Source organism: Leptopilina heterotoma, unplaced genomic scaffold (assembly GCF_015476425.1).
Source record: "Leptopilina heterotoma isolate Lh14 unplaced genomic scaffold, ASM1547642v1 Lhet_168, whole genome shotgun sequence".
Lineage (NCBI taxonomy): Eukaryota > Metazoa > Arthropoda > Insecta > Hymenoptera > Figitidae > Leptopilina > Leptopilina heterotoma.
In genome coordinates this window covers 729,686-801,774 of record NW_025110884.1, presented here as the reverse complement: position 1 = coordinate 801,774, position 72,089 = coordinate 729,686, and the positions used below count along the sequence as shown (strand labels likewise).

Here is a 72,089-nt window from a genome sequence, read left to right as displayed (position 1 = left end):
CGCCATCTTGGATCCGCCATCTTGGATTTTTCGAAACCCAGTACAGATTCTTATTTACTAGATATAAAAAATTCCTAGAAATAAATTTTGATTAAATCACTTTTAATATTTGTTTCTTTTCAAATCTAAAGTACTTTTTCAATTTTTCAATTTTTTATTTATTGATTTATTTATATATTTATATAATTATTATTTCATTACATTATAATTTTCTTCTTCCAGACTCGAAGGACATTAAATGCAATCCGAAAATTTTGAGGTCAGTACAATAAATTATTTATACAATTTCATCTGTAAAATAAATATTTTATTTTCCAAATTTACATAAATGTTTCGTAAAATTAACAAAAAACAACTTTAAGAATAGTTTCTATTACAAAATATACATTATTGTATAATAGTAGAAATAAATGTTGAATAGTGCATTTAAAATTTTTATGATCACTACATAAATAATCTCATTGACAGTTTATAAATATTCTCATTGACGGTTTATAAATCTTTCATTTACTGCTTCAAAAAAAAATTCTAACTGACTTTTAATAAATATTCTCACTTTTGATAAATATTCTCATCGACTATTTGTAAATATTCTCATTGACTTGTTTTATAAATATTCACATTGGCAGTAAATAAATATTCTCATTGGCAGTAAATAAATAATAACATGACGAGAACATAAATATAAGTCATTATTATGAACAATAATTCAAACACTGACTATTATTTATGTATACTCTATCAATAAGAAAACGTAACGTTTTAAATATAAATTAAAATGCGCATATTTATTTGATAAATAAAAATTCGTTTTATTGAATATTGTAATAATATTTAATAGAAATAAATTTTATTTTATTAAATTTAATTATCTATATAGTGAAATTAAATTCCCGCGCATTGATAAATCAAAACGGGAAAGAAATCATTAAACCCCGTGTCTAATTGATAGTTATTACTCTTTTTTTTTAATACACAATCTGTCAATAGACGTTGTGCTTCGAAAAGTTGTGTGTGTCGAAATCCTATGGGGGGAAACATTGAAGGAAATTAAAAATTCCCGCTGGGTTCTGTGTTTTATGAGGCATAAAGCAGCGACGAATGTATCGGCCTCTAAATTTCCCCAGTGTATGTGAGCGCCAGAAATTCTCTTGCATATATTTTAAAAGCCTTTCCGCGACGCTAGCCGACGATATTCGAAAAACACATTAAATTTCAGAGACAGCTCTGCTCCTATGGATATATGCAAGCGTAAAAAAAAACAAAAAATTCTCCTCCGGACTTCGCTTTCGTTATGGGTACCCCATGAGGTCAAAAAGTGAACGGGTGGCCGTCCATCAAATTCATTGGTCGTTATTCACGTTCGATAAAACTTTAAAACAAGTGGTCGTCGAATTTTTCCACTCTCGGGTTATTCAAAAAAAAAAATTTGATTTCGAGAAAAGAACTATTCGAGAAAAAAAAAGAAACAACACTTTCTTTCATTCTTTCTTTCTTACTTTCTTACTGTCAGGCTTTGCACTCATCTACTGAAACCTACTGTTTACTATTTTTTTTACGTTGCGTTACTATTTGGATATTTTTTTAGATTTCAGACCCTAAAAGCTACTATTTCTGTTTATTTTTTGGAAAATTTTCACTACTTTAAATTCGCTAATACTAGAAATCAAAAAACTATTCTTTAAAATTATAATCTAATTCTTTAAAGTTTAAAACGATTCAATTATTTCCATAAATATTCGAAATTAAATTATTTTCAAAAAATATTCGAAATTCAATAATTATTTTCAATATCTGTAGTATTTCAATAAAATTTTGCAAAAGAATTCAATTATTTAAAAAAAAATTGCATATAATTCATCTAAAATTCAATTATTTTCGCATAAATAATACAATTTCCAAATGAATTCAATTATTTTTGAAAATGTTAATAAAATTCTTAACTTCAATTCAATTATTTTTATAACTAATAAAATTCATCGCAGGATTTCAATTATTATTTAATCCAATTTTACAGAAATTGCTCAAAAAATGTAATTATTCTTAAAAATTTAATTTCAATTCCACGAAAAAAATTACTTTCACTAATAATAACATTTTTCATGGAAATACAATTATTTAAAAACATGTTTGATGAAATTCTAAAGAAGGGTTTAATTATTTTCACAAATAAAATTTTATATAATAATTCAATTATTTAAAATAAAATTTTCATCATATTTATTATATTTCGAAAATATTAATTACCTATTTAAAACAATGTTTATGAAATTCTTATAAAGAATTAAATTATTTTCAATAATAACAAATTTTTTCCCCGAAATTCAATTCTTTTTGAATATTTTAATTAATTTTTTGGCAATAATTCAATTATTTTCATAAATAATAAAATTCTTTCTAAGACTTTAATTATTTACATATAAATAATTTTTCAAATGTATTCAATTGTGTAGATAAATAACAAAATTATTACCAAAAATTCAATTATTTTGAGGCATTTTAATAAAATTCTTTGTAAAATTCAATTATGTTCGTAAATAATAAAATTTTTCTTAAAAATTCAATTATTTTTGAAAATTTTAATAAAATTTTTCGCAATAATTCAATTTTTTTCAAAAATAATAAAATTCATCTCAGGATTTCAATTATTTTTAATACAATTTTACAGGAATTGCTCAAAAAATGTAATTATTCTTAAAAAATAAATTTCTATTCCTCAAAGAAATCCATTTTTAAAAAATATTTTTTTAAAATTCTTTGGAATAATTCCATTATTTACAAAAATATTAGAATTTTTCAAAGGAATTCAATTATTTTCGAATATTTTAATAAAATTGTTCGAAAGAAAGCAATTATTTTAAATACCAATTTAATTAAATTTTTTTGAAATAATTCAAGTATTCTTGTAGATTTTAATAAAATTCTTCCTAAAAATTAAATTATTTACATAAATAATTCTTCGAAAGAATTTAATTATGTCGATAAATAACAAAATTATTACCGAAAATTGAATTATTTTGACGCATTTTAATAAAATTCATTGCAAAATTCAATTATTTCCATAAATAATAAAATTATTCCCAAAAATTCAATTATTTTCAAACATTTTAATTAGATTGTTCGAAGGAAATCAATTATTTTAAATACAATATTAAATGAATTTTATTAAATAATTCAATTATTTTCATAAGTAACAAAATTATTCCCAAAAATTCAATTATTTTGTGGCATTTTAATAAAATTTTTTGCAAAATTCAATTATTTTCATAAATAACAAAATTATTTTCAAAAATTCAATTATTTTCATAAATATCAAAATTATTCCCAAAATTCCAATTATTTTAAGGCATTTTAATAAAATTTTTTGCAAAATTCAATTATTTTCATAAATATCAAAATTATTCCCAAAAATTCAATTATTTTGAGGCATTTTAATAAAATTCTTTGCAAAATTCAATTATTTTCATAAATATCAAAATTATTCCCAAAAATTCAATTATTTTGAGGCATTTTAATAAAATTCTTTGCAAAATTCAATTATTTTCATAAATATCAAAATTATTCCCAAAAATTCAATTATTTTGAGGCATTTTAATAAAATTCTTTGCAAAATTCAATTATTTTCATAAATATCAAAATTTCCAAAATTTCAATTATTTTAAGGCATTTTAATAAAATTCTTTGCAAAAATCAATTATTTTCATAAATATCAAAATTATTCCCAAAAAATCAATTATTTTGCAGGATTTTAATAAAATTCTTTGCAAAATTCAATTATTTTTATAACAAAAAAATTATTCCCAAAAATTCAATTATTTTGTGGCATTTTAATAAAATTCTTCACTAGAATTCAATTATTTTCATAAATAATTCTTCGAAAGAATTTAATTATGTCGATAAATAACAAAATTATTCCCAAAAATTCAATTATTTTCTTTCATGAATAATTTTAAAATTCGTTGCAGGAATTCAATTTATTAGCAGGATATGAAAGAAGTAAATATTTTTTTATATAAATTAGGAAAAAATTAGGGAAATAAAAAATATGGAAAGGAGTTTTTGTCAGTTTTGTAAAGTTTCTACAACGAATTTTTTTGGTCGTCAAGTTTAATTTTTCGATAGCTTCCTTTTTACTATTATTTTAGTTAGAATTATTATTTATTATTTTAGTTAAAAAAAAATAATTTTTGTACCAATTTTGCTTAATGTTTGCTAAAAAGCATTGCTAAAGTTACTACTGAAACATTGCTTAAAAATGGGAGGTAAAACTTTGCTAAAAATTGTAAAACTTTACTAAACTATTGCGGAAATATCTTGGAAAATATTGACAAAACTTTACTGAAATATTGCTGGAAATATTACCAAAACTACAGCTAAAATATTGCTGAAAATACAATTTTAAATCCTCGTCGATGAAATATTACTGAAACTTTGCTAAATTATCGCTCGAATAATATTGAAGGGAAAAAAAAGTGTCGACAAAAAAAAAAAAAAAAAAAAATGAGCGGTATATAAATTACAGTCGATGGAATTATAGTTTCTTTTCGGATTGGACAAAATAGTCGCTACTTGATAATAATAATAAAAAAAAAAAAACAAGTGGAGGGGATGAGAGTTGAGGTAATTTTGAATGGTAACCTAACGACTTGGAGCCGCGTCATGGGGTTTCTTCGCGTGTGAGTATACGAAACGAAATAATACGAAGTCACGCTGGGTCCACGTCGTGATATTCCAATGGCAACACCATATAGCGTAGATAATGTCCTCCCACACGACTGTCACTTCGTTATACAGTACCATGGTCCTTAACCTTCACTGAATTGCCCCGTCTTTCTCGTTTCGCATCCTTTTTAGATCGAAACTTTTTTTGAGTTTTTCTTCTTTTTCTTTATTTCGATATTGTCCAATGAATTTGAAAAAGAAAACAAAATCTACTCCATAAACTAGAGAAACTTTTTATTTTCCAAAAAAAAAAAATCTAAAGTCGAGAGACTTTAGACTTTTATTGCAGTTTTTTTTTTAAACAAAAAAGTTGTATTTTTTTAACTCTAGGAGTTACTAGGTTTTTAACTTTCTTAAAAAAAAGTGGGGTGTTTTTTTCGGGTAAGAGGAAAAAAATAATAAGTGTGATAAAATAGCTGAAAATGTGGGTAACGAGGAGGAAGTTGAGAGAAGCGACCCCCCACCTTGCGGATTTCTCAAATAGGTAATAAAATTGTTTAAAAGAATTTAATGTTCTATGAATAAATTTTAATATACTTTAATATGAATATTATTAATTATTTTTAGTAAAAATTATTTTTAAAAAACTCCATTATTTTCAAGAAAATTGAAATAAATTCTTCAAAACAATTCAATTATTTTAAAGAATTTTAATAGAAATCTTGACAAGAATTAAATTATTTTTAATACGATTTTAATGTTACATTTTCGTAGAAAGAATTCAATTATTGAAAAAAAATCTTGGTAAAATTCTTAAAATGAATTCAATTATTAAAAAAACTGTTGATAAAATTCTTAAAATGAATTCAATTATTTTCAAAAATTTTAATATAAATTTAATTATTTTCGACAATTTCGATGGAAATTGTTTTAAAAAATCATTATTTTCAAAATTTTTAACAAAATTCCTTAAAAAAATCCAATTATTTTCATAAATAAGAAAATTCCTTCAAAGGAATTAAATTATTTTCAAAACAATTTTAATAAAATTTCTGGAAAGAATACAATTTTTACTAAAACTATTATTTAAATTCAATTATTTTCAAGAGTTTTAATAAAAATTCAATTATTTTTAACAATTCTGATAAAATTCTTCGAAACAATTCAATTATTTTTATAAATTGTAAAATTCTTGGGAACAATTCAATTGTTTTTTTTTAAAATTCTTCTGAGAAATTCAATTATTTTCAATACAATTATTTTAGTAAATAGGTTCAATTATTTTTAAAAATTGTAATATAATTTTTCTAAACAATTCAATTGTTCTCTAAAGTTTTTAATAAAATAAAATAATTACATTTTTTTCTTTGTAAATTTCAATTAATTTCAAAATTTTTAATTAAACTTATTTTTAAAAATTACACTATTTTTACGAAATTTATTGAAATTATTTTTAAAAAATTTAATTATTTACTAAAACTCTAATAAAATTGTTTAAAATAAATTAATTTTCTATGAATAATTTTAATATAATTTAATATGAAAATTATTAATTGCAATTATTAATAAACACGATTATTTTAAAAACAAAAGAAAATCTTTATATAATTTAATTAGTTTGAGAATTTTTAGTAAAAATTATTTTAAAAAACTTAATTATTTTCAAGAAAAATGAAATAAATTTATTAAAACAATTCAATTATTTTAAAGAATTTTAATAGAAATCTTACCAAGAATTAAATTATGTATTTTCAATACGATTTTAATATTACATTTTCTCGAAAGAATTAATTTAAAAAAAAAATGTTGATATTATTCTTAAAATGAATGAATTTTTTCATAAATACTTTGCAAGAATTCAATAATTTTTAGAACATTAATTTTAAAATTGAAAACATTTTAAAAGGAAAATTATTTCAAAACTTGGGGAAAAATTACCAGGAAACAATGATTAATATTAATATAGATTTTTACTGTTTTTACTAATACATTTCCTACTTTTTTTGCTTTTTTAATTTTTAACTTGAGAACTTTTAAGGACTTCTTTTTCTCTTTTTTTTCAAGTCTTAAAGACTAGTTTCGTAATAGTCTATTTAAAAGGTCCCCTGTTTTTCAAGGGTTGGCAATAAAAATAAATATTTCCTCTCCTAAAGTGTGGATTTTTGTTCGAAATATTTCTTTATTATTAACGATATTTCAAGAGCATTCTCCTGTTAATTCTGCTTGATCATTTTCTTTTCTCTCCTTCACAAATGGAATCCTAGTGAATTTTTAATCTTCAGCAAGAAACACTCGGGACTTCTTTTTTTTTTCTCCTTTTTCGCTCCATCCCGGAGCGAAGTGACAAAAGCTGAACTGATTTACAAAAAAATACCCTTTTCTGCATCAAAATAATTTTTTTCTTTTCCCAAAAAAAAAGAAAAGAAAAAAACCTCAGGTGTAAAAAAAAATTGCCCACTCATTTCTTTGTTCACGTTTTCCGGTTGTATGCCAATGTTATGAATACCTAATTTTAATTTACTTGCAAGTAGCTTCGAATCGGAATTTAAAATCGAAAAAGAATTAATTAATTATTAACATTTCAAATTCAATGAACCAATGTTCATTGAATAATTTTAATAATTAATTAATTTTTTTTTCGATCGTCAGTTGGTGACGTTAAATGAGACACTTTGAGTGGAGCTCGTAAAAATTTTAATCTAAAGGATTAATCTCGAATAATTTAGAAACAGACTCCGAGTGCATCACCGATGATGACTTCAGAAACTGAGATTATGTCCTAATGTATAAGACTTTATATGTATATATATATAGAGAGAAAATTTGCATAAAACTGGTGGCAACTTGTAAAGTTTTTCGAGGGCTGAATTTCTGGTTTTGAACTGTCAAATAGAGAGAGAAAGAGAAAGAAATGATTTTTCGAGTCACTCTTGCTGCTGTTTCGTTATAGGAGACAGATTTACATATTAAGATCAGAAGAAGAGAGGGAGGGAGGGAGGAAAAAAAGTGGGGGGAGGTCCCACGCGGTGAAAGAGAGTAACGGGCGACAGAGTGGCGCGCGCGTGACGATGCACATATGTTGGGTATCCCCCATTGCTGGTCATTGTCCAGCGAGAGAGAAGGAGAGACACGCGAGAATCCTTGGCCATCGGGGACCTCACGCCGCGAACCAACCTTGTCAACCTGCCTTTTTTTCCAAAGTGCAAAACGTGACCACACTTCGTAACTACTGCCAAGAATCATTCTTAGGGTGGTGTAGTAGCATCGAGACATTGTCACGTCGTTATTTTCTCTTTCACAGCTACTGCCCCCTCACACTGTATAAACTTTCGTTTTGTTCAATTCTGAAAGGATTTTCGCCACGACAAATATATAGATGTACGTATATATATAAATAATATAAAGAACCAATAGATTTCTGAAACGACAACTTCTCATGATTTATCGACACCGCCACCACCCCTTGAGAATGCTGGAAATTTATCAGGATTTAAAAAAATACATTTCATTTGAATTAGGGAATGTATTTTTAAAGTTTTGTGACGTAAATTTTCCCTTTTCGATGAGGATAAAATAAATTTTGGAGAGTTTTTTTTTCTAGAAATGCTAGAGGAGATTAAGTGGGTGAAATATGACAAAAGTTGGTCCAAACTTTCAGGAGAAATATTGCATAATAATAATATGCAATGATAATAGAGCAATGATAAAAAATGCCTCACAAATGATTGTCGACTCATTTTCTGCAGGGATTCATGACTATTACATTTCTTTTCCTGACTTTTCCCTAATGTTCAATCCAAAATATTTATTTCTTTCTCATACTGATAATAATTGAATTCCATGAAAGAATTTTATTATTATTTATAAAAATAATTGAATTCCTTGGAAGATTTTTTTATTTATAAAAATTTTACAATTCATAAAAATAATTTTTTAAATTTTTTTCTAAAATTGTAATAAATCCTTCAAAAAATTCAATTATTTTTATAAATAGTAAAATTCTTCACAAGAATTCAATTAATTTCATAAATATAGTAAAATTCTTTGCAGGAATTCAATTATTTTCAAAACAATTTTAATTGAATTTCTCGGATGAATTCAAATATTTTTAAATATTTCCATAAATTTCAATTATTTCCTAGAATTTTAATAATATGAAATTATTTTTAATCAAATTTAAATAAAATAACATGAAAGAATTTAAATATTTTCAAAAATTTTCATAAAATGCAATTTCAACAAGAATTTAAAATTCTCTAAATATAATTCAATTATTCTCAAAATATTTTTTAAAAAATTCTATATAAAAATTAAATTACTTTCAATGCAATTTTTAGATATATTTGTCAAAAAAATTGAGAGAATTCAATTATTTTCAAATAATAATAAAATTCTTGTGATAAATTCAATTATTTTGAATATATATATACTTAATTTTAATAATATTCATTAAAGAAATTCAATTATTTTCGAAACAACTTTAATTGAATTTCTCGAAAAAATTTCATTATTTTCAAATATTTCTTTAAAATTCTTCATAACAAATTCTTCGAAATATTCTAATTCTTTTTATAAATAGTAAACTTATTCGCAATAATTCAATTATTTTTATAAATAGTAAAATCTTTTGCAGAAATTCAATTATTTTAAAAACAATTTTAATAGAATTCCTCCAAAGAATTTAAATTTTCAAATATTAACGTGAAAATTCATTTATTTTCTAAAATTTTAATAAATTCTTCGGAAAAATTAAATTATTTTTTATAATTAAAAAGATTTTTCGCAAAAACTCAATTATTTATAATAAAATTTTAATACAATTCTTCTTCATAAAATTCTATTGCTTTCAAAATTTACAATTAAAATTTTAAAAAATTCTTCAAAAGAATCTAATTAGGTTTTTTAACAATTTTAATAAAATTCTTTGCGTGAATTCAGTTATTCTCCCAAATAATAAAATTCTTTGAAGCAATTCTATTATCATGAAATTTTTCGATAAAATTCTTTGCAACAATTCGATGATTTTCAATACATTCATTTTAATATTGAAAATATTTGAAAAGAAAAATTATAAAAATGTTAAGAAACAAAAAAGCATAGAATTTTTTTCACTTCTGTTCATTAAAAGACTAAAATTTTGTTAAATATTATGTTTTGTCCAATTGAAATTATGCAGATTTTTGTTCTTTACGCTTCTAAAGAAAATTAGAAAATTGTTCAACAACTGTGATTAAGAAATAGAAAATTTATTTATTTTGCATTATTTTTGTTTATGAATCACAATTTTTTAAACAAAATTAATATTTTGTTTTAAAAAAAGAAGAAAAATATTTGCACAATTCCTATATTTTTAATCTTATTTTCGGAACAGGATTTTCCACAGGAATTAAGCCATTCAAAAATTTCAAATTCAAACCTTTTTTAAATTAAACAATTTATAAAAGTATTGTTATAAAACATGAAGAAATTGATTGCTCCGAGTCGAAGATTCGGAGTGATCGATTTCTTTATGTTTTCTAATAATTAAAGATGACCGAAAGATAAAATCATTATTTTACATTATAAGAATATTATTACTATAACTTTATCAAAATTATTTTCATCATTTTAATTCAATTATTATTATTTTCTAGAATTTTAAATTATTTTTTTATGAAAATAATTGAATTCTTTAAAAATTTTATTATTTTTTGAAAATAATTGAATTCCTGAGAAATTTTTATTATTTATGAAAATAATTAAATGTTTGCATACAATTTTATTAAAATTTTTTGAAAATAATTGAATTGTTTTTGTGAAATTTTATTAAAATAGTAGATATTATTGAAGAAAGGTATGAAGAAGTTAGCCGCGCGCTTTAGCGTGCGAATTGTTGCTGGTAGTCAATTAATCGGTTATTTGAATCAAATAAATTTTTATTTCAGTGCGGTAAATAAAAAAATTATGGGCAATGTATTTTTTTTTCGTTCCCATTTAAAAATTGCGTTTACTCGAAATTATTCAAGTTCGAAATCCACCTGCTATTAGTTTTATAACAGGTATCACGTGATATTTTTGGCAGTTAGAAACGCCTCTCTTGGAGATTTTGGTGCACACAGTAATCTTGACCATTATGATCCAACCACCCCTTGATGAACCTGATGTAACGGTTATCTTCGGGATCAACACGCCCACCCTGAAGATCAAGGATCAACGGGGTTGTGGGCGCAATAAATAAATCATACGTGCGCACAACACGTCTGGCTTTAAAAGTTTGTGGTACCCTTTTTAAAATAAGCATCAACCCTGATTTTTTTTTCCTAAAACCGCGACGTTGAATACTGAATCTCTGAAGCCCGGGCAAAATGATCTTTAAAGACCTAATATATACCATTAAATAAGAAGAAAGTTTTATATTTTTTATTTTGTAGTATTTCTTACTTATTAGTGATTTTTAATTAGAAAGAATATAAATTTCGTGAAATATTTATTTTAACATTATATTTTATATGAGGCTCCGGATCTTAAAAGGTTCAAAAGTTTTTTAAAATTCTCGTCAAAATTTCAATTATTCTTATAAATAATAAAATTTTTCTCTGAAATTCAATTATTTTCAAAAATTTTAATAAAATTCTTGGTAAAATTTCAATTATTTTCCAAAAATTCCTTCAATTTAATGATTTTCAATATTTAATACTCGATTTATTATTTTCATAAAATAATGAAAATTTCACAGAAATTCAATTATTTACAAATTTTTTTATAAATTTCTTTGCAATATAATTCAATTATTTTTTGTATTTAAATAATTGAATTCTAGTAGAATTTTTTAATAAAAATTGATTTAAAAATGAATTTCAGTTAAAAACAAATGAATTTGAAAATTCTCAATATATTATTCAAATTCATGAATTTATAGAAAAATTTTAGTTAACACAAAAAAAAATAAGAAAATAAAATTCGGTGCAATAATTCAATTATTTTCATAAACATTTTTTAATTCGTCCCAGAAAATCAAACTATTTTCAAAAATTTTTAAGAAATTTTGCAAAAGAATTTAATTATCTTGGTAAACAATGAAATTCTCGCCATAAAATGAATTATTTTAAGGAATATTAATAAAATTCTTTTTCAAAATTCAATTATTTTAAAAATAATTTTTAAATGAATTTCTCGAAAAAATTTTTAAATTCTTTAAAATTTCAATTAAAGAAAGAATTCAATTATTTTTATAAATAATAAAATTCGTTGCAAGAATTCAATTACTTTTAAATAAATATGTAAAAAAATGCGTTACAGAAATTAAATTATTTTCTAAATTTTTGAAAAATTCTCGTCAAGAATTAGGTTATTTTTATAAGTAGATAGCGAAATTCTTCTCAAGAAATCAATTATTTTCAAAAATTTCAATAAAATTATTGGCCAAATTTCAATTATTTAAATAAAGTTTAATAAAATTCTTCGCATAATTGCAAATATTTTCATAAAGTTTTATATAAATTCATCTCATGAATTCAATTATTTTAAAAAATTTTAATAAAATTCTTCAAAAGTTTTCAATTATTTTCAAAAAATGTGATAACATTCTTTAATTCAATCAATTTCTGTCAAATTTTAACTGAATTCCTTAAAAGAAATGAATTATTTTCAAAAGTTGTTAATAAAATTTTTCGTAAAAATTTAATTTTAAGAAACATTCAACAGTTCAATAAATTATTTATTTTTGTATTTAAATAATTGCATTCTTGTAGAATTTTCTATTAAAAATTAATTTAAATAATTGAATTCTTGTAGAATTTTCTAATAAATATTGATTTAAAAATGAATTTCAGTTAAAATTTTAGATAATAAAATTGAATATTAAAATCAATATCGCGTGAATTTTCTTTTCAGCTGGGTACAAACGTTTTTCTTTATCAACAGTATTGATAATTTTTCAACTTTTTAAATAATTTATTCATTACTTATTTTTAAATACATTTTTTTTTCATTTCGATATTTTTTATCCAAATGCTGTAAGTATAATAGAAAAATAAAAGAAAATATTCAGGAGTAATTTATTACTTTAATAATTTATTATTGAGGGGACGAAAGTCCGCAAAGTGGGGGGTCGCTTCTCGTACCTAATTCCTTGTTAGGTACTTCAGCAGATACTTTTATCAAATTCTAAACTTTCCGTTTAATAATAATATTCCTATAAGTTGTTAAATTTCAAAAAAGATTACAATTTTGAAATTTTTGAAAATCTTCAAAGTTTTGTAATGAAAATCAGAAAAAGTTGGGGTAAAAAATTAAATTTTTCTAGCAAACCTTTTAAAGTAAAAATGTAAAAAAAAATTCTTTTTTTTTCATTTAATTTCTCATCTGAATAGACTAGTTCTTTGTTTTATGAAAAGTTTCATTTACATATAGAAAGAAAGAGAGAAGGAAAGTTTTAAATTTCAGAAGAGGAGAAGGTGGAATTATTGATAAAAAAAACTGCTCTTTAATGAAGGCTCTATTCAAAATTTCTAAAAAGATTTTTTTCTTTTTCTGTCAAGAGAGACAGAGAGGGAGAGGGGGAAAGAGTTTGGACCCTCACGGAAATGAGCTTTCAAGATTAATCTTCTCTTAATCGAGCGTCTCTTGCATTCCCGTGGGTGTAACGATTTCTCACCCAGAGGATACAAAATCTTACAAGTATCCCATTCATAACTTGCTCGAGACTTGAAGGTACAAGCTCGTCATTATCCGCTGATGAAGAGGATCAAGGGAGTAGACTCGAAACAACGCTGCCTTTCTTTCCTTCCCCCCCTCAAAAAAAAACAATTCCGAATAAAACCTCGGATTAGAAAAATAAAAAAATAATTTTTCTCCGAATTTCAACAATTTTTAGATAAACTTTTTAGTTGATATTTACGAACTAAAAATTCCTCTGAAATTTCTCCGAATTTTGTACAATTTTTAGGTACAATTTTTAGTTAATATTTACGAACTTAAAATTTTATACCCAACCTTAGAAATTGTCCCCATAAAAAAATTAGGTACGCTTTTTATTTTGTTCCCCCAAGCTGAAAAAAGAACATTTTTACCTTTTAGTCATCGTGAACGAGTTCACTCTCTATGACAAAAATTCCTCACAATTTGTGATGGTTCTTGGTTCGTTAGGCGGTCAGTATTCATCAAGGGGGATTTAGACAAATTTAAAAGCGAATCTGAAGGAATTTACGTGGTTCTCAAATGAAAGCTTCTTAATTCAATGGGTTTCGGTTAATTGGAACTGAATCTGATCCAATCTAAATCTAATTTGGCGGACGGGAAACGTCAAAAAAAAAAAAAATTTTTTTTCATCTGATCCTTATTCTTTTGCACGAGAAGAACAAGTTCGTGGAACATCACGCAGTTTATAGACCTTCACAACAAGAGGCAACAAAAAAAAACCCCCACAATCGAATGATTTGGATATACTTTTATAATAGAATAGAGCAAGATTCGACTTCCCTATTAGTTTCCATTACCAATGTCTAATATTCTTAATAACCTGTTGAAGATCGAGAGAGGGAAAAAAACAAGATTTCATGACTCTGCAAAATTGGTTTCTTGTCCTACCGGAAAGGAATTAGATTAGAAAGGAATAAAAATTATATAAATGATTAGAGAAAAATATACAGGGTTGCCACAGAAACTTAACTTTGTTTTTCCCTAATTTTCAGACAGAATTTTGACTTTTTTCTTAACCCCAAAGAATATTTTTGATTCACTCTAAAAATTATTGAGTACTCAAAAAAATGTTCTATATTTAATTGATTTACGAATTTCTTTAATTGTAAAATTATTCGAAAACATCAATAACTTCATTTTTAAGTAAATATTAAATAATTATTATTTTTTAATAAATATTTTTTTAAAATATAAAATTAATTGAAAAATTAAAAATATAAACTATTTTTTTTATAAAAATTATTTTTCTATTAAAAATAATAATTATTAAGATTTTCAAAAATTTCAAACTCAAACTTTTTGAAATTCAACAACTTATAAGAATATCCTTATTAATAAAATCAGACTTTTGTCTGTACATTGCATAGAATTCAAAATTTCTATTATATTCCTTCTTTTTACACTCTAAGGAATGCGAAAATACTATTAAGAAAATTATGTGTGTATGTGTATATGTGTGTATGTGTGTATGTGTGTATGTGTGTATGTATGTCCGCAAATTTTCGACCGCGTATCACGGAAAAACGGTTCGATCGTTTGAAGTGAAACTTGGCAGTTTTTTAGGCATTAGCCTAACTTAAAATCCTAGAGATAGTAGATTAAAAAATATTAATATGGACGAAAGTTATGCCATTTTTTCAAAAATTCGAAAATTCGAAATTTTTAGTTTTTTCATATACTTTAGTGAATTGTACTTAAACTTGGTACAGGGTTAATTTTAGTGTTTCTTATGAAGATTTAATCGTCAGAATAATAAAATTTTGAATAACAAATAAAAAGTGTTAGATTTAAATATTGAAAAATTAAAAAGTTTAAAAATTGAAATTTTTTTGTAATTAATTTTTATACGGTTGTATTTCTTAGGTCAACAATAAAAATTTGTTGTTGAAATCATAAGTTTACTTTCTTAAAAGAATTCTATTAGGTCAGAATATTAACAATATCCATATAATTAATATGAGACTTTTGTCAGTATGTTGCACAGAATTCAAAATTGCTATTATATTTTATTAATTAATGATCAAAAAATGAAAAACTCAAATTTCATTCTGATGACTAAATTGTAATAAAAAATACTAAAATTAACCCTGTATAAAATTTAAGTAAAATTAATGACAATAATTATTTCAAAAGATATATTTTGAATTTTAAAAATTTTGAAAATATATAGCACTAGCTGTCATGTCGTACCCGTCTTCGACGGGTTTTAGTTTCTACCAATACATTTAACAATGTTTCTACCAATCTGGAAAATCAAAAATACCCGGGATAAATTAATTAATAATTAATAATTAATAATTAATAATTAATAATTAATAATTAATAATTAATAATTAATAATTAATAATTAGTTAATTAATAATAATTAATAATTAGTTAATAATTAATTAATTAATAATTAGTTACCATTAGCTATTTCGGTAGTATAATTATACTATTTGAATAGTCTCCACCCTTTAGCAAAAAATCAAAAATTATCAAAAATTCGAGAAACCGAATTTCTTAAAATTTAACATTTTTTTCTTCTCTTTTATATCATTAAGCTTCATTATTTTTGTACTCTTAAAAAATACTTTACTTATATTTAATAGTCTCCACCCTTTGGTAAAAAATCTAAAATTATGGAAAATTAGCAAAAATTCATAAAACCGAATTTATTAAAATTCAACATTTTTTCTTCTCTTTTATGGCTTTTGGCTTCATTATTTTTGGGCTCTTCAAAAATACTTTACCTAATTTGTTATCTCCACCCTTTGGTAAAAAATCTAAAATTATGGAAAAATAGCAAAAATGCAAAAAAATGAATTTCTTAAAATTAAACATTTTTCCTTCTTTTTATGGCATTTAGCTTTATTATTTTTGTGCTCTTAAAAAATACTTTACTTATTCAATAGTCTCCACCCTTCGGTAAAAAATCTAAAATTATGGAAAATTATCAAAAATTCAAAAAACCGAATTTCTTAAAATTCAACATTTTTCCTTCTTTTTTATGGCATTTAGCTAATTATTTTTGTTTAATGTAGCAAATTTTTTACTTTACATACTGATCTTTAAATAAAAAACTTTAATAACTTTTCCTGAAAAGCTTGCTTAAAGATTAAAAATCACTATTTTCTTAGAAAAAAGTTGATCTAAAAAAACGAAAAAAAATTTCAAAATACATCTTTTTTAAAAATTTTATCGTAGAAATGGGTTGTATTTATCTGAAAAAGTTAGCTAAGGATAGTTTTTTCATTCATTTTACAAAAGATAAAAAATTTGCATTTTTTTTTTTTGAATTTTTTGGAAAAATGTCATAACTTTTGTTCAAGTTAATATTTTTTAATCGGATAAGGCTATGATTGTAAGTTACTTTAATACCTAATAGACTGCCAAATTTCACTTTAATTGGTTGAACCGTTTTCAATTGATGCGCGAACAAAGTTTTGCATACAGACAGAGACAGACAGACAGAAATTTTTTTTACATTTTTAGAATTCTAATGTCTCAAAACGAAAAAATATATAAAAATTTTTAAGTTTGAAGCAATGTACAGATAGTAATCTGATTTTATTAATATAGATAATGTTCGTTCACATTAATAACTTTTAGTTTACTATAGCTACACTAAAAAAAGTTATATGATTCAAGTAATTATAATTATTTGAAAAATAATATCTTATTTAAAAAGTTTTTATTTCGATCTAATAAGAATTTATTTCGTTTAAATAATTTTATTTAGTTGAATCAAATAAATCTTAATTGGATTAATTAAATAAATACTTGACTCTAATAAATGAATTTATTTAACACAAATAATTTCTAAATTTTATATTTTTTCATGGATTGCTTCTAAACTTTCTATAGTTGAGTATTACATGTTATTTAGTCACATTTTAGCATAATTTTTCAAAAATACTTTCTTATAACGAAGATGTAAGTATAAAAATGTTTTGAATATCAAAAAATTGAAAAAATTATAATTGATACCAATTACTAAGAAGCTTAATTCAGTAGTATTTGTGGGCTCTCTGATTTAACTTTTAGAGATATCTTGATCAATGTAAAGACAAAAGTTAAACACGGTGTTTATTTTGGTTTAAAACAATTTCCGGCTTTGTCCAAATTTTTCCTGGTTTACTGGACGGGTTTTTTTTAATAATACATTTAACAGGGTGCTTACCAACCAGAAAAGACGTAAAATATCAGGGAATTTAATGTAACCGAGAAAAACTGGATCTACTTGCTATACAATTAGTTCGAATTAGACTGTACTATAACTCAAAAAACTGGAGGAAATTTTAGATTTATTTTATTACATTATATTGATTGAAGTACTACAAATTGAGAAATATTGTTTTCTGCATTTGAATTAGTTTAAAATAACTAATTTGATAATAAAAAGTCGGTCACTGTTTCAAATGGTATTATTTTCCTAATGAAATAGACAATAGTAACTAATTATTATTTTTTCCCTGTCAAATCAAATTCCCGGCTATTTTTCGGTTTTCTAGGTTGGTAGATACACTGTTAAGTGCATTATCAGAAACTACAACCCGTCGAAGACGGGTACGACAGCTAGTTTATTATAAAACATGAAGATATCGATCTCTCCGAGTCTTCAAAAAAAAATTAATTCTACAGAATTGTTAGTTAAAAGTTTGAAAAATTCAAGTTTTCAAAGATTTTAATTTTAAACCCTTTCAAAATTCAATTATTTCTAAAAATTCATGCTATAATGCTTTTAATATTCAATTATATCTAAAATTTTAATTGAAATTCATTGTTAAATCAATTTGTTTTAAAAAAAACCTATGAGAATTCAATTATTTAAATACAAAAATAAATAATTTATTAAATAATTGAATCTTTCTCAAAATTGAATTTTCATAAAGAATTTCATCAACAAATTTTTAAATAATTGAATTCTTTCGACCAATTTTCATAAGAATTATAAGAATAATTACATTTTTCAAGGAATTTATTTCAAATTGTATTAAAAAGAATTGAAGTCCTCTGAAGAATTTTATTATTTATGAAAGTATGATAAAATTGAATTTCTTTGAAGAATTTTATTATTTGTGAAAATAATTGAATTATTGCAAGGAATTTTTTAAAAAATTGCATTAAAAATAATTAAAATTATGAGATGAGTTCTATTAATTATGAAAATAATTGAATTTCTAAAAAGAATTTTATTATTTATGAAAATAATTGAATTCCTAAAAAGAATTTTATTATTTGTGAACATAAGTGAATCCCAAAAAATTGTATTATTTATAAAAATAATGTAATCATTAGGTAAAAATTGATAAAAAAAATTGTAAATAATTGAATTTCTATAAAATTTTTGTATACAATTTTTTTAAAATAATTAATTTCTTAATAACGAATTTAATTAAAATTTTACTGAAATTTATTAAAATAAAAGAATTTTATCATAATTTTTGAAAATAATTGAAAACTTTTGAAGAATTTTATTAAAATTTTTGAAAATAATTGAAAACTTTTGAAGAATTTTATTAAAATTTTTAAAAATAATTGAATTCACGAGAAGAATTTCGCTACTTATTTATAAAAATAACTTAATTCTTGACGAGAAAAGAATTTTCAAAAAAATTGAATTCTTGCGATAAATTTTAATATTTATCAAAATAATTGAATTTTGGAAAAGAATTTTATTAAAATTCCTTAAAATAATTGATTTTATAGAAAGAATTTTCATGTTTATCAAGATAATTGAAATTTTATTATTTTATTGAATAATTGAATCTTTCATAAAATTGAATTCTTTCGTCGAGTTTTAATGAATTTTTTAAGAATAATTGCATTTTTCGAGGAATTTATTTATAATTTTATTATTTGAAATGCTGCGTTGAAAATAATTGAATTCTAAATGAAATTTTATTCTTTATGAAAATAATTGAATGTTTTTGTAGAATTGTATAAAAAATATTTTTTCAATAATTAAATTTTGTGATAAATTTTATGCAAATAGTAATTACTAAAAATTACTGAATTGCTAAAAACTTTTGCAAAATTGAAATTTTGCAAAGAATTTTATTTTTCGATTTTTGAAAATAATTGAATTGCAGGTGAAAAATTTTTCTATTTCTAAAGATAATTGAATTCTTGACAAGATAATCATGAAAATTTTTGAAAATACTTGAATTTTCACGATGAATTTTATTACTTTTGAAAATAATTGAATTCCTGTGCTAAATATTGTTATTTATGAAAACAAATTGATTTTTGCAAAGAATTTTATTCAAAATTCCTTAAAATAATTGAATTAAATAATATTAAAAAAATCATTCTTGTAAAAAATGGAAAAAAAAAATTGAAGGTTTTCTATTAAAATTCGTGGTAAATTGATAGTTTATGAGTCAAACCAAAAAAAAAAATACCAAAATTCATAATTTTGTTATAAATTCTAGAAATTTAATTTTCTCCAGTACTTTTAATAAAAATCCCTGATTTTTCCCTGATTTCCCTGACCAATTCTACTTTTCCTGACTTTTCCCTGAACTTCCTGACCTGCGTGGCAAACCAGAATAATAGAAATAAAATTTGGATTAAAAAAGCGTATTACAAATTGAAAATTATTCTCCCTGTTAATTTTCAATGTGAGACAATTACTGCCTGCGTGCTCTAATTACTGTTCGTTTTGAAAAATTATAGAAATAATTAGTTCAAACTATCCTTCATTTAATTGTCCATAAAATTGTCTCTCATTCATACATTTATCCTAAAAAAAACTTACTAAAATTATAATATAATTAAATAATTACACAAATTACAAAAACTCTTAATAAAAAAAATTTCTTTCCAGCCACACTTGAAGGTCATCAATTATATTTGATTTCGTATGAAGCGCGATTAAAGCTCGATTACGCGAATTTCGTCTCGTTGTGTATATATAAAGACGCAAAAAAAAACACTACAAGAAATGAAAGGGACTATTCAGATGGAGCAATTGCGGGACAATTCTCCTGATAGTCTCTCACATTGTGGTCCAGTGGAACCACTTTGAGTTTGTGCCACCTGCGAGTGAGCAAAGCCGGTTATAAAAAGATCCACCGCGTTTAGGAAGAGAGCGGTATATATAGTTATATATATATAAACACACACATGGAATTGAGGAGGAGGAGAGGAGGGGGGGGGGGGTAAAATTTTGAACTGGAGGAGCAGTTCACAATGACCAGTGCCTTTTATTGCGAGATACGAGTTAGGACCACCGGCGCACCGTCTTTTCTGGACGAGTAAACGCGTTTCGAATTGAACGGGCCCAGCGACAGGATTTAATTCATTTCTAAATCCCATGATTCATGGGAAGGATTCTGATTCGAGTGAAAGAGGGAGAAAGAATGATCCTCACAATGTCCCTTTTTCTACCTCGGCGAGCATCTCTCTACAATTTCAGACTTTGTTTGCTAAACATGAATAATTATCATGAATTAATTTTATCAGGAACAATGTAAACTTGACGAGTCTTTGCCTTATATACACGCGTGACGTTTTAATATTAAATCATTCTGTCTCTATTTCATAACTTAATGAAATTCTCAAGTCCATTGTTATATTTTTGAATTAATCCGGAATAATTGTCTCGTTAAATTAAATTAAAATTAAATTTATACATTTTACCGTATACATGAAATTAATTCATATTAGAGGTTGACAAAAAAATTTAATTTTGACTTTTTCCTGATTTTCAGACAAAATTTTGATTTTTTCCCTGATTTAATTTATTTATTAATTTTAATAATTAATAATTAATTATATAATTTTAATAATTTTTTGATTTTGAATTTTTTTTAAATTTTTAAATCCATTTGTTTACAATTCAATTTTATGAAATTTGGATTATGCGGAAATTCTTCAATTAAATATATTTTAGAAAATAAAAACAACAAATAATTTCACAAAAATTCAATATTAAACTTTTTCAAAATAATTAATTCTACAGAATATTGTCAGTTAAAAGAATGAAAAATTCAAATTTTCAGAGATTTTAATTTGAAACCTTTTCAAAATTCAATTATTTCTAAGAATTAACGCTATAATGTTTTTTAATATTCAATTATTACTTAAAATTATAGCAGAAATTCATTTTTAAATCAATTCTTATTAGAAAAAACTACGAGAATTCAATTATTTCAATACAAAAATAACTAATTTATTGAATAATAATTTAATGTTTCTTAAAATTGAATTTTCACACAGAATTTTATCAACAAATTTTCAAAAAATTGAATTCTTTCGATGAATTTTAATAAAAATTTGAAAAATAATTACAATTTTTGGAAAATTTGAATAAAATTGTATTAAAAATAATTGAAGTTCTGTAAGGAATTTTTATTTCTGAAAATAATTGAATTTTTGGAACGTACTTTAAAAATTTTTTTTTTAATACTTCAACTTCTTTGGAAAATTTTATTATTTGTGAAAATAATTGATTTTTTGCAAATAATTTGATAAAAAATTGTATTGAAAGAAGTTCAAAATTATGTAATAAATTTTATTATTGATGAAAATAATTGAATTCTAAAAAAAAAATTTATTATTTATGAAAATAATTGAATTCCTAAAAAAAATTTATTATTTATCAAAATAATTAAATCTCTAAAAAAAATTTATTATTTACAAAAGTAATATAATCATTGAGAAGAAAATTATTTAAAAAATTGTAAATAATTAAATTCCTGTGAAAATATTATAATATAATATATTATAATATATTATTTTCATATATTATATGAAAATAATTAAATGTTTGCGTAGAATTTTAAAAAAATATTTTTCAAATATAATTGAAATCATTTAGAAAATTTTATTATAAAAGTAAATATTGGAAATCATTGAATTAAGGAAAATTTTTGAAAATAAATTAAAATTTTCCCATGATGAGTAGCTTAATTAAAATTTTTGATAATAATTGAATTTAGGAAAAAATTTTATTATTTATAAAGATAATTGAAATTTTGATGAGAATTTTATTATTTATAAAGATAATTGAAATTTTGATGAGAATTTTATTTAATTTGTATTAATAATTAAATTTCTTTAACGAATCTTATTATTTTTGCAAATAATTGAAATCTTGCACTGAATTTAAAAAAAATAGAATTGTATTCAAACAATTTTAATTGTATTAAAAATATCTGAAATCTTTCGATGAGATTTATTAGTTGTGAAAATAATTGAATGTTTTCAATGAATTTTATTGAAGTTTTTAAAAATAATTAAATTCCTGGTAGAATTTTATTATTTATAAAAATAATTTAATTCTTGCAATGAATTTTAACAAAATTTAAAAAAAAATTCAATTCCTGAATATAATTTTATTATTTGTGAAAATAATTGGGGCTTGAATTCTTGCAATTTTGTCAAGGAATTTAATTACACTTGAATTAAAAATATATGCGAGGCATTGTCCACAATATTTTAATTTAAAAATTAGATTTGGTTAGAATAATTTTTTTTTTATTCTGTATCGAAAAAAATACGTATTTTTTTATTTTGAAATTTGATGAAAATTACAGAAGTTATTAATTATTGAAGTTTATTGTTAGAAAATGTTAGAATGTTAAAAATGTTTAATGTTAGAAAATAATATCCTGCATGAAATTTGTTGGAAATTTCAACTTTTTAAAAATGCAATTATAAATAACAAATCTGCAAATTTTTAAATAAAAATATTGTGGAGAATGTCCCATATGAATTCTTATAAAATTTAATTAAATTTAATTAAAAAAATTTAATTAAAATCTTTTAAAATAATTGACTTGTTTCGGAGAAATTAATAAAAATTGATTTGAATAATTACATTTTTTCAAGAAAATTTCCAAAAACTGTATTCCAAATAATTTAATTTCTTGTAAAATGTTTATTATCTTTGAAAATTATTGAATTTTTGAGAAGAATTTTATTTAATCTGATATTTTTTAAATAATTGAATTCTTTTCTAAAAAATATTATCAAAATATAGTAGCTATTGAAAATTAATTGAATTTTTCAGCGAAAAATTTTCTTCAAATTTTTGAAAATTGAGTTGTTTTTTTCGAATTGTTTTAAAAAATATTACTAATGAGGGTAGAAATTATTAAATTAAACATATATATATATAAATTAAAATTTAAAGGAGAAAATAATTATATTTTAGTATGTAAATATTTAATTTCAAAGGAACACCGCGAAATTTCAAGAGAATGTAAATAAAGTAGCACACATGACATGAAAAATAAATTTGTCCTGATTATAAAAAATAAAAATGGACCCCTCCCTCCCTCGTTGCCAAAAATTGTCATGCTCGTCAAATATGTTGGAAAAAGATCGTAAATTATATCGGATTTCGTGCGTGACGGAGATTTATCGAAGCAACTCCAAATAAGGAGATTGCACCTTGCGGAGTTATGCGCTCGTCCTACAAAACGGGCAAATTTCGCGCCTCCTCGGACCGTTTAAGGCGACAGAGAGAAAGAAAAACAGAAAAAGAAAGAGACGGTTGAGAGAGAAAAACAGTTTTGAAGAGAGAAAGAGAAAATTTAAGGCGGGGGGAGGGGACGATTATACGCCGGTTAATTTCAATATCGAATGGAAACCAGCAAACTTTTAATGAATTTTCGAATGGCACGAGTGTGTACACAGTGTCTGTCATGACGTGCCCGATTATATCGGTACCACAAGCACTCAATTTTGTTCGATTCTCTTCGCGCCAGCGCATCCTTTGCGCGCCATCATGGTACATACAATCGTTCATTGTCATCTCTCTCTCTCTCTCACTCTCTCACTCTCTTCAGTGCGTCAAGGGAATTTCCCTAACAAAAGATATAATTTGCAAAATATTTCTGAACAAATAAAACTCCAAACACGAGGTGTTCAATTGGTACTTGATTGGTTTCACAATGGGAGGGAACTTTTTAATCTCGTGAAAAAAAAAAATAAATAAATAAATAAAAAAAAAAATTCGTCGGTGTGAAAGTATTATAAAAGACGGTTCTTCAATTACTCTCGCAAACAACTTTTTAACTGCGTCAATTATTTATTCGACGACATGCAGAGAAAATTGCTCTTTGACTATATGCATACAAACACTGTCAGACAAAATTGATTTTGATTGAGGATATTTTTAGCAAAAAGGAATTTTTTTAACGCTTTATTTATTTTATTTTCTGTAGTTTTTCTATTTTTTCTACTTTTTTAATGTTAGGTAATCAATTTCGCCAGTTTAAATCACAGATCAAATAAAAAATTGATCCAAATTTTTGGTATCAATTTTATACACTTTGGTATCAATTCGATAGTTTCAAGAAAACTGCGGGTTTATAGTCAACAGTGTTGGCAATTTTGAGTATTAATTAATTTTCGATATCAATTTAAAACATTCGAATTAACTACAAACACATAAATTAATTTTGAGCTAATTTCGTAATTTTTTTCAGCGTAGAAAAGTTTTTAGTGGACAGAGCGAAAAAAATGCAATTTTTTTTCTCCTGGAAAAAAGTAAGTTGAATGAGAATATAAATTGTATTTTCACTCTGTTGTCCTTTTTCGTCTAATTATCCACATTTATTTGTCATCTAACTTCTGTTTTGTACAGTCACTTAAATTCACTTGCTGTGTAATTTTGTGTGAATTACGACCGACATCGTTAAGAGGAACAACTGCAATTTCTTACTCCTGTGAAAAATTCGATATTCGTGTAATTAAAAGCAGTTGTCCTCCGTGCAAAGCCGTAATCCTCAAAAACACGAACTGAAAGTTAAATACATCAAAAACTTTCAGTTCCAACCGCTTTAAATAATAATTTAAAAAAAAACCTTTGTTCTTTTTTTCCTTTTGAAACCTCTTGTGAAAATCAAAAATTAAATTTATCGTATTTTTTTATCAACATTTAATTTATCATTATGAATAATAAAAAATTCTTCTCTAAACTTCAATTGTTTTTAAAAAAATTAATGAAATGCTTGGGAAAATTTCAATTACTTTCAAACATTGTCATCAATTCCATGGATTTTAATATCTACTATTTTAATAACATTTTCTAAAAAAATTCAATTATTTAAAAAACACTTTTATAAAATTCTACGCAAACATTTAATTATATTCATACATTACAAAAATTTCACAGGAATAAAATTATTTACAATTTTTTTTTATAAATTTCTTGGCAATGATTAAATTAATTTTATGAATAATAAATTTGTTTAGAAATTTAATTATTTTCATAAATAATATAACTCATCGCAGAATTTTAATTATTTTTAATACCATTTTTAATCAAATTTTCTACAAGAATTCAATTATTTTCACAAATAATAAAATTCTTTAAAGAAATTCAATTTAAAATAAAAATTAATAGAATTCTTCAAAGAAATTCAATTATTTACAAAATTTTAATAAAATTCATTTCGAGAATTTAATTATTTTTATAAATAAGTAAATTCGTTGCAAAAATTCAATTATTTTTATAAATTTATAAAACTCTTCTCAGGAATTCAATTATTTTTAAAAAAGTTAATAAAATTCACTGCAAAAAAATTATTTTCATAACTAATAAATCTCATAGCAGGATTTCAATTATTTTTAATACAATTTTTTTAGGTAATACAATTCAATTTTTTTTAAATTCTGTGCAAGAATTCAATTATTTGCACAAATAATAAAAATTCTTCAAAGAATTAATTGACAAAAATTTAATAAAATTCTCTGTCAAAATTTACATTATCTTTATAAATAATAAAATTCTTCTCTGGAATTTGATTAATTTCAAAAATTATAATAAAACTCATGGCAAAATTTTAATTTATTTTCAAAAAAATTTTTTGAATTTAATAATTTCGAATATTTACTATGTTAATAGGATTTTCCAAATAAATTCAATTATTTAAAAAAATGTTGTTAAAATTCTACTCAAATATTTAATTATTTTCATATATTATAAAAATTTCACAGGAATTCAATAATTATTTACAACTTTTTTTTTATATAAATTTCTTCGCAATGATTACATTAATTTTGTGAATATTAAATTTGTTTAGAGATTCAATTATTTTCATAAATAATATCGTAGAATTTCAAATATTTTTAATACAATTTTTAATAAAATTCTTTGCAAGAATTCAATTATTTTCAAAAACAATAAAATTCTTCAAAGAAATTCAATTATTTTCAAAAATAATAAAATTCTTCAAAGAAATTCAATTATTTAAAAAATTTTTATAAAATTCATTGCAAAAAATCAATTATTCAATTAAATTAAATTAAATCAATTAAAATCAATTAAAAAAAATTCAATTATTTTCAAAAATAATAAAATTCTTCACAAAAATTCAATTATTTAAAAAAATTTAGTAAAATTCCTTGCAAAAAATCAATTATTTTTATAAATAATAAAATCCTTCACAGGACTTCAATTATTTGTAATACAATTTGAAATAAATTCCTCGAAAAATGCAATTATTTTTAAAAATTTTATTAAAATCTTCGAAAATACTCAATTATTACTTATAAAATTTTTTCAAGTTTTGAATTGTTTAATTTAGTTTAATTTCAAAATTGTGAAAAAAATCGTTAAATTCTCGTAAATAACTAAATAATAACTAAATAATTAAATTTTTAATTAATTAATTAGTTAATTGTAAATTTTGACAAATTTTATTCATAAATTTTGTATTTTAAAGAATTTATTTTTTTTCACTTTTAAAAATTATTTTGAAACATAATTGTATTTTTGAAGAATTGTAAACAAAAATTTGCAAAATAATTGAATTTCAGAATAATTTATACAGAATTGAAGTCAGGATAAGAAAAAAACTGAATATTCTTTTTATGTAAATCAGAAAAAATTCAGGGAAATACAGAATCAATTTTTTGTGAATCGATTAAGATGAATGTTTTCAGAAGTCTAAATGTTACGAGCAAATAAATTTTTTCCTCACACTTGGAATCAAAAATGAAATATAGAAGTTTCCTGTATATAGTTTTGTTACATGTTTTTTCTTTGTGTTTTTTTTTAATGCGAATTCAGTGAATAAGCGTGAAATTCAAGTTCCAGAAACGAGAAGATTGGATTCTTTTAAAACCAAATGGAACCACTTTTTCGGTGAAAGTTTTGAGCGCAGAAAAATGGGCGAGTTGTTAAGATTTTTATAACCCTTAGCGGTGCGAGCTTCGGGCATTACGAAGGCGTACAAAACCATGAAGCACATTTAGCAATGTGCGGTAGGACCATTAGGAGGTTTGGTGAATTTTTGCGGCTAGAGAGAGGGACGCTTTAAAGTTATTGAAATTCGTGACGTTTAAGAAAAGAGAGAGAGAAAGAGGAAAGAGAGTGCGCTCGCTTGTGTTAATGGGCACAAAGCTTCACTGATTACAGAGCGGTGGAAAACGGATGCTTGCAGCGCAAGAGTTGCCTCAAGGGGTCCACCACTGGACCACCTAGCGGGTCCTTGCTTAATCCTTCCGCGTAAAATGAAAATATTGGCCATCTGGTCCTATCAATGGTTCCAGCTTCCTTTTCCTCTACTATTATTTCTTCTTCTTCTTCTTCTTCTTCTTCTTCTTCTTCTTCTTCTTCTTCTTCTTCTTCTTCTTCTTCTTCTTCTTCTTCTTCTTCTTCTTCTTCTTCTTCTTCTTCTTCTTCTTCTTCTTGGTCTTTTTGTCGTTTTTCTTCTTCTTCTCGTTTTTCCTCTTATGATTTTTCTTTTTTTTCGTTTTTCTTCTCTTTCTTCATTTTCTCGTATTTCTTCTTTTTGTTTTTTCTTGATTTTCCTCTTGGTGCTTCTGTTCTCTTTTTTATCTTCTTGTTCTTGTTTTTTTCTTGCTTTTCTTTTCCTCGTTTTTCCATTTCTTTATTTTCTTCTTCTCGTTTACCTCTTCTTGTTTTTTTCTTCCTCGTTTTTCCACTTCTTGTTTTTCTTGTTTTTGTTTTTTACACAATTTCTTGTTTTTTTTCTTCTCGTTTTTCAACTGATTGTTTTTTTTCTTTTCATGTATCTTTTTTTTGTTTTTCTTTTTCATTTTCCTATTCAAGATTTTGTTTTTGTTTTTCACAGTCATGTTCTTGTTCTTTTTGTTGTCCTTCTCCTTTTTTCGTCTTTCATCTTCTTTGTTTTTGTTTTCCTTCTCATTTTCTTCTTTTTGTATTTCTTTCCCTTTGTCTTGTTTTTCTTCTTACTTCTCTTTTTCTATTTTTTAGTTTTCTTTTTTTTCTCCTTTCTTATAAGAAGATGAAAATGTAAAAAAGAAGAAAAAAAGAAAACTATAGTTATCTTCTACCTTTTCTTCTTCTTTTTTTCTTTTTGCTTTTCCTCTTTTTGTTTTTCTTCCACTTTTTACTTATTTTTCTTCTTCTTGTTTTTCCTCTTTTTGTTTTTTTTCACCTTATTCATCTTCCCATGTTTCTTCCCTTTTTTCTTTTCGTTTTTCTTTACCTTTCTTTCTATTTTCTTCTTCTTTTTTTCTTTCCCTTTTTCTTATAAGCAGATAAAAAAGGAATAAAGAAGAAGAAAAGAAAACTATATAGTTTTCTTAATTTTTTCTTTTTGACTTTTCTCTTTTTTCTTCTTCTTTCTTTTTCCTTTTTCTCTTCTCGTTTTTCTTCTCCTTTCTTTCTATTTTCTTCTTCTTTTTTTCTTTTTCTTTCTCCTCTTCTTATAAAAAGATGAAAAAGAAAAAAAGAAGAAGAAACGGGAGAAGAAAACTATAGTTTTCTTCTCCCTTTTCTCCTTCTTTTTTCTTTTTGTTTTTCTTCTTTCTTTTTCCCTTCTCGTTTTTCATTAACTTTTTTTCTATTTTTTTCTCCATTTTCTTCTTCTGTTTTTCTTTCTCCTCTTCTTATAAAAAGATGAAAAAGAAAAAAAGAAGAGGAAAATAAAAGGGAGAAGAAAACTATAGTTTTCTTTTCTTCTTCTCTTTTTCTCTTCTCATATTTCATCACCTTTTTTCTATTTTCTTCTTCTTTTTTTCTTTTTCTTTCTTCTGTTCTTTTTCATCTTTCTCTTTTTGTTTTTCTTTCCCTTTTTTCTATTTCCTTCTTCTTTTTTCCTTTTTCTTCCAGTTTTGTCTGTTTTTTTGCTTTTTCTTCTTCTTTTCCCTCTTCTTTCATTTCTTCTCCTCGTTTTACTTATTCTTATTTTTCTTTTACCTTTTCTTCTTCTTTTTTCTTTTTCTTTCTCCTCTTCTTATAAAAAAATCAAAAAGAAAAAAAAGAAGAAAAGGGAGATGAAAACTAAAGGTTTTCTTCTCCCTTAACTTCTTCTTGTTTTTCTTTTTGTCTTTCTTCTTCCTTTTTCTCTTCTCGTTTTTCTTTACCTTTTTTTCTATTTTTTTCTATTTTCTTCTTCTTTTTTCCTTTTTCTTTCTCCTGTTCTATTTAATCTTTCTCTTTTTGTTTTTCTTTCCCTTTTTTCTATTTTCTTCTTCTTTTTTCCTTTTTCTTCCATTTTTGACTGTTTTTTGCTTTTTCTTTTTCTTCTTTTTTCCTTCTTTTTCAATATTCTTCTTCCCTTCTCCCTTTTTTCTTCTTTTTTTTCTCACCAAACCTCATTCTTCATATAATCGAATGTCATCTTTTTTTTCCTCCTCGCGTTTTTTTCGTCTTCCTTTTCTCTCAAAACCAAAAGTATATATTCTTTGTAATCGAAAGGTGTCACAGTCTATAGTTTACTCTTAATTTTGTTTGGCGACTCTCATTATTAACACGGAGAGCTCTCTCAAGTTTTACCAGGAATCATTGGACAAAAGTTGCGCAAAAGTAAATGCGCGCGCTGCAAAAGTATCGACAAAATCTCTGAGAAATTGTTATTAATACCCAGAAGTTTGTGGTTCGTTGATTCATTCATTGGTATTAGGACTCATTTGACTCATAGTGTTGCAGTCTTGTAAACGATTTGTGGTCATCATTTCTTCTTCTCTTCTTCTTCGTCTCTGCGCTGCTCTTTTTTTTTCTTTTTTTCGAAACCCTATCTTCCCTGAAGTAGATTACGAAAAGTGTTACTTCAAAATTGCAATAAACTTGTTTTTGTAAATTGCAAAGTTCTCTTAGGTTTCAGAAAAAGGAATGGAAAAAAAGAAACAGTTTCATTTCTGGAAACCACAATTTTTTGTTTCTATTTCCATTTGTCTCTTGGTTGACTTATTTTTTTTATTTAGTTACTAATTTATTTATTTATTTCTCTAGTCATTTACTTACTTATTTAATTACTTGCTTATTTATTTACTTCTTAATTTATTTACTTACTTTTTTATTTTCTTATTTTTTCTTTACAATATTTTACCTTTATACTGATTCGTTTCTTTATTGACTCATTTCTTTGTTTACTAATCACGTATTTATTTACTTCTTTATTTATTGTCTTATTTTTCGTTTACGATATTTTACCTTTACTTATTCGTTTCTTTATTTACTTATCACTTATTTGTTTACTTACTTATTTGTTTAAACTTACTTATTTATTTACTTGCTTATTTATTTACTTCTTTATTTATTTACTTATTACTTATTTATTTCTTTATTTTCTTATTTCTCTGTTTACTTACTTATTTATTTGTTTACTTATTTATTTACTTCTTTATATATTTATTTTCTGATTTATTTACTTCTTTAATTATTTACTTACCTCTGTCCCTATTTATTTACTTATTTATCATTTTTTATTTACATAGAAAATTTTACAAATTCATTTTTCATCTCCTATTTTTTTTTTGACAACTTTTTCAACTACAAACTTTTTGAAATTCTCATGTCATATTTTTAAGTATACTTTCTCAATGGAAAAAAGGGTATTATAATAAGCGTCTCTCCTTAGTGGGCGATTAGAAGGTACATCCTTTCATAAATGTAGTTAACTTCCGTAAAAGGAGTGTTGTAAAGATTTTTTCTTCTTTTTTCATTCAAGAATATAAAAAGAGGGGAAAAAAGAGTGCACAGGTGACAATGGCGCACGCCACGAATATTTTTGGCACGCCTATCTCGACGTATTCCGGATTCCAGGATCTTTGCACTCTAGAGAATTGCGAACAAATCCCGGGGGCCCCGATTCATTGAGGAAAGGATTTTAGTCAATTTCGAGGTCGCCATTGACCGACACTTTACCTCCTTGAATTGGCAGGAAGCCCGCACCGCTTAACTCCTCTCTGGTACTGCCTCAATAAGATTATCATCGTCTGTGACCAGACTACTACGACTCCCTCGTCACTACTTGATTCAATGAACTCGACAGAATATTATATTGTCAATGAGAGAGAAAGAGAGAAATCTCTGTTTCTCTCTCTCTCTCAGTCATTGACAGTCTCGAAAAGTTATTGTCGGATTATTCCAGTAGTCACCACCTGGCAGTTTCTCTTTTTTTTCCTAAACAAAAAAAATTTATTCCCTTTCCCTCTTATGTTGATGGAATTAAAAAGATTAGAATCTTATTAGTCTATAAGTCGAAATCAGCTTTTGCTTCACAAGTTTCAGTGGACACTCTTTTTTCTGCCCTCTCCCCACTCACCTGTTTCCCCCTCTTTTTCATGAGTGAAGGTTTACTCCTTTAAGGGCATGTGGAATCAGCCAACTTCAATTAATACATGTATTAATATTCCCACCGAATTTCTTCAAAAATATAAAATAAATCTTGACAAAATATAAGAAAAATAATATTTTATTTATTGAGACATGGATCTCCAGTTCAATTAATACAAAAATTTGCTTTTAATTATTATTTTTCATTTAATAAAAAGTTTGATATTTTTTGAGAAAAAAAGACAATCAAATACAAATTAATATTGAAAAAAATGAATAAATTTATATTTTTCTATGTTAATATTCATTTTTTTCAATGACAATTTGTATTCAATTGTCTTTTCTTCTCAAAAATTGTCAAAAAAATGAAAGTTTGAATAGAAAAATATAAATTTATTCATTTTTTTCAATATTAATTTGTATTTGATTGTCTTCTTTTCTCAAAAAATATCAAACTTTTTATGAAATGAAAAATAATATTTAAAAGCAAATTTTTGTATTAATTGGACTAGAGATCTATGCCTCAATAAATAAAATATTATTTTTCTTATATTTTGTCAAGATTTATTTTATATTTTTGAAGAAAACCGGTGGGAATATTAATACATGTATTAATTGAAGTTGGCTGATTCCACATGCCCGTAAGAACCAAATCTTTTTTGTTAAAAAATCGCACTTTTTTATTTTTGACCCTAGACATTCAATTATTTTCAAATTTTTTTTTTAATTTTTGGCATAAATGAAAAATAACAAATACTTTGAAGATCTTCAATTACTTTTGGAAATTTTAATAAAATTTTTCCCAAGAATTTAAATATTTTTGTTAAATAATAATAGAAATCTTGGCAGACATTCAATTATTTAGAAAAATTTTAATAATATTCTTTGCAAGTATTCAATTATTTTCATAAATATCAATATTTTTGGGGAAATTCAAATAATTAAAAAAATTTTGATAATACTATTTCGTAGGAATTCAATTATTATCAATATAGAATTAAAAAAAATTTCTCGACACGATTCAATTATTTTAAAAATTTTAATGCAATTCTTCGAAAGAAATCAATTATTCTTAAGAATTTTAATATAATTCTTTATAAGAATGACATAATTTTTTCAATAAAATTTTTATTGAATTCCATGAAAGAATTAAAAATTTTTGAAAATAATTGAAATTTTGCAATGAATTTTTATTAAAACTGAAAATAATTGAATTTTTATAAAGAAATTTATTTAAATTTTAAACTATTGAAAGTAATTAAAGTTTTATTAAAATTGCATTCAGAATAATTACATTTTTGCGCATAATTTTATTCTTTATGAAATAATAATTGAATCCCTGTGAAGAATTTTATTATAAATAATAAGTATATTTATAAATTATTTATAAAAATACAATTCTTTATAAGAATTGAATCATTTTCAATACAATTTTAATTGAATTCCATTAAAAAATTTAAATTTTTTCGGAAGTAATTGAAATTTTGCAATAAATTTTTGTTAAAAGTGATAATAATTGATTTTTTTGAAGGAATTTTATAAAAATGTTTTTAAATAATTAAATACTTTTGAAAAATTATATTATTTGTAAAAATAATTGAATTCTTGTGAAGAATTTTTTTATTACTTATAATTTTACATAATTTGTGATAATCAAGGAATTTAATTAAAATTATATTCAAAAAAATTGAATTTTTATATTTATTTATTTATTATATTCAAAGTATAATTGAAATCTTTAGAGAAGTTTTATTAAAATTGTATTCGGAATAATTACATTTTTGCGCATAATTTTATTCTTTATGAAAATAATTGAATCCCTGTGAAAAATTTAAATATTTATCAAAATAATGGAAATATTGCAAAGAAATTTGTAAAAAATTTGTAAATAATTAAATTCCTGTAAAATTTTAATTATTTATGAAAATAATTAAATGTTTTGCGTAGAATTTTATTAAAATAATTAAATTCTTTTGGAAAATTTGACTAAAATCGTAGGTATTAAAGATCATTAAATGTTGAAATTTTTTAAAAATAATTGAATTTTCACGAAGAATTTTATTTAAAATTTTTGAAAATAATTGAAATTTTCCTAAGAATTTGCGAAGGAATTTTTTTTAGAAAGTTTGCAAATAATTGAATTCCTTAGGAAAATTTTACTAGAATAGTAGATATTAAAAATGATTGAATTCAGGAAAATTTTTTGAAAAAAATTCAACTTTTACCAAGAATATTATTAAAATTTTTGAAAATAATTTAAATTTTACCAAGAATTTTGTTACAATTTTTTAAAATATTTTAAACTTTGCATTTTTTTTAAATTTTATGTTTTTTGTTTCGATTTTCGTAATTTCTTGGCCATTTTTTTCATCATATATCGAAAATTAAAAAATGCTAACCTTTTCTTTATAAAAAATAAAAAAAAAAACGTTCCTATGATAATGTTATTTTTCGATAAATATGAAGATTTTAGCAACAAAACAATTTTGGGGTTCTTTTCTACCCTAGTTAGACTTTTACATTAATGTAAAAGTAAAATTGAAGAAAAAAAAAAATTTGAAGACCAGAATTTTGGAATAGGAAATTTAGATAAAAACCATTGTTTAGAGAACAAAATTAGTAATTAAAGTAAAAAAAAAGTTAGTAAAAATAGAAGATAAAAATTATTTAATTATTTAATAAAAAGGTAAAAAAAAGTAAGAAACAATATTTGCAGCGTTAAAGTAAGTAAAAACTGTTTTGCAATTAGCTTATTTTCTCTCTCTCTCTCTCCTTTTTCAGAAAAAAAAAAATTAAGATCTATTTACAGGAGAAGACAAAACGCGTTAGACGTGAGATGCTAAGTATTTGAAACCAGATCTGGACGGGAGTAACGAAATTATCACGTAGGGGTTTCAATGTTTAGAGTGATTAGCGCTGGGTTCGTGTAATCATGACTGAGAAGAGCAACTGAATAATGTGCTTGAGTAATTTGCTCCAGCAAACGAATTAGTAGTGCGTGCACACTCTGATTTTCCTTTACTCCTTTATACACATATATATGCAAGTGCTAAGAGCTTCACAGATACTCTTTGATTATGTTACGACGCTTTACCACTAATGACGTTGCTTTAATAAATTTACAGGATTACAAGAACTGCTTTCTCTTCAAATATTTCCTTCTTTCTCCTTCTCTCTCTTCTACTTTTGCTCTCCTTCTCTATTTTCAAATAATATTCCAAAATAAACGTTAGAAAAAAAATTCTTCAACTTATTTTATACTTACAAATTCTCGAATTTAGTTTACTTCTAAATTTTTAAATTTGTATTAATTCTAAATTTTCGATTAATAATTATAATTTATTACTATACGAATTAATAATTCTTCTTAATAAATTACTTTCTTTAAAAAAGAAATCTTTTTTTCCCGGTAGAGAAATTACAAATAATAAATTAATAATTAATAGTCGCTGTTAAATCGAAACACAGATTTTAATTGGATCTCGATTTCGATATTGACAAGCAGCTCGAGTGTCTGAAGGGTGAATCACGAGGCCTCTCTTTTCTGCGATGATTATTTAACTTTAATTACTCTTGCCACTGCATCACTCTCTTGCAATATTCGAATTATCGATAATGTCATATCGAATGACAAAAGACAATAAAGGTAATTCTTTTTTTTTTAAATTCTCCTCGTAATAATTGAATTGAAATTTATCTCGATAATATTCTTTTTTTAAATAAAATAACTATTTTTTATTTAAAAACAATGCACAAGAAAAAACTAATAAAGTAACTATATTTTGTGATAAATTTTATAAAAATAGTAAATATTGAAAATCATTGATTTGCTAAAAACTTTTGAAAATAATTCAAATTTTGCAAAAAAAATTATTTTAATTGATGAAAATAATTGAATTTTTTGTGAAAAATTTTGCTATTTATAAAGAAAATTGAATTCTTTGACGAGATAATAGTTAAAATGTTTGAAAATAATTTAATTTCTGCAAAGTATTTTATTACTTTTTCAAAAGAATTGAATTCTTATGCTAAATTTTGATATTTATCAAAATAATTGAATTTTAGAAAAGAATTTTATTAAAATTCCTTAAAATAATTAATTTTATGGGAAGAATTTTGTTCTTTACCAAAAAATTGAATTATTTTGCAGAATTACTTGAAATTTTTTGAAAATAATTGATTTTCTACGATGAATTAAAAGTTATTTATGAAAATAATTGAATTATTGCAACGAATTTTATTATTTTATGTAATAATTGAATGTTTCTTAAAATCGAATTCTTTCGTCGAGTTTTAATAAATAAACTGAATTCTTGATGAGTTAAATTTCGTTAAATTTTTTGAAAATAATTGAATTTCTACGAATATTTGTATTACTTTTGAAAATAATTAAATTCCTGTGATGAAAATTTTTATTTATGGAAATCATTAAATTTTGCAAAGAATTTTATCGAAATTCCTAAAGATAATTCAATTTCAGTGAAGAATTTTGTTAGGATTTATGAAGAAATAAGAAAAATCTTTTCCCTCACTTCCCTGACCTGTGGAAATCCTGAAGAAAAGTAAAAAAAAGAAAAATTCATAAGGAATTTAGTAAAAAATTTATCTGCATGGAAAAGATTTATTTTCGTCAAAAAGTGTACATATTAAGGTTAATTTAATGGACGAGAGGAAAACTGATGAACTATCGTATAATGTGTATAATTACCTAAAATTGGCTGGTATCGATTATTAATAATAAATTCCATAATATCACAATAACATCATTTATTTTTCGTCCCGGTATTAGATTTTCCAAAGACGTAATGCGTACTCATCAGATTGTCTGACGTTAAAATTGTACGCTTTAAATTATTTCGTTTGTTGACTTTATTTATTAAGAGTTTTATTGATTTCATTTGATTATCAAGCTCGGATAATGGAAGTTGTCTTTTCTCACGATTATCATTATTATTATTATTATTATTTTTAACATCATCATCATTATTATTTCGTCTCGGTATTTTTTGCCACCAAAGTCCCTTTGGTCCATCGGATCTTATTGCCGGTGCCATTAATGAATATGTCCAATCGGAAATATTTCTTATCCGACGACTTCGATGCTTTGGAAAATCACTTTTAGTTTCAACTGTTGGTATTTCATTGCTGTATGATGAATCACTGGTATTTGATAAAATTGTACTTTGTTCCGTTGACAATGCTGGGGATATTAATTCAGTCGTATTATCATCACTTGATTTTGACGAATTGAGTTTATTTTCTATGATATGTTTGAAGAACGTATAAATTTCACCGACTGTAAATGAAGTGCCATTGCGAACAGTCATTTTATCGATTTTCATTTTTTTGATAAGTTCCTCGGTTGCATTCTGAGTTTCCAACATGGACAATTTCTCGTTCACGTAGTCGTTAATGAACTCGTAAAAGCCTTTGTACGTGCTCGACACTTTGTGCTTCTTCTTATCTTTCTTCTTACCCTTTTCAACTCGGGTTTGATTTCTCTTTCTCGATTCCTTTCTCGATTGCTTCTCATACCATCTTAGGGTCTTATTATAGAATTTCACGATTCTTTCAAACTCCCTCTTTAACTTGGTAAACTCCCGTTGATTTCTGACCTCGAAACTATCGCGACTTTTCCCTGTTGAATTTCTTCTTGGTTGTGATAAATCAACGTGGAAAAAATTTTTACTTATAACATTCAATAGATCGTGCATTGTTACATTTGTACGATTATCCGAATGTTTTGTATCGATTCGCTGTAATTTGCGATAAATTGCTTTTAAAAATTCTACCATTTTCTCATCTCTTGTACGTGAACGTCCACTGTTGTGATTTGTTCGATTTTTTATTGTTGTTGTGGTTGTTGTTGTTTGAAGTGTTGTGTTTGATGATTCAAGTTCTGTTGTGTTTCTCAAGGATGTTGTATTCTTTCTCATTTCAAGGTGGAGGAGTTTTTTGCCAACTTTTCTGAAGAAGTCGATAAATTTTCGATATGCTGTGACAACGGTTTGATTGCGTCCCTCGTCGTGCACTGATCTTCTTCGTCTGTTCCATCGAATTCGTGGATGTTGACCCAGAGAGCAAATGGGAAGTTCACGGGGACTCCAGTTGCCACTTATGCATGTCGCTCCCGGTGGACCTTCACTCAGGTAATAACCTTTGTCACAGTCGTACATTATTTGCTTGTTGTTGATCACCTTCTTCACGTAGGGTCTGCGAACAGATTTTTCAAGTTCCTTTTCTGATTTTTAATCCATTTGGTAATGAAAACGAAAAACAAAACACGAAAAAGGAAACAGAAGACAAAGAAGAAGAAAGAGAAAAAGAAGAAGTAACAAAAGATGACGATGATGATGATAAAGATTGTGACAAAGAAGTAACAAAGATCATAAAAAATAACAGAAATATCAAACAAAAAACTAAAACAAATCTTGATGCTACCTATTACCTATAATCATAGACTCCCATGTTGCCAACCAAAAGCACCTTTCCATTCTTGACGAATCCAGGGAATGGACAATAAACCTCGACGCAAAATGGAATATCTCCGATCCAATTTCCATAGCTGCACTCCACCGAATATGACATATTGAATGGACCACCTCCAACAAGTTCGAAACCATCTTTACACTTGAAAACCGCCTTCATTCCATGCTCAGTCTTTGGAGCAATGACCATGCCATTTTTTGGTGCTTTTGGCATTTGCTTGCATCGTGCTGGCGAGCATGATGGTACAATTGACCATGTACCATTATTGCACATAACCGGAGTGTTATTGGCGGCAAATTCGTAATCATCAATGCAGCCAACAATTAATTGTACACCATGGTCAACAACAGTTACAGTTTCATTATTAGTTATACCATCTTCAATGGTGCTTATTACTTGACCATTATCAATTTGTGGCACAACACACGGTGCCAAGCATTGTGGAAGTGGATTTCGCCATTTACCATCGGTCTGACAAACGGATGTTGTGTTGCCTTCGAATTTCATGTGGTCGTTGCAACGGAATATTATGCTCGCACCTAATCCAGTTCCTGGGGGCATTGACAAAAAAAAAGAAGTAGAAAATTGAGTACTTTTACAAGTATAAAGTGAAAAATTAGGATTTATCAAAACAGCAAAGTGGAAAATTAAGAACTGGTTAATACAACATATTCTACATACATGGTAGAAAATTAAGTATGGTTAAAACAACAAAGAAAATTGAGATTGGGCAAAACAACAAGGCAGAAAATTAAGAGTGGCTAACACAACAGAGTAGAAAATTAAGAAAGGCCAAAACAACAAAGAAAATTAAGAATAGTCACAACCGCAAGGTGCAAAATTAAGAGTGGTCAAAATAGCAGAGTAAAAATTAAGAATGGTCACAACAAGAAAGAAAATTAAGAATGGTGAAAACCACAAGGTACAGCATTAAGAGTGGTCGAGATAACAATAAAAAATTAAGAATGGTTAAAACAACAAAGAAAATTAAGAATGGTAAAAACGACAAGGTACAACATTAAGTGTGGTCAAAATAACAGAGTAAAAAATTAAGAATCGCCAAAACAACAAAGAAAATTAAGAATGATCACAACAACAAAGAAAATCAAGAATGGTGAAAACCACATAGTACAAAATTAAGTGTGGTCAAAATAACAGAGTAAACAATTAAGAATGGGTCAAAACAACAAAGAAAATTAAGAATGGTCACAACAACAAGAACAACATGGTAGGAAATTAAGAATTAAAGTGTCGGTTAATCCCTTTTGCAAGAAGAATGAATAAAAATCTCCAGATCAAAGATTATTCTAATAAAAGAGTGCGGATTGAAGTGTAATTTTTTTTTGTTTCGTGTTTTTTTTTTTTTTTTGAGAAAAGGAAAGACGTGGGTAATGTGAAAAACAATGGAAAGCTTGATGAATAAATTGGAAGCTATTCGTCTGCCTTGAAAATACCTGCTTCGATGTTGTCGATCCAACCGTTGTAAAGGATTCCTGGTGATCCGCAGTTGATCTCCTTGCACGTTGGCGTTTGTCCTGTCCATCTTCTGTCGGAGCCGCATCGCCTCGTCCCAACTCCAACTATGGTATAGCCATGCTTGCACTCATAAGACACTACGGAATTGTACCCGACGGATGTGAATACAGCATTTCCATAACGAGGATTCTCTGGCGGTGGACACTGTACCTGCGTTACCTGTATCACACATTGACAATCTTTTGTTTTTTTTTGTTCTTTGAATTCTTTTTATCCTTCTCTTTCTGTATTTATTTTATGGCGTAAATTTTCTGGTAAGGAAGAAAAAACTTGCAATTCATTTTTGCAATAGAAATTTGTAATAAAAAATAAATAAAATTGATTTGAAAATTAATTGGTTAATTAATTATGTAGGTAAATAAAAAAATTAATTTTGGGAGTACTAAAAAGAAAATCAGACAAAGGACAATAAAACTATTTTTAATGTTTATAATAACAACAAGTAAAAATACTGTTTGTAATTAATAATAACAGAAAGTAAAAATATTTTTTTAATAACAAAAAGAAAAAATAGTTTCATTATTCACGAATAAACAAATTTTTATTTATTTATTCTTTAACAATAAAAATAAATAATAAAAACTTTAACTCTATTTAGTATTGACTAGTATAGTGGAACAGCGTTAGTAAAAAATTAGTAGCAAAAAAAAATGATTGAAAAGGGAAAAATGGTACAGGAAAAAAATAGTAGAAAAAAGAAAAAAAATGTTTGGAAAAAGAGAAGAAAGGGAAAAATAATTTGTAAAATGTTCAACTGACCTGAACACATTGGGGCGATTCTTTAGGTGACCAACTACTGTCAGCTAAACAGATTTTCTCGGCACGGCCAACCAATTCGTAAGTGTCGGCACAGTGATAGGAAACGCGACAGTCGTAAGTGTAACATTCACCTGATAATTAAAAGCGAAATTGACACGTTTATCTACCAAATTTTCTAAAATATGAAATCATATTTATAATATATTTAGTATTATATTTAAATTATTATTAATTATTATAATTTATTATATTTAAATTATTATTAATTATTATAATTTATTATATTTAAATTATTATTAATTATAATAATTTATCATCATTCCAAATTATAATATTATCACACATAAAACGACACTAATCTATTTTCAATCAAAAATTTATAAACTACCTTCACTCTAAAAATAATTTTATAAAAAGAAATTGCTACAAAAGTTTTTATTCAATAAAGTCAGTAAAACTTTATTAGATAATAAAATTTCATTGAAAAATATTGATACATGAATTTAATATTAAGCAAAAAATAGAAGAAAATTATATTTCTCTCTCAATTTTTCTATGAAGAATTTTCAAATCATTTTTTAAAGTATATCGTGTAATAAAATATTGATAATAATAAATAATAACTTTAGTGTATTAATAACAATATTAATAATATTAACAATATTAGCAACGTTATTATAAGAAATTTAATAACAATAATAATACAGAACATTAAACAATAACAATAATATTAACAATAATAACAACATTAATAAAAGAAATATAATAACAATATTAATAAATTAAAAATAATTTGTTGTATTAATAATAATAGTAAAATCGATAAATAAATTTTTAATTAAATAATTTTGATTCAATAAATTACATTTACATTTACCAATAATTTTTTCTTTAATAGTATTAATATTGACATTAATAATAGTAGCAATATTGATATAAATATTAATAGTATGGATATTAATTAATATTAATGAATATCCAATAATGAATAATAAATGTTTACAGACTAATTAAAGGTTTAAAGATATTTAATTATAATAATTAATAATAGATTAATAATACTAATAATTTTTAATACAAATAATGACTAATATTAATAATACTAATAACAATTAATAATTAATATTATTGTTATTTCCTTTTTTTTGCTTTACGAGAGAAGTGGTTATTACTAATATTAATATTAATATTAATTAACATTATTAGTAGGAAATGTAAAAATATTATTTTATTTATATCATTAGTATTAATTTTGTTATCATTAATATTATTTATTTTTATAGTATTAGTATTAATTAAAATTAATTATCTCTAATAGTGGACAATAAAGATAAACGAATAATAAACAATTAAAAAAGATAACGAATAATAAAAAAAAAGTATTCATAAAAGAAACATAAATAGTTTCACAACTCTTTCCTGTTATAAATGAATCTTTTTTGAAAAGGAAGATGAAAATTTTTACCAGTATTTGTGAAAATTTAAAATTCCCCTCTGCTTTAATAAAGATTGTAATATAATTCACTTCGAGAAACTAATTGTAAATTCATTTTTCAATGAAATGAATTTTATGTCAGTAATATATGAGCTTATTAAAGCCAATAAATTCATAAAACTTGCAAACTAATATTCATGAAAGAAAACTTTTTATAAATGCATAAAATTTATAAGCCATAGGGATTTAAAGTTCATTGAAAGTTTTTTATGGTAATCGTCATTAGGCAAATCATTTCAATTTACATTGTGTATAAAGAGATAGAGAGAGAGAGAAAAAAAATTTACCGTTCTCTTATTTTATATTTAGATATGTATATAATATTGATACGTCTATTTCGATCAAAAAATTTTTTTCCTCGTTTTATTCTTTCTCTATTTTTTTATTCTCTCATTTATATACACACCGGGGACGAAAACTTTTGACTTTGAAATGGAAAATTTAAATTGATCCAATGATTGTATTGCGTCCTTCCATCGGACATTTAATTAAATTTTTAATTTTAGTTTTCTCTCATACTATTCTTTGTAATTTAATGTTTTTTTTTCAATTTGCACTAGAGATGAAGAAACGGAAATTTATTTTGAATATATTTTAACGAAATTCGGTGCGTTGAGTTCGTTATGGTTTTGTATTAAGTGAAAAAAAATTTTATTAGTGAATAGTAAATTTTTTTTACTGTTGTCAATTAATTTTATAAATAAATTCTATTTTCACTATTATTCTATTTTTATTATTATTATTAAATCGAATTTTTTTACTGTTGTCAATTAATTTTATAAATTTATTTTATTTTAACTCTTTTTCTATTTTTTATTTGAATAGAAATTTAAAATCTTCTATTGCAAGTTTATCGAATTTTCTAACTGTTTCTAACTCTATTTATAATTTTAATTCTAGTTCCAATACTTATTTTATATTTAGTTACAGTACTAATTATAATTTTAGTTCTTGTTAAAAAAAAGTCCCTCGTGTTTTATAGAAGAATTTTATGTTTTTTATGGAAATCAATCTAGTGTCGCAGTTATCGGTTATCTGCTTGTAAATATATCCACCGAAGAACTAAAATACACTTTATAAATAGAGGGTTTATAATAATGCAATTTTTTTAACGGAAATTTTAAATCTTCATTTTAAAGATGAGTTTATAAAAAGATTTTTCCGATTAGCAAAATCTACTTTGCAACAAGAAATTATTTTTTTAATAGATAAATATCAGAAATAGGAAATAAATAATATTGACACTTTTTATTTTAACTCAGGCGTTTTTAATTATAATGATTAACATAAAATTATAATAATTATATATTATATAAAATAATAATAAATTATATAAATTGTAATAATGAGTATAATGCTAATTCAATTATTTTCAATAAAATTTCACGAAAGAATTCAATAATTTTCTACAATTTTAATAAATCCTTAGAAACAATTTAATTATTTCCAATAAAATTTTACGAAAAAATTCAATTTTTTCCTAATTCGTTATAAAAATTTTTTCAAAACAATTCAATTATTTTCTCAAATTTTAAAAAATTCTTCGAAACAATTTAATTACTTCTATTAATAGTAAAATTGTTTGCAAAAATTCAATTATATTTATTACAATTTTAAGCAAATTTCATGAAAGGACTCAATTTTTTTTAATTTTTAATAATATTTTCCAAAAAAAAATTCAATTATTTTCTAAAATTTTAATAAAATGTTTCGAAAGCATCCAATTATTGTCTAAAATTTAAATAAATCTTTTAAAACAGTACAATTATTTTTATAACTAGCAAAGTTCATCTCAAGAATTGAATTATTTATAAAAACAGAAATAAAATTGTTTAAAAGAGTTTAATTTTCCATCAATTTTAATAAAATTTTAATAGTAAAATTATTAATTACAATTAATTACAATTATTAACAAAATCGATTATAATTAAAAAATTAAAGAAATTTTTTGAAAGAATTAAATTATTGTCAAAATCTTTAATAGTATCTATATTTTTTGGAAAAATTTAATCATTTTCTATATTTTAATAAAATTCCTTGAATGAATTACATTATTTTAAAAAAATTTTATAAATCCTTCGAAACAATTCAATTATTTTTAATAAAATTTCACGAAAGAATTCAATTATTTTCTAAAAATGTTAATAAATCCTTCGAAACTATTCAATTGCTTTAAATAAAATTTCACTATAAAGAATTCCATTTTTTTAATTCGTTATAAAAATTTTTTTAAAACAATTCAATTATTTTCTAAAAGTTTTAATAAATCCTTCGAAACAATTCAATTGCCTTAATTGAAATTTCACGAAAGAATTTAATTTTTTTTTAATTCGTTATAAAAAATTTTTCAAAACAATTCTTCAATGATTTTCTAAAATTTTAATAAATTCTTCGAAACAATTCAATTACTTTTATAAATAGTAAAATTGCAATAAAATTCAATAATTAAATTGTTCATAGTGAATAAAGTCTAATAATTACAAACTTTCAATGAATTTGACTATATACACTGTAAAAAAGGGAGTTAAATTTTAACTCCCCAGGGGAGTCTATAAAAGTCGCACCCATTGGGGAGTTAATGCCAGGGGAGTTAAATAAAGATAGTTAAAATTTCACACCCAAATGCTAACTCCCCAAGGAAAAAATAACTCGCGCGGGTGTTGAATGAAGGGAGTTAGAAATTAACTCTCTTTTGGAGTTGATTTTTAACTCGAAAAATTTCACTCCCAACTCCCGAGTCCGTTAACTCCCTAAATTTTTTACAGTGTAATAACGAAATTATTGTTTCAATTATTGTTGTGATTTACTTTTATTGGTAATCTTAAGCGCAAACTTACAAAATAAGATTTTATAAAACAAAACGAGAATATCTTATTTTAAGATTCAAACGTCAAATATATTCTTGAAAGTGAAATGTTTCTTTTGAAATACAGAATAGATTTACATTCACAAGATGACTTAAAAATTCACAAACAATAAATAAACTACAAACTTTAAACTATGAATTCACAGATTTTCTAATGATATCAAATTGAGACAAAAAACGAATCAAAACGTTGGTTCGCAACACTTTTGATTCGTTTTTTGTCTCAATTTGATATCCTTAGAAAAAATGTGTTATAAACTATAAACTATGAACTACAAACTGCAAACTACAAACTACAAACTATAAAGTACAAACAATAAATTATGATCTACAAACTATAAACTACGAAGTATATGACATAATCTATAAAATATAAACTATGAACTAAAAAGAAAACTATAATACAAACACAGTTTTCTTGAAAGTATCAAATTGATACTAAAGTGGATCAAATTGATGATTGTCCACATTTTTAGTATCAATTCGTTGCAATTTGATACTTTCAAGTTAATAACGGAAAATATAAACTATAAACGAATAGAAACTAAAAACAGAAGATATAACAACACAAAAGTATTACAAACAATGTTAAAACGTCGCAACAAAATAATTACAGACAACAATAAATCACTACAGGAATTCACGATATAAATAAGGATAAAGCTCGAAAAAATAACCACTGAATACACTCGTGCGATGCAAAAAAGAATTTTTTCCCCGCATCTACAAAAAAATAAGGGAAAAAAGAAATCATTGGATATTTTTTGCATAATTCACGAAGATTCTTACCAGCATGCCATCCGTTAGCAATATCCGCAGGAGGTCCACAGCTTTTTGGTTCGCAGGCAATATCAGGTCCAAACCAACTTGCAGCTCCTTCCATCATGAGGCACTTGGCTGTAGGGAAACCAGTGGTCTGATAACCATGATCGCAAAAATATTCCACCGCACTGTCAAGATCAAAGGACGTTTGTTCAATTAATGCATTGTGCCTTGTATTTTTAATTTTCGGCGGTTCAAGGCAAAATGTTTTCGAATCATTTTTACACGATGGCTTACTGCCACTCCAACGTCCATCGGCCCTACAAGTCCTCTCCAATAAACCCACCGAATAATAATCAGCATCACATGTATAATATGCCCTATCACCAAAATTATTACCCGTTACTCTCATTGCACCATGCTTTATGTCATCTAACTTTGGACATTCTCTGTCTGGTTTGATGCATGACATACCACAAATTCCATCGCAACGACATTTCTTCTTTTTACTCTTACAATCCTCGTCGGTTGAACATTTTCTTAAACATTTTTGTCCCTGCATTTCGGCTTGCTCCTCGTCGCGTGGACATTCGGCGGATGGTGAATTTCTTGGATTTTTGTAAATACGACCATCGTCATCGACTTCCGTTTTAGAGGCATAAATATCATCGTCCTCATCCTCGTCCTCCTCCCAATCATCTTCATCCTCATCCTCATCCTCCTCGACAATTGACTGTTGCTGTAATTTCGATTCTGATCGATTTATCAACGAACATAACACTAAAAAACTCAACAATAGAATGATTCTTGGCCTCATTGTCTTTCCTTCTTGTTTGCAAAGTTGTGTTTCAAAATTTTCAACTGGGGAAAACTTGTTTCTATATGATTCTTATTTCTGAATGATCCATTATGATTTTTCAACCTCTTTGATGATGATTTTTCTTTCTCTTTTAGAGTCTCATTTTTAATAGTGTTGATAGGACTCTCTCTCTTTCTTTTTTTTTTGAAGAGAAAAGTTTTGTTGCCTTTTTCCCGAGCGACGCTTTTCGCTTTGATGATCGATGGGGAATCGCAAAACTCCTTCCCGTTCGGATTAGGGTTTTTGCGCGTACTGCGACCCGAAGCTGCTGGGGAATTGTGAAATTGTGGCGCACGCCAACTCGCGCATTCGGGCTGTTCAATACATGTTTCCCCCTTTTAAAACTTGCGCAGCATCCAGTAGATGGCGAAGATACGCGCTTTTATACAGAATAAAAATAAAGAGATGTTGTCGCATCCACCGCTGAACGTGTATTACGTTCGTGTAATGCAACCGGGAAAAAGGGTGGATATTATGAATTGCACACACAGTGCAAGAGATACTTTGCAAAGGATATTGTCAAGAAATATGAGAGAGAGAGAAAAAAAAGAAGAGTGAGAGAAGTCGAGAAAGCGAGAGAAAGAGAGAAAAAAGAGAGAGAAAGCGAAAAAAAGCAAAGAAACGAAAGAGAGGAGTCGGGACGATTTGAGAAATTCTCCAGGATATGATCCTTGCTCTCAATTTTACTTTATCAACTCAAATTACATTTTTATTATACGGTTACATTGAGTCGGCAATTTATTTTCAGATTTAATAAAGAAAAGTTGCAATTAACTGACTGGAAAAATACTACAGAGGATTTTTTTTTTGTTGCATATGAAATTTAAACTCGTTTCGTTTATGATTTTCAATCTTTGAATAAATGATTCTAAATATGAATAAAGTCATGTACAATTACATAAATATAAATAAAAAAAAAGATTTTTATATTTTGTAGAAAATATGATAATGATCATCAACAGATAGCATGTAATCTTCCAAGCTTGCCGTAAGCTTCTATACTCTCTAAATTTTAATTACCGTCAACCGGGGCTATTTTGTGCACCAAATAGCTTTTTTTTATTCAAAGATTTATTTAAATTCAGAATTAAGAGAATAAAGAAAATCAACTTTTGATATATGTTGTGGACATCCTTCTGAAGCTTTCCTATAAATTTGGCAAAGAAAAAAAATTTTTTGTCTTAGTTATAGTCATTGAAAGTCGTGCACACAATAACTCCCGGGATGGGGCTATTTTGTGCATCGAACTTTGTTTTCCTATAATGTTGCGTAAACATTTTTTTAATCGTTTCTGCTTCATGAAATCTTTTGTGTATATATTTGAGAGTAAGTTAAAAAAAGAATGACCTAGTAAAATTTTTTTTGTAGATATATTATACAAAAAATGTAAAATAAAGCACTAAAATTTTGCTAAAATCTGGATTTACTAAAAATTAACAATCTTTCTTTAAATTGTATATTACGCAGATAGTAAATAATATTTTTTTCTTTTTTAATATATATTTTATAATAATATACTAATATAATTATAAAATGATCGTTTAAACACTTATAAATAACTTTAAAACATCATTTCAATAGGAGCTTTTTTAATAGTTTTAAATGATATTTTTAAAAAACTTGAAATAAATATTTTTAAGGTTAAATAGATAACAATTTAATATCTAATATGCTTTTCAAGTCATTTTAAGAGAAACGAGAAAATAGTTTTAAAACTAATTTGAAAAACTTATAAATATTAATTAATGTTCATTTTTTGAGATTATGTTGTGCAGCGGTTGAGCTTTTAATCGTTTTAATGATTTTAATTAACGTATTTACAGTTTTTTTACAGAAAAGTAAGACAAAAATGTATTAAAATGATAAACAGAATCTTCTTTACTTACTAAATAAAACATTTATGAAAAATATTTGATTTTTTTAAGTGCACAAAATAGCCCCATGGAATCCTGGTTTTTCAGTTTTTTCCACTTTTCTCTTAAAATAATGAATAAAAAATTAGCGCATTACGTATGTATCATCACAACACAATTGACAACAAATATCTAACTCAGTTTATGAGACACATTAAAACTCTAGAAGATCTGGTATAATTTTTCCGAACTTTCAAAATTTTTTAAACAAATTTTCCGTTTTTAGGAATTTTTTTCTCTTAATTGACAAAGCATTAAATAATAACATTTAGTGCTCTCTATTGTCATGTAATTAAACTTTCATTTTACAAAATAGCAGATTAAAATAATTCATTCTAATAATTTTTTTCATCAAAAAACTCGCGTGCACAAAATAGCCCCCGGATGCACAAAATAGCCCCAGTTGACGGTAGTAAAAATATTTACTAATTTGAATCAGTAACTGACTTTTTGCTTTCGAATTAGTAAGTTTTACTAATAAATTAGTAGAAATTACTATTTATTAGTAGAAATTACTATTTATTAGTAGAAATTACTATTTATTAGTAGAAATTACTATTTATTAGTAGAAATTACTATTTATTAGTAGAAATTACTATTTATTAGTAGAAATTACTATTTATTAGTAGAAATTACTATTTATTAGTAAATTTTACTAATTCAGAAGCAATAAGTCAGTCACTAATTTAAATTAGTAAACATTTTAACACGAAGAAAAATATACAGTAAGTTTAATACTGTTATAGTAAAACATTCCTGTTTCAACATTTTTGGTAACTTTTACTAACTTTCGGAGTAAATTTTTCCACATTCGAAATAAATTTTACTACTTTCAAAGAAATATTTGTAAAAAATTATAGTAAAATTTACTTCAAACGTAGCAAAATTTATTCCGAAAGTAGTAAAAGTTACCAGAAATGTTTTACTATAAAAGTAGTAAGAGTTACTTCATATATTTACTTAATATACTATTACTTACTTCATATACCTGTACTAATATATAAAAAAATATGTGCAATATTGCAAAACTAATGCCAAAGTATAGGTTGTTAATGGAGTTGATTTTATACGAATGACTTCTGTGAGTATTTATGTTAAAAAATCTAAAAATAATTGATAAATGATAGTTAAAATTATGTTTAAAAATTAAGTTAATTAAAGTAATTGGTATATGCGATATTTTTACAATTACAGATATTGAAAATGACAAACGTGGGTTGTCGAAACGTCTAAAAATTAAAATGTGTACTTACACGTAGATTTTACAATACATAATAAATGACTTATAAAAAACGAAACGAAAATTTCTATCAATACACAGATAGTTACTTCATATATTTTTCGCCGTGTAATAATTCAAATTTAAAAAGCAGGTAGCTTGTAGCTAGCTTGTCATGCAATATTAGATATAATATACAATATTACAATATTAGATGTAATATTTACTGTAATATTTCGATAAGAATGCCAAAAGCTTATGCCAAGCTTGCAGAAAGATTGCACTAACCTTACTGGAAATAATTTTGTAATCTTAAATGAATATAAATTAGTAGAATAAATTAAAATTAGTAGCAGCATGCTCTCTGCAAACTTACTGTAAATTCTTTTGAAGAACTTCTTTGAATTTGTTTTCAAATGATGGAAATTTTTTTAGTAATTTTTAATTGAAAATTTTGAAAGTTATTGAATTTAATAATCAATTTCTTTTAAGTTTTTAAAATAATCGTCTTTCTTCCATAATTTATATTACACATTTAATTATTGAGTTTCATTAAAACTTTTAGAAAATAATTAAATTCTTTTGAAGAGCGTTTCTTTAAGTTTTTAGAATAATTTGAATTAAAATTTTTGAAAATAATTGAATTAAACAAAGAATTTTTTTCAACTTTTTAACATAATCGTGTTTATATTATTTTATTATTATTATTTTTTTTATATTTGATTATTGAAGTTTATTAAAATTAGATTGAAAATAATTAAATTTCTGAGAAAATTTTATTATTTCCAAAAATATAATTTAATTTTTGAGGTGAACTTTGCTACTTATAAAAATAATTGTACTGTTTTGAAGGATTTATTAAATTTTTAGACAATAATTGAATGCTTTAGAAACATTTTATTAAAAATTTTAGAAAATAATTTAATTATTTTGAAAATTTTTATAACAAATTAGGAAAAAAATTGAATTCTTTCGTGAAATTTGATTGAAAATAATTGAATTGTTTCGAAGGATTTATTAAAATTGTAGAAAATTGTTAGTAACTTTTTCGTGAAATTTTATTGAAAATAATTGAATTGTTTGGAAGGATTTGTTAAAATTTCATAAAATAATTGAATTCTTTCGTTAAATTTTATAAATATTTTGTTAAAAATAAATGAATTTTTGTAAAGAATTTTACTATTTATAGAAATTATTGAATTCTTTCAAAGTATTTATAAAAATTATAGAAAATAATTGAATTATTTGGAAAAAATTTTTATAACGAATTAGGAAAAAAATTGAATTTTTTATTAAAATTTAGAAAATAATTTAATTTTCTCGTGAAATTTTATTGAAAATAATTGGATTTTTTCGAAGAATTTATCAAAATTTTAGAGAATAATTGAATTCTTTCGTGAAATTTTATTGAAAATAATTTAATTGTTTCGAAGGATTTATTAAAATTTTAGAAAATAATTGAAATCTTTCGTGAATTTTTATTAAAATTTTATTAAAAATAATTTAATTTTTGCAAAAAATTTTACTATTTTTAAAAATAATTGAATTCTTCCGAAGAATGTTGTTATTTATGAAAATAATTGAATCTTGACGAAGAATTATATTAAAATTTTTGAAAATGCAAAAAAATATTAATTAATCATGTAATTAGTAAGTGAGTTTTAAAAATTTTTGTTTATGAAATTATTCAAAAATTTATATTTCATAATAAAAAGTTTTGTAATTTTCATAATAATAATGAATTGAATATCACACTTCCACTCTTTTTCACTATTTTGTGGTTAAATTTTTTTATAATTATTAATTTACAACTATAAAAATCAATCTGGATTATTAATAATAAATTTTTACCCCCCGCTTATATATTTTGTTTTCATATTAAAATTACAGTTTTCCTAAGGATATCAAATTGAGACAAGGATATCAAAATTGTTGCGAGGCAACAATTAGTTTTCATATGAAAATTACAGTTTTTCTAAGGATATAAAATTGAGACAAAAAACCTTTCAAAATTGTTGCCTCGCAACAATTTTTATACGTTTTTTTGTCTCAATTTGATATCCTTAGAAAAACTGTGAATAGAAAAAGGATATAATTTAAAAAAAATCAACTCGAATTTTTCTTTTTCCTCCTTCTACTATTTTTTTGCCCCCTCGAGAGAAAACGTGAAAAAAAACCGGAACCGCACGATGACTTTGGGGAAAGATAATTTTTTTTTTTTGCCGCTGCTAACTTCTGATAAGTTGCGCGCACTCCTACTTTTCAAAGCAATATTTACCATGATGTTAGAAAAGTTTTTCATTAAACGATATAAGAGAAGTAACTGCGCTCCATGGAGGAGAAATCTACTCAGTAGCAAAGTTAAGATAATTAAATTACGGACAAACAAAAAAAAAAAAAAAGAAGAAAAAAGAAATGGAAGCAAAAAAAAAATATCCGGAACTACAATTTTTCAACAATTGTGAATTACCTTAATGAAGCTCTTAAACTAACGAAGATGTAATACGCTCTGGTTTCTGAGTTTGAAAAGTATGCTACGCCGCTTAAAGACATGAATTCTCTTTCAATGCAATTTCTCATTAGGTTTGAAAGGACATTTTTTTCCTAAAAAATTCTTTTTCCTTTTTTTTCTGAAAAGTGACTTAAAATTCAGTTATTTGAAACTTGTTGGTAAATTTTAATTGTAAACATATTTTAACGAAGCACTACTAAATGATTGTTTTTTAATTAATTTCCTACGAATATAAATTACTATGATATTTAAAAACCAATTGTTATTGTTTTTTGAGTATTTATTCAGTATTTTAATTAATTTTATAATTTACATTTATTTAGGCCCGATTTATTATTATTAAAATATATAAATATTATTTATTTATTTATTAAAATAAATAACTTTAAAAAAAGATAAATTAGTATTTTTTTGGTACTTTTTTTCTAAATTAATTTTTTATTTATAATTTATTGTCTAACCCTCTCAAATAATTAAAAAAAACAATTTAATTAGAGAAGTGGCTCTAATTTCTTTAATTAAATTCTTTTTTTTTTCGTTTTTGCAACTTTTTTTTCCCAATTTCATACGAAATTCGAATGAAATTTTATATATTTTACAAAGAGAGAAAATTGCTTTAATTGACATCCAATTATCAATTATTCGTAAAACAACGGTGAACGATTGGTGCAACGACCGTACGATTGCAGGTGCACACAAACCTCTCAAATTTCAGGAAGTGCAATAAAACAAAACTTCCCTCCCCCCACACCCCACCACCCTTCTTGCTTGTGCCAACCCAATGCCACGTCATTTACGACGACAATTTGTTTTCTTTTGTCCACGTCTACCAGTCTTTATTTTTCTTCACTTGTATTTTTACTGGTTAGAGTGCTGCTTTCAACTAACCACTTACACACTTCATAAAAATTTATTTATTTCTTCATTTGACAAACATTTTTTAATAGAATTCTTTTTTTGAGATTTATCTTTTAATTTCGAGGTGTTTTATTGAAAATGCTAATTGATTTTCAATTATGTGTGCAAACTTTTTAGACATAAAATTTTTTTTTGTTACTAAAAAGTAAATGTGAAAAAAAGTTTTTATAATTAACAAATATTTTTAATAGAATTTTTTTTAAGATTTATTTTTTAAATTTGAAGGAGTTTTATTGAAAATGTTAATAGATTTTCAATTATGTGCAAATTTTTTACATAGAAATTTTTTTTTGTTACTAAAAAGTCTAAGTGGAAAAAAGTTTTTATATTTGACAAATATTTTTAATAGAATTTTTTTAATATTTATTTTTTTAATTTGGAGGTGTTTTATTGAAAATGATATTAATTTAATAAATAGTGAGTTAATAAGTTTTAATAAGTTAATAAGTTAATAAATTCTTTTGAAGAATTTCTTTAAATTTTTTTTCAAGAAATGTAGTTTTTGAATAATTTGAATTGGAATTTTAGAAAATAAATAAATTATTTTCAAAAATTTTATTGCAAATTAAGAAAAAAATTGAATTCTTTTGAGAAATTTTGTTTAAAGCAATTGAATTGTTTCGAAGGACTTATTAAAATTTTTAGAAAATTTTTATTTTTTTATCAAAATTTAAGAAAATAATTGAATTCTTTTAAAAAATTTGTATAACGGATTAGTAAAAAAATTTAATTTTTCCTTAAATTTTATTGAAAATAATTGAATTGTTTTGTAGGATTTATCAACAATTTAGAAAATAATTGAATTGTTTCGTGAAATTTTTTTGAAAATAATTGAATTTTTTCAAATGATTTATTAAAATTTCAAAAAATAATTGAATTCTTTCGTGAAATTTTATTTAAATTTTGTTAAAAATAATTGAATTATTGCAAACAATTTTACTATTTATAAAAGTAATTAAATTGTTTAGAAGAATTTATTAAAATTTTAGAAAATAATTGAACTTTTTTCGAAAAATATTATTAAATTTTTTTTGTAAATTGAATTGAATTGAATTTTTTATAACGAATTAGGAAAAAAATTAAATTTTTTCTTAAATTTTATTTATGGGAAATATTAATAAGTTTTAAATCTAATGTGTCTTTTAATTGACGTGGAAAAAAGGTTTGAAAGTTAATCAATTAAATAATTTAAATTTAATAAAAAACTTAACTAAATTTTTAGATATTTTCAATTTTTAAAACTAAAATTTAATAAATTAAGGAATTTTGAATTTCTCAGCGTGTGGAGTTCAATTTCGATTGTAATTTTGAATTATGAAACATAAGATGGTCATTCTATCACGTACGACCACTTCGTTACACTCTTGAGTTGTATCGAATACACCACAATATCGTGCTATCAAGCAATTTCGGTCCAATTTCGTTGCACCATATATTCGACGTGTTCAACCACAAATTCAAGCATCTTAAATCTTTTCCTTTCGGATGATTACCGATTACGGCGTTTAATTTCTTACTCTTTGAAAATTGTTATCGCTACATGAAATTTAAAAAGAAAAAAAAACAATTAAAACGAGTATTTAATTTTAGAAAAAATCGTAAATTCGAAATTTAATTTCATTTATTTATTATTTTATTTTAACTAAATTTATTCACTTGTCGCAAAAAAAAATTTTGCTTAATTGAACCAAAGAAAAAATAATAAAAAGAATAATAAAACAAAAGAAAGAACAATAAAAACTAAATTATAGGAAAAAACTAAAATTAAATTAATTATAAATGAAAAAAGAAACAATTTCCAAAATGGAATTTACAGAAAAAAAATTTTTATATAAAAAAAAGTCTGTACGTTTTCAAACGAAATTTGCCAATTTCATTTTGAATTCTACAATTTAAACAAAATATGCAAACGAATTTAGCCAACAAATCGAAGGGACCATCAGTTTCCATTGGACGTATCGCAAGCGTTTTCAATTTGCGGCATGCAGCGTGGAAATTTGCATAATAAAGCAGGATTTTGCGATGGCACCATCATTGTAGAAAAAAAAAGAAATATGGTTGCCAGCAGAGTTCCAAGTGGGCGGATTTTAAAATTGTTGGATCAATTTTCATCGAACAAAGTCGTCGTGATATCCGCACTTTGTTAATACTATTTATACCATTCACGATTCCCAAGTTGGTATCAAGTCATCGTTAGGATAATCCTGTTCTGAAGTTGTTTATATAATGACTAAAAATCACTCGAGCAATTTGTACCCACTTCATTCAATTAGTAAATTTATTTTCATGGGGTTGAAAATTTATCTGCAAGAGTCTTTTTTTTAAAAAAGAAACAAACATTTTGTATAATCTTTGAAAGAAACTTTTTTTATAATATAAGATTTTTGTTGCACTGAAAATAAAATTCATTTGATTCAAGTAAATAATAGGCAATCGCAATCTTTTCAAAGATTTCAATTTTTTTAACCGATTTAAATCGGTTAAAAATAACTAATTTAGAAGCAAAAAAAAATTAATTGTTGTAAATTTCAATTTTTAATGACTTTAATTAGAAAAAAATTAGAATTTTTGCAAAAAATTTTAATAATTCAAATTCTTATCAAATTAGTTAAATATTTTAATACAAATTTTATTAATTATCAAAAATAATGGATTTATAGAAAATTTTTAGTTAAAAACACTAAAATAATTGAATTTTGGAGAAGTTACAAATAATTTAAAAAATTCAATTATTTTCAAAAGTAATAGAATTCTTCGCAGAATTTCAATTATGTTTAAACATAATTGAAAAATATACTCGTCAAAATTTAAAAAAAAATTATTATTTATTATTATTATTATTATTATTTATTATTTTATTATTATTTATTTATTTATTTTTTTTTTTACTTTATTTTATTTATTTATTTTTTTTTTAAATAGTAAAATTCTTCTAAGAAATTCAATTATTTTCCAAAATGTTATTAAAATTCTAGGCAAAATTTCAATTATTTTTAAAAATTTCCCTGAATTGATTGCTTTTCAATGTCTGCAATTATAATAAAATTTTTTAATAAAATTCAATTACGTAAACAAATTTTTTATAAATATCTACTCAAACATTTAATTATTTACATTTTCTTCTCAAAAATTCAATTAATTTCAGAAATTTTATTAAAATTTTGTTCCACAATTCAATTATATTTTTATAAATAACAATATTCATCACAAGAATCTCGTGAAAATTTCAATTATTTCTAGAAATAATTAAATTCTACTCCGAAATTCAATTATTTACAAAAATTTTAATAAAATTCTTGAACAAAAATTCAATTATTTTCAAAAATTTTCCTTAATTCAATATTTTTTAATATCTACTATTTTAATAAATTTTTCAAAAGAATTCAATTATTTAAAAAAAGTTGTGATGACATTCTACGCAGAAATTTAATTATTTTCATAAACAATAAAAATTTCACACAAATTCAATTATTTACCATTTTTTTGTAAATTTCTTCGCAATAATTCAATTATTTTCAGAAACAAAAGAATTCTTTTTAGGAATTCAATTATTTTTAAGAATAATAAAACTCATTGTAGGACTTTAATTATTATTAATACAATTTTAATCGAATTCATCGGGAAATGTAATTATTTTTAAATATTTAGTTAAAATTCATCAAAAGAATTTAATTATTGAAAACTTTTCGATAAAATTCTGTTTGAGAATTGAATTTTAAGAGATATTCAATTAATAAATAAATTATTCATTTTTGTTTTTAATTAATTGAATTATGGAAGAATTTTCTAATAAAAATTCATTTAAAAATTGATTTAATTCGCGAATCGAAATTTCGTAAAATTGAATTGTAAACAATTGGTTTGGAAAATTCTCAAAGATCTTTTTCAAAAATTAATAAAAATAATTGATTTATAGAAGAATGTTAATTAGAATGTTAATTTCACTAAGAAATTTGAAGTTTGGGAGAAGATACAAATGATTTCAAAAAAAAAATTCAGCAGAAATTCAATTATGTTTTAAAATTTTTTTAAATTCTTGTAAAAATTTCAAGTAGGTATTGCTATAAATATCAAATTCGTCTCAAAAATTCAATTATTTTCAAAAATGTTATTAAAATTCTTGGCAAAATTTCAATTATTTTCAAATATTTTCCTGAATTTAATGATTTTTAATATCTACAATTTTCATAAAATTTTTTAAACAAATTCAATTATGTAAGCAAATTCTTTATAAAATTCTACTCAAACATTTAATTATTTTCATTTTCTTCTCAGAAATTCAATTATTTTCAGCAATTTTATTAAAATTTTTTTCCAAATGCAATTATATTTTCATAAATAACAATATTCATCACAAAAATTCAATTATTTTCAAAAATTTCAATTAAAGAAAGAAAAGAATTCAATTATTTTCAGCAATTTTATTAAAAATTTTTTCCAAATGCAATTATGTTTTCATAAATAACAATATTCATCACAAGAATTTAATTATTTTCATAAATAATAAAAATTTTACAGGAATTTAATGGTATTTAAAATAAAACTTGTGAAAATATTTTTCGAAAAAATCAATTTTTATTTTTAATTAATACAATTTTAAATTAATTCCTCGAAAAATGCAATTATTCTTAAAAATTTCAATTAAAAAAGGAAAGAATTCAATTATTTTCATAAATAATAAAATTCTTCTCAGGAGATCAATTATTTTTAAAAAATTTAATAAAATTCTTTTGATTCGTTTTTTGTCTCAACAATTTGATATTCGAATCAAAAATAAAAAGTATTTTTTCTTCTTCAAATTGTTTTTGGTGGAAAGAAATTTTTTTCCTTCTATCGCAATATATATGAAAGGGTCTGCAAAGCACGTAATCGCTCATTTAATCTGACTGTTGATATGAATGGCTCCCTTAAAAAAATATAAATACATCTCTCCTTTTAAGAATATGTATAGGTCAAGAATACATAACTGGCACCCACATCGTCACCTACACTATACTCGTGGCATTCGTTTCTTGAACGGGGCGTCTCGCGCGACTCTTTTGTTCCGTCTCCTAACACGTTTTATTACACAGATGCACCTAGTGCAGTCTCCTTTCACGAAGAATCGGTCTCTCCTTTTTAAAAGGCGCGCCGCCTGCATCCAATTCAGAGCCAATTGAATTCACAGTTCCATCCATTACGAGCGTCCGGAAAGGATTACGAATTGTACGAAGCCGGGGCGTGCTGCATCTGCATCTTTTTCATTCTCTGTACCTTGGAAATGCACACGTGTGGGAGAGACGGCGCGCAAAAAAAAAAAATAATTGCCCCCGAACAAATAAAAAAAAAATACATCAGATAAATGTCCTCGAATTTCTATCTCCTTGGGAAGTCTGCGTGTACTCCTCCTTTGCCGAAAGGAACCTAAATCTCAAGGAATTCGTTGGGTGCATATGAAGCAGTATTTGAATTTCATTCCTCGACTTTCTCGAATGCAATTTAAAGTTTTATTGTCTTTTTAAAAATTGGGAAAATGCTCTCGAGTTTATTTCAATTCAGATATAATCGAAGATTGCCGAAATAACAGGCAATCTAGTTTCTAAATTTGAAATTTTCATTTTTTTCCTAACCCTAAAGGCCTAATTCTGATTCACTCTAAAAATAATTAGGTACTAAAATAATCAATTATTTACGAATTTCTTTAATTGGAAAATTATTCCAAAAAAATATCAAGAGATTTTTTCAAAATACAAATTTAATCATTATTATTTTTCCATAGAAATTAAGATTTTCAAAAATTTCAAATTCAAACTTTTTTTAAATTCAACAACTTTTACGAATATTATTACAAAACAAGAAGAATTCGAGTCTTCGACTCGGAGTTATTGATTTCTTCATAAAGATGACTGAGTGATAAAAATTATTATTTTATATTAAAAGAATATTGTTACTTGCAACTTCTTCAAAATTATTTTCATCATTTCAATTCAATTATTATTTTCTAGAATTTTTAACTAAAATTCTTCTTAAAATCAATTATTTTTAATAATCTTTGAAAAAGTTCTTTGAGATTTTACAAGTCCATTTGTTTACAATTCAAATTTACGAAAATTCGATTATTCGAAAATTCTTCAATTAAATATGTGTTAGAAAATAAAAACTTCAAATAATTTCAAAAAAATTCAATTAAACTTTTTTTTTAAATTACTTTTAACAGAATATATCAATTAAAAGTTAGAAATATTCAGATTTTCAAAGATTTTAATTTGAAACCTGTTCGAAATTCAAATATTTCTAAAAAATTCATCCTATAATGCTTTTAATATTCAATTATTATTTAAAAATTTCAACTGAAAATCATGTTTAAATCAATTTTTTATTAATAAATTCTACGAGAATCCATTTATTTAAATACAAAAATAAATAATGTATTGAATAATTGAATATTTCCTAAAATTGGACTCTTATAAAGAATTTTGATTCACAAATTCTAAATAATTGAATTCTTAAGGGCATTTGAACCTTGATGACGTTTCAGTTTGTGCAAAGCATGTGTGACGTCATCAAGTTTCAAATGCCCTTAAGGTACATTTTAATAAAATTTTTAAGAATAATTGAATTCTTCGAGGAATTAAAATTGAAAATAATTAAAATTTTGTAATAAGTTTTATTATTAATGAAAACAATTGAATTTTTGCAATGAATTTAATCAAAATATTTTTAAATAGATAATTGAATTAATATGAGAAGAATTTTATTATGTATGAAAATAATTAAATGTTTGAGTAGAATTTTATTAAAATTTGTTTTAATTAATTGAACGCATTTGGAAAATTTTATTAATAAAATAGTAGATATTGAATATCATAGAAAATAATTGAAAATAATTTAATTTCAAAGAAGAATTCTATTCTTTATAACGAGAATTGAAATTTTGACGACAATTTTAAAAAAGTTTTTTAAAATAATTGAATTCCTGAGAAGAATTTTATTATTTATAAGAATAATTGAATTCTTTCTTTCTTTAATTGAAATTTAAAAAAAAAATAATTGCATTTTTCGAGAAATTAATTTAAAATTGTATTGATTAAAAATTGGTTTTTTCGGAAAATATGTTTACAAATTCTATTTTAAATAATTAAATTCCTGTAAAATTTTTATTATTTATGAAAATAATTGAACTCTTTTGATAAATATTGTTTGTTCAAAAATTTTAAAAAAATTTCGTCAAAATTTCAATTATCTGTATTTAAATAATAAAATTCTTCCACAAAATTCAAATTTTTTTCAAACATTTCCCTGAATTTTATGATTTTTAATGTCTACAATTTTAATTAAATTTTTTAAAAGAATTCAATTTTGTAAACAAATTTTTTATAAAATTCTACGCTATCAATTAATTATTACCATTTTCTTCCAAAAAATTAAATTATTTTCAGAAAATTAAAATTTTTTTCCAAATGCAATTATATTTTCATAAATAAAATTGAATTTATGCGAAGAATTTTATTACTTTTGAAAATAATATTGAATTTCTGCAATAATTTCTAACTTTTTCAAAATTTCCAAAATTATATCGTACAATTTATGAACTTTTCATGTTTTCTCAATCAAATTACGAACGTTACGGACTTTATTTTTTAAGAAAAAAACTGACTTCTACGGATTACAAGCAAATTTACGGACATTTCCGGGGTATACGCAATTTTCGCTTAAGTAAAAATTTTGTTAAATAAAAATTAATTCAAAACAATTGAAGCTTGATTAAACAAAAATTCATTGGAGTGAGGAATGGAAACTGAAGAAATGAATAAAATAAACGGGAGTTTGTGACAAAAAAGGAGAAAATTAGTGCAGAAGACTTTAAAGAAATCGGAGCGCAGAGCGCATCTTCTCATTAACATTGTAGAGAGGGACAGATTCAAGTCAAGTCGAGTAATTAGTGAATCCTTGCAAGTTTCGCAATGAATAGATTGGAAAACGTCTGAAGTTGTCTCCTGATGAACAAGAGCGTTCCCCTTTTGTCTCGGTTTCCTTCCTTTTCAAGATCTACAAACTGCAAAGTGCTTGTGTCAATTTGCGTCAAAGACTTTACGAAGCCACACCAATAAGCAGAGCCACAAACTTGTCTCGATGTGTTACTTCGCAGGAAACTTTCCCCATACCAAAAGGGAGGTTGACATCGCACTATATACATCCAAAACAAAATTGCATCCCAACTTCTAAAAGGTCACAAAACTTTTGTTTATTTTCAAAAAAGGAAAGAGACTTTTCCCCTGCAAAAAAAGTTCTTTAACTTGTCCCACTAAAAAAAATTTCCAAAAAGGGGATAAAATTCTCTTTTAGAGAGTCTTTTCTTTTTCAAAATAGAATTTTTCCCTAAAAACAAAAGACTCTCTAAAAAAAGAAAAAACTTTTTTTTATGGAATTGAAAAAAAGTGTGTTTATGCATTTCACGATTTACAAGTCTGAAATCGTGAAAGCAGTGCGATCAATGCTGATTAAAAACTTGAATGTCGGATATGTCTAAGAGATGAAAAATTTTAATCGACTACGTTCATGGCTCGTTAGCCGGCAGTTCTATTATCGAACCTAAGGCGTGAATCCATTTATACTTTCTTTTTATACGAAAGATTCCCCGATGGTTTTGAATCTTCGTGACTTGGCGAAATTATCTTTTCTAGCATATAGATTCAAAATGGAAGAAAATATTGTCGACAAACTACCGCAGACAATTCCTCACAATCAGGAATATTAATTCTTTTTCATAAAAATATATGTCATAGGATTAGAGACTTCTTGGCAGATTGTACGGAAAATTTAATTAAGAGACAATATTTCGTCTCTTTTGCAAATTCATCGCACTTTCAAAACTCTCATCTCTAACTTCTTTGAATTAATTGCGAGAGAATTTTTTTTTTACTCAGGGAAAATACGATGATCGTAAATGAATTTAACTAAATGCACTTATATAGTGAAAAACTTCCTGACATTGCAATTTTAATTGTTGTAATAATCATAAAGTAATAAAAAAGAGGACTTTGAGAGATGACTTCGTAATTGCTTTCACGAACTGCTGCCTTTCTGAATAGCTGTATTCAGATAAAGTCGAGTATAAATTCACTTTAATAAATGTCGGATTGCAAAATTTTATGGGGACGATTCATCTAAATCTGTTGCTTTGGGTAAATTTTGAAAGAGAAAGAAAATAAGAAAGGTAATCAATTTTCTTTGTTATTATCCTTTATTATAGCTAAGCATTTTTTTAAATTTTACCCAGCTGAAAAAGTTCTATAGAGTTTCACTAGAACGATTCTGTAGAATTTCTACATGAATTCTACTAAATTTTACTGATTTTCAATTATCTTTATAAATAATAAAATTCTTCTCCGAAAATCAATTATTTTCAAAAATTTAAATAAAATTCTTGTCAAAATTTCAATTCTTTTCAAAAATTTTCCTCAATTTAATCTATTATTTTCATAAAATAATAAAAATTTCGCAGAAATTCAATTATTTACAAATTTTCTTTTTTATAAATTTCTTCGCAATATAATTCAATTATTTTTTGTATTGAAATAATTGAATTCTAGTAGAATTTTATAATAAAAATTGGTTTAAAAATGAATTTCACTTAAAAACAAATTAATTTGAAAATTCTCAAAAAACTATTTAAAAAAAAATTATGAAAAATAATAGATTTATAGAAAAATTTTAGATAATACTTGAAAAAAATTTTTATTTTGGAGAAGTTAGAAATTATTGCAGAAATTCAATTGTTTTCAATAATAATAAAATTCTTCGCAGAAATTTAGTTATGTTGAATAAATAGTAAAATTTTTAAGAATTCCATTATTTTTATAAATAATAAAACTCAATGAATAATTTCAATTATTTTTAATCAAATTTTAGTCAAATTTCTCGGAAGATGTAATTATTCTTAAAAATTTTATAAAAAATCATCGAAAGAATTTAATTATTTAAAAATATCTTGATAAAATTCTTCATCAGAATTTTAATTTTAAGAAACATTCAATTTTTCAATAAATTATTCATTTTTGTATTTAAATAATTTAATTGTAATAGAATTTTCTAATAAAAATTAATTTAAAAATGAATTTCAATTAAATTTCTCTGAATTTCAATTATTTTCAAAAATTTTCCTAAATTCAATGATTTGAAATTTCTACTATTTTAATAAAATTTTCCAAACCAATTCAATTATTTAAAAAAATTTAATAAAGTTCTACATAAACCTTTAATTATTCTCATAAAATAATAAAAATTTCACAGAAATTCAACTATTTACAATTTTTTTTATAAATTTCTTCGCAATAATTAATTTATTTTCATAAATAATAAAACTTATTGCAAAATTTCAAAAAAAAATTTTATACAATTTTAATTGAATTCATCGAAAAATATAATTATTCTTAAAAATTTTATTAAAATTCTTCAAAAGAATTCAATATTAAGAAACATGCAATTATTCAATAAATTGCCTTTTTTTATTTAAGTAATTGAATTTTAGTAGAAGTTTCTAATGAAAATTTATTTACAAATAAATTTTAGTTAATATTTTAGATATTAATTGAATATTAAAAGCATTAGAGCGTCAATTTTTAAAAATAATTGAATTCGGAAGAGGTTTCTCATTAAAATCCTTGAAAATTTGAATTTTCCATTCTTTTAACTAATAATTCTGTAGAATTAATTTTTTTTTGAAAAAGTTTAATTGAATATTTTTTATATTTTTGAATTTTTTATTTTCTCATATATATTTAATTGAAGAATTTGCGAATAATTGAAATTTTGTAAAATTGAATTTTAATCAAATTCCTTGAGAAATATAATTATTCTTAAAAATTTTATTAAAATTCGTTTAAAAGAATTCAATTATTTAAAAATTTATTGATTAAATTCTTTATGAAAATTCAATTTTAAAAAAATTGACAATTATTCAATAAATTTTTTTTGTATTTAAATAATTGAATTATAGTAGAATTTCTAATAAAAATTGATTTAAAATTGGATTTTAGTGAGAATTTTAGATTATAATTGAATATTAAAAGCATTAAAGTGTGAATTTTTAGAAATAATTAAATTCTGAAAAGGTTTCAAATTAAAATTTCTAAATCTATTATTTATTTTTGTATTTAAATAATTAAATTCTTGTAGAATTTTCTAATAAAATTTGATTCAAAAATGAATTTCAGTTAAAATTTTTGATAATAATTGAAAATTAAATGCAATATAGCGTGAATATATTTAATTGAATAATTTACGAATAATTGAAGATTGTAAAATTAAATATTGTACTTAAATAAATAGATTTTGAAAATTGTAGAAGAACTTTTTAGGAAAATTAATTGATTTAAAGAAAAATTTTAATGAAAAATTCTTATAAATAATAATTGAACTGAAATTATGAAAATAATTTTGAAGAAGTACCTACAATATTCTTATAATATAAAATAATTATTTTATAACTGGGCATCTTTAATCATTATTATAAGTTGGTGATTTGGAAAAAGGTTTTAATTTTAATTTTTGAATTTAATTTTTGAATTTTTGAATATATTAAAATATTAAAATATTTAATATTTTTGAAAATCTTAATTCCCATGGAAAATAATAATCGATTCGTTTTTTGTCTCAATTTGATATCCGCAAAAAAAATGTGTAGAGAAATATAAATAAGGTAAACGAATAGTAGAATAAAGTGGTTAATAAATTAAAAAAGAGTTAAAATAGAAAGAAAATACAAAATTTTTTTTTTGTTTTAATTTAATTCAAATTAGAGTTTTGTCTTTTTTGTCTTCTCGTTTATCCCGGCTGAAAAGCGTATAATCCCCTTTCGCAAGTGCCCACCACCTGCAGGAGGTATTTATCATGCCGCCCATCTTCTGCAAACGCCTCCGTATGGGCAATAAGCAGTTTATCAGTCATCGGCAGTCGACCACGTGCCTTTTGCGACGTCACATCCGCGCACGCGTCATCTATAGGAAGTTATTCTTGAATAGCTAATTAATGAGACAATGATGCGGAACTCTAAACCGGAAGAGTTCTTTATGAAGTAAACTGCCTCCTTATTGTCATGCAACCGCATACATCATCCTATCTGACGCGCCACTAATTAACCGAACCCCTTCCTTTCATCATTCTATTATTTTCTTTTCGAAAATATTCGCAATTTCATGTTTTTAATTCTTTACTTTTTTTTGTTTTTAATTCAAACTTTTTAATTCTTTATTCTTAATAATAAATAAAATATCGAGTTTATTTTGTACTGAAGAAAGTAGAAAATTAGAAAAAAATTCTTCAAAAATCAGGAGGTACATTTGGCAATTGATAATTCAAAGTTTGTTAATTGAATGTCAAATATCCCGAGGCTTGTGAAAATTATGATCGTTAATTATGTCACGGGACGTTGCTTTATTGCCACTGAATTTATAGGCAGCACGTACTCGATGTCCTTACTCGCGAGTCACGAGTTCATTTTCAAGTCAATTATAATAAAAGTCATTGTCACAGATGTTTACATAATTCAAAACCATAGGCGCAAAATTAACCAGTAATTAGTAATTACCAAAGTTCACAATTTAGATGAAAATTCCTGATTAATATTCCTAATTGAAAAATTAGCAATTAGCAAAAATAAATTTTTGAAAATTTCTTTTCATTGTATTTTTTTTTTAATTCATTGAATGATTGACATTGGAAGAGCGTAAAAAAATAAAATCCAGGGATTAATGAAGCAAACGAAAATGCTGATAGGAGAAAATTGAAATTGCACAAGAATGAAGAAGCGTGAAAGCGGCAGGTAGACAACTTAATTGCACCTGTACCCGACGCCTCATGTGTCACACGTGAATTCGCTTTTCATGCTTGTCATTTAATTACTATAATCTCCCTCTTTTTTGGAGTGATCCAATTTCAGGAGACAGATTTGTGTCGCCATGTCTGCTATGAAAAACCCACAATCTTCTTATCAAAATCAACTTTCACCAAATATTTCATATCTTCTCGAAAAGATAAACAAGAATTTAAAAAAAAATAAATAAAAAAAAATTCTCCGTATACCTGAACTGGTCCCTGTTTACTCATGTCATTAACGTAATCCCTTAATGGCAAACACTTGTAATTCGATCATTCTCCTTACTCCTGGTAATTGTTACCTGTTTCTCGCATATGAAACTCAAGAACCCTTTCAACTGATATTGTTTGTTTGCTTTCACAAGTAATTCATAAATAAAACGAAAAAAAATTATACAGGGCTAAAAATTTAATTTTTCCCTGATTTTTTATTTTAACAAATAACAAAATGATTCTCTTTCAGTGAGAAAATGAAACTATTGGCCCGATAGCGCCAATACTATTGAATTCCATTTTTTTTTTTTTTTTTTTTGAAGCAATAATTTCTGTATTGAATTAAAGAAATATAATATAACAAAATATAATAATTCATAATTTAGAACTAGAAGAAATTATCTAAAACCCAATTTTCATAAAGTTTTTCGAAAAAAAAATTACTGAAATAGATTTTTATTATAAAATTCTTCTCAGAAATTCAAATATTATTGAAAAATTATAATAAAATTCGTTGCAAAAATTCAATAATTTTCATTACTAATGTAACTTATAGCACGATTACAATTATTTTTAATTCAATTTTAAATTAATTCCTCTAAAATACAATTATTCTTAAAAATTTTAATTCAAGAAAGAAAGAATTCAATTATTTTTATAAATAATAAAATTCTTCACACGAATTCAATTATTTAAAAAAAACTAATAAAATTCGTTACAAAGATTCAATTATTTTCAGAAGTAATAAAATTCTTCGCAGAAATTCAATTATGTTCAAAATTTGTTTAAAAATTCTAGTCAAAATTTCAATTAACTTTACAAATAATACAATTCTTTACTGAAATTCAATTATTCTCAAAAATTTTAATAATATTTTTAGAAAGATTTCAATTATTTTTAAAAATTTTCCTCAATTCAAAGATTTTTAATATCTACGTTATTTTAATAAAATTTTCCAAAAAATGTAATTATTTATAAAATATTTAATAAAATCCTACGCAAACCTTTAAGTACTTTCATTAAATAATAAAAATTCCACGAGAATTCAATTATTTTCGTAAATAATAAAATTCTTTTTAGGAATAAATAAAACTCATTGCAGAATTTCAATTATTTTTAATACAATTTTAATCAAATTCTTCGAAAAATATAATTATTCTTAAAAATTTTATTAAAATTCATCAAAAAATTCAATTATTGGACAATTTTTGATAAAATTCTTATTATGAAGAATTGAATTCTAAAAGATATTCAATTAAAATTCAATTATTGAAAAATTTTTGATAAAGTTCTTTATGACGAATTGAATTTTAAGAGTCAGTTTTTTTTTAAAAAACGTCCGTTTATTTTTATAATAACAATATTTATCACAAGAATCTAGTCAAAAATTCAATTATTTTTATAATAATAAAATTCTTGTCAAAATTTAAATTATTTTCAAAAGTGTTCCTCAATTCAATGACGTTCAATATCTACTATTTGAGTAAAATTTTACAAAAGAATTCAATTATTTAAAAAAAAAATTTTTTGTAAAATTCTACCTAACCATTTAATTATTTTCATAAATAATAAAAATTTCAAATTAATTCAATTATTTACAAAATTCTTTAAAAATTTCTTTAATTTAATTCACTCACTTTTATAAATAATAAAATTTTTGATGAGGATTCACTTAGTACCAGAAATAAAAATATTCTTTTCAGGATTTCCATTATTTTCAAAAATAATAAAACTCATTTCAGAATTTCAATTTTAATTATTTACAAAATTCTTTAAAAATGTCTTTACTTTAATTCAATTATTTTGATAAATAATAAAATTTTTTACAAGGATTCAATTATTATCAGAAATTAAAAAAATTCTTTTCGATATTTCCATTATTTTCAGAAATAATAAAACTCATCGTAGAATTTCAATAATTACTTTCAATACAATTTTAATCGAATTCCTCAAAAAATGTAATTATTCTTAGAAAATTTTAGTACATTTCGTTAAAAAGAATTCAATTATTTTCAAGCTTATTTATAAAATTTTATATGAGAATTCAATATTTTTAAAAACATTCAATTATTCAATAAATTATTTATTTTTGTATTTAAATAATTGAATTTTCTAGTAAAAATTGATTTAAAAATGATTTTTAGATCATTTTTAGTTTTATTTATTTAATTTTAGTTAAAATTTTAGTTAATAATTGAAATTATTTCAACTTTTTATTTTCTAATATATATTTAATTGAAGAATTTCCGAATAATTGGTTCATATAAATGGTTCCTAATTTTGATTTCTTTGGTCCGTAAATTTCGTATTTTTAAATACTCTCACCGGTTCGAGCCCTGAAAATCATCAAAAACCTTCTTCTAATCGTGATAATAATAATTAATGGCGATAATTCACCAAACAAAAATTGGAAAGTTGCAAGATTTATATATTCATATTTTCTATAGTTGGGAGATTTTTTTTTTTTATATCAAAGAATAAAAAAGACAAAAAACAAAAGGAATATTTTTATTTTTTCATAATGCACGTGCACCGGATATACGTTCAAATTACAGGGTGAGGGGTCTTAACGGAGGGCGATAATTTCAACCTCGATAATCAATTGAACCTTTAATAGCGCCAGGAAACTTTCTCTTCCGTTTTAACTTTTTAATCGTGTAATTTTAGCTGCATCGTTCGAATTAAATGATCGTTTAATAAGACGTAGTGTGGCCTTTTATAAAAATAAAAGAAAAATGAACTGTTCTTCTCGGTTTTCTTCTATACCTGCGATTCAAATCATAATGAACATAAAGAATATTTATTCGAAGGAGATTTAATTTTTTTTTTCAATATTGGCAATTTTTTAAATTAATTTAATGCTGATAAACGAAATGCTTAATAAACGAAAATTACTGCTAATTATATCGTTTTTTAATAAACAAGTTTAGAATATATATCTGAATTTTGAATACAAACTCAGATAAGTTTGGATAAAGAAATGATGAATTTATCAGTGTGAAAAAATTGTTTTCTTATTCTCTCAAAGAGAACTTTAAAGCTTAAGCAACTTGAGCGTAAAAGAATTCTTAAAACGCAGAACAAAACAAAACAAAAAAATCATATAGAACTTTATAAAACCTTGAAGAACGTGTACCACCCTTCCTTAAAGAGTGAATTTCTCTTTTTTTCCTGCGTTTTTTTCACGGATATTCCCAAGGTTTTTAGCGATCGCCTTTGGGAGAGAAGATTGTGATGGATACGCGGCATGTTTTGAACACGGTAAGGCTTTTAAAATCGCGCAACGAAAGCATTGCGGTGAGATCGTTAGGTCCTTCACTTTTATATATACGTAGCAACCACACGCGAATTTTACCAGAGCAAAAGATAATCAGCCGCACCTCATAATGCGGCGTTTTGGGGGCGTGCGAGAATAAAGCATTGCTTGAGATATTTAACGAGAAGGTAATTTGGACCGGGGTTAAAATTGCACACAGGTGTGTGAGAGTATTTATCAGTGTATAGAGATATATAAATATAGGAGTATTTGATACATAGTATTACCCAAGGGGATGACTCCTAACGACCTTCTTGATAAAGGAAATTACAAGAGGAAGTAATTTTTTTTTCATTTTTTGTTCAGAATTTTATTTGTATAATCTTTTTATTTATTTATTTTTTTATTTATTTTGTCCTTTTCTTTTTTTAAAAAAAAGCGAGAAATATAATAAGTCATTTGTAATAAAACCAATTTTTTATCGTAACAATGGAGAATGAAAAATTTAACGATGGAAAATCTTTGAGTGATTAATAATATTTCCTGGTTGTTAAAACTTGTTTTTTTAATTATTTTTTAATAATTTATAAATTGAATTGAAATCCTGCGATGAGTTTTATTATTTAAGAAAATAATTGAATCCCTAAGAAGAATTTTATTATTTTTGAACAATATTTAATTTTAGCGAAGAATATTATTATTTCTCTTGAAAATAGTTAAATTTCTACAATAATTTGTAACTTTTCTAAAATTAAATTTGTTTCTTGTTTTTAACGAAAATTCTTCTATAAATGCATTATTTTTAATAATTTTGTCTAAAAGTTATTTGAGAATTTTCATTTGCATTTGTTTATAATTCAATTTTACAAATTGCAATTATTCCTAAATTTTTCAATTAAATATATATTAGAAAATGAAAACTTGAAATAATTTCAATTATTATCTAAAATTTTAACTGAAATTAATTTTTTAATTACTTTTTATTAGAAAATTCTACGAGAATTCATCAAAATAATTCAATTAAAGTAAAGAAATTTATAACGAATTATGTAAATAATTGAAAGTATAATTGAAATTGTGAAATGAGTTTTATTATTTATTAAAATAATGGAAATCTTGAAAAGAATTTTTTCATTTCTGATAATAATTGAATCCATGTAAAAAAATTTATTATTTATCATAATAATTGAAAGTGAAGAAGTTTATAAAGCATTTGTAAATAATTTAATTTCTGTGAATTTTTTTCTAATTAACATTCTTCTGCAAATTAAATATATTTATTAATTTTTAAAAAAGTTCTTTGAGAATTTTCTAATCCAATTGTTTACAATTCAATTTTACGAAATTTCAATTCATGTTTAAATCAATTTTTAAATTAATTTTTATTAGAAAATTCCACCCTAATTCAATTACTTAAAAACAAAAATAAATAATTTATTGAAAAATGGAATATCTCTTAAAATTCAATTCTTCATTAAGAGTTTTATAAATAAATTTTTCAATAATTGAATTCTTTGATGAATTTTAATTAAATTTTTTAAAATAATTACATTTTTCGATAAATTCGATTAAAATTGTATTAAAAATAATTGAAAGCTTGCAATGAGTTTTATTATTTTCTAAAATAATTGAATTCCTAAAAAGAATTTTTTTATTTCTGAAAATAATTGAATTATTGCGATGAAATTCACAAAAATTTTGTAAATAATTGAATTTCTGTGAAATTTTTATTATTTATGAAAATAATTAAATGTCTGCGTAGAATTTCTTTTGGAAAATTTATTAAAATAGTAGATATTAAAAATTATTAAATTGAGGAAAATTTTTGAAAATAACTGAATTTTTGTTTAAGAATTTTATTAAAATTTTTGTAAATAATTGAATTTTTGTTTAAGAATTTTATTAAAATTTTTGTAAATAATTGAATTTGGGAAAAGAATTTTATTATTTATAAAGAAATTTAAATTTTGACGAGATTTTAAAGAAATTTTCGAACGTAAATTTATGCAAGAATTTTATTCCTTTTGAAAATTGTTTGTATTTCTACAATCATTTGTAACTTGTCCAAAAGTAAATTATTTTTAGTATTTTTATCTAAAATTTTTCTATAAATCCATTATTTTTGATAATTAATTAAATATCGTACAATTTAAAGACTTTTCGTACTTTTTCATACAAATTACTGAATTTACGGATTGTTTTTTTTTAAAAAAACTGACTTTTACAGACTTTCTTTTTCTTCTAATAATTATTATTCTTTAAATAAATTAATAGTCTTTTAATAAATATTATTCTTTGAATAATTATTATTTTTCAAATAATTCTTTTTCTTATAATTATTATTTATCAAATAATTCTTCTTCTCCTAATTATTATTATTTTTCGAAGAATTATTATTCTTCAAATAATTGTCAATGTCATAAAAATGATTTCTTTTTCTAAAAAATCTTCTTCTAATATTTATTCCTAATTAATTATGATAAGCCAGGATCAATAGGAACAAAAGTAGGAATTATATCCTATAAAAAATAATTTCTACTTTCGGTTCTATTGCTTCATGCTCAGCATAATTAATTAGTGACCACTTTATTTACAGTCAAATAAAT

General features: G+C 23.8%; 1 protein-coding gene across 1 annotated transcript; it reads right to left on the bottom strand.

Annotated features, from left to right (window-relative positions):
- Positions 1–36,438: 36,438 nt before the first annotated feature.
- LOC122499482 (protein lev-9) lies at positions 36,439–46,862 on the bottom strand. Its single transcript, XM_043607865.1, has 5 exons — positions 45,766–46,862; positions 40,616–40,746; positions 39,775–40,015; positions 38,280–38,871; positions 36,439–38,044 (listed from the first exon to the last, which is right to left on the bottom strand). The coding sequence occupies exons 1-5, from the start codon at positions 46,553–46,555 to the stop codon at positions 36,595–36,597; spliced, it is 3,204 nt and encodes a 1,067-aa protein (XP_043463800.1). The 5' UTR covers positions 46,556–46,862; the 3' UTR covers positions 36,439–36,594.
- Between the last annotated feature and the right edge of the window lie 25,227 nt (positions 46,863–72,089).

Bases quoted from the DNA above. Each gene is read 5' to 3' on its own strand.
- LOC122499482 (XM_043607865.1), bottom strand. From the start codon at position 46,555: ATGAGGCCAAGAATCATTCTATTGTTGAGTTTTTTAGTGTTATGTTCG. The intron at 40,016-40,615 runs GTCAGTTGAACA...TGTGTGATACAG, and splicing joins AATCGCCCCAATGTGTTCAG to GTAACGCAGGTACAGTGTCC. The intron at 38,872-39,774 runs GTATTTTCAAGG...CAATGCCCCCAG, and splicing joins GATCGACAACATCGAAGCAG to GAACTGGATTAGGTGCGAGC.